General features: G+C 38.2%; 4 protein-coding genes and 1 pseudogene across 5 annotated transcripts in view; 2 read left to right on the top strand and 3 right to left on the bottom strand.

Annotated features, from left to right (window-relative positions):
• Positions 1–3,931, top strand: part of LOC122998234 (neuronal PAS domain-containing protein 3) — a 370,534-nt gene extending 366,603 nt beyond the window's left edge. For both annotated transcript variants that reach the window (XM_044375006.1, XM_044375007.1), the window contains one exon: positions 1,464–3,931. In XM_044375006.1, coding sequence (XP_044230941.1) covers positions 1,464–3,112 — 1,649 coding nt within the window. In that variant the 3' untranslated portion in view covers positions 3,113–3,931. The remainder of the gene's footprint in view (positions 1–1,463) is intronic.
• Positions 3,932–23,828: 19,897 nt separating this feature from the next.
• On the bottom strand, positions 23,829–37,390 carry egln3 (egl-9 family hypoxia-inducible factor 3). Its single transcript, XM_044375543.1, has 5 exons — positions 36,743–37,390; positions 28,404–28,523; positions 27,580–27,716; positions 26,545–26,618; positions 23,829–25,671 (listed from the first exon to the last, which is right to left on the bottom strand). The coding sequence occupies exons 1-5, from the start codon at positions 37,100–37,102 to the stop codon at positions 25,640–25,642; spliced, it is 723 nt and encodes a 240-aa protein (XP_044231478.1). The 5' UTR covers positions 37,103–37,390; the 3' UTR covers positions 23,829–25,639.
• A 3,079-nt stretch (positions 37,391–40,469) lies between these two features.
• LOC122998577 lies at positions 40,470–42,213 on the top strand (annotated as a pseudogene).
• Positions 42,214–52,236: 10,023 nt separating this feature from the next.
• sptssa (serine palmitoyltransferase, small subunit A) lies at positions 52,237–57,809 on the bottom strand. Its single transcript, XM_044375681.1, has 2 exons — positions 57,620–57,809; positions 52,237–54,399 (listed from the first exon to the last, which is right to left on the bottom strand). The coding sequence occupies exons 1-2, from the start codon at positions 57,720–57,722 to the stop codon at positions 54,296–54,298; spliced, it is 207 nt and encodes a 68-aa protein (XP_044231616.1). The 5' UTR covers positions 57,723–57,809; the 3' UTR covers positions 52,237–54,295.
• A 1,227-nt stretch (positions 57,810–59,036) lies between these two features.
• LOC122998309 (e2f-associated phosphoprotein) lies at positions 59,037–63,871 on the bottom strand. Its single transcript, XM_044375128.1, has 6 exons — positions 63,689–63,871; positions 62,203–62,384; positions 61,809–61,940; positions 61,601–61,715; positions 61,387–61,515; positions 59,037–59,746 (listed from the first exon to the last, which is right to left on the bottom strand). Exons 1-6 carry the CDS (start codon positions 63,766–63,768, stop codon positions 59,455–59,457), a joined length of 930 nt encoding a protein of 309 aa, XP_044231063.1. The 5' UTR covers positions 63,769–63,871; the 3' UTR covers positions 59,037–59,454.
• Positions 63,872–72,089: the final 8,218 nt, after the last annotated feature.

Here is a 72,089-nt window from a genome sequence, read left to right as displayed (position 1 = left end):
ATATGTTCAGTTGCAGCCAGAGAATAAATCTGTTTTGCTTGGAAATCACACTTAATGGAGATACAGGGTTCTCCCCAGACAAAACAATTGAGTCGACATTTTCAGGCTGCCATGAGGGAGGAAGAGCGCTGCCAGCTGGGCAGCTGCTGGCCTCAGAGTGCTGGCAGGGACTGAAGCCTGTGTGTGTGTGTGTGTGTGTGTGTGTGTGTGTGTGTGTGTGTGTGTGTGTGTGTGTGTGTAATGGGCTGGACAGAGTCAACATGCCTGAACAGCAGCAGCTACAGATACTGAACACACATTAGTAAGATCACAACACAACAACAACACAACAACAACAACAACACATGGAAATCCTGTCGGGAGACATAAAAGAATCAACACCTGAGATTAGTGTCGGTCGGGTAAAGAAACGTCTTTTTGTCTTCATTTTTCTTGCTACAAATATGCTTTTTTTTATGCTGAATCAGTCGAGAAGTTTAAAAAAGTAAAATTATTATTAGCTGCATCACATCAGTTGAAATGTTTTGTGCAAACGTTCATGATTCCATGAGGATGAACACTAATGATTCTGGTGATTTCCTGGACTCTAATGAAATTTCCTGCAGACCTTTTCCTCCTCACGCTTCCCTCAGGACAAACTTTTTTTTTTATTAGTATTTTGATCGTTTTATCCAACACATTTGTATTGAAACTGGCAGGACTTTACTATTTTTGCAGAGGAGATTTTTATACTTTTATTAAATACAGATCAGCTCAGTTATGGAATAAATACCAGCAACAAAACCATCCTCTCTCACACACTTAAACTAATAATCTAATTAACTAATTATATATTAATATTATTATATACTATATGTGCCAACAATAAAATAAACACGTGCCAATCAGTGTATTCTATACAATTAATAGACATTAAAAACAGTAATAAGCTGTAATATGGTCATATCTTGTCTTTCTTTCCAGTTTTTGTTGAAATGTCTTCATAAGCCCTTTTGGGGTTTTTTTAAAATATCACCAACACAATTCTTTTATTACTCATTTAACATATTTTGGGGGGTTTGTGTCTTTGTGTATTATTTGTGTAAATAAATAAACTAAAACTAAACGTATTAGTTAACAGTAGAGAGATGGCAGGAAGTTTACAGCGGCTCTGTGAGGCTGCGTTTAGGTACGTTTCATTTATCGTTATCAGGATGTTAGCTGACATGCTAATGCTTAGCAGGTAAAGTTTACCATGGTTTTAGGATGTTGGAATATTTATATAATAATATACAAAGTTATTTTCCAGGTACATGTGTTGCTTCACATCTAAGATCTCAAAACTCAAAGGTGTCTTAGAAACTTTTGCCACTTTTTTTGAAACTTTTTAGCTAAATCCATCTCTTTACATTCTAATGTTCAGCCTCTTTTATTTTCAGTCTGCGTCGCCATTTTTAACCAACTCGCTTCTTTCTTCTCACTAGACAACGAGAACGCCAAGCCAGAGGGGAAGTCAGGCCACCAATCAGAACGCAGCGAAGACCCGGAGGCTGACAGCAAGCGTCAGCAGCAGCCCGGCCAACCGCACTGCTCCTCCGAACAGGAAATGAAACGCCAGGAAGAAGGAGACAGCTCCAGTAACCCCGAGAGTCAGGACAGTGACGACAGCCTGGAGCCTTCAGACGGAGAGGCTGAGGAGCAGGAGGAGGTCAGGGGAGGAGGAGGAGGAGGAGGAGGAGGAGGAGGAGGTGGAGGTGGCAGGTTGGGGAGGTTAACAGGACTGGGTGGATTAGGGGGACTGAGCGCCATCGGAGGACTGGGTAATCTTGGTGGGCTTCATATTAAAGTGGAGCATTATGGAGAGGGGGAAGAAGTTCAGCTGCACAACTCGCAAACTTCTTCGTCAGAGGAGGAGGAAGAGGAGGATGAGGACGATGACGAGGAAGAGGATGGAAGTGTGCAGGATTGCGACAGCGCCAACCCCGGAAACAAACATCAGAAGAGGCGGAAGAGGAGGAAAGTGCAGAAATGGGACGGGACCCGGAGCAGGAGGCTCCGCCTCTCCTCCACCACGCCCAGCCCCGTCGCCATGGGAGACACCACGCCGCTGGTCGACCCCTCACAGGGTGCCTCCTCCGCCTCCTCCCACCTCCTCACCTCCTCCTCCGGCTCCCCAAACGCAGCTGCGACGTCCTCGGTCCTGAAAATCAAGACGGAGATGGCAGAACCGATCAACTTCGACAACGACAGCAGCATCTGGAACTACCCGCCCAACAGAGAGATTTCCAGAAACGAGTCTCCGTACAGCATGACCTCCAAGCCGGCTGCTCCGGGGACCCACGAGACCTTCCCCTCACCCCAGGGAGGCTCTCTCCAGGTGGCTATCCCCGACTCCGTCCTCACCCCTCCTGGAACCGAGGGAGGAGCGGGAGGAGTGAGGAAGCCTCCTTACAACGGGAGCTCAGCTCCGTCTTCTGCTTCCAGCGCTGCGAGTCTAGCTCCTCCCTCCAGCGCCTCCTCTGCGGACCCCTTGTCCCCTCCTCTCTCCGCTTCCCCACGGGACAAGCAACAAGGCACGCCCACCACCTCTTCCTCTTCTTCTTCCACTTCTTCATCCTCTTCCTCGTCCTCGTCAACCCCTTCCTCCTCGCTGCTGTACTCCGGCGATCTCGAGGCGCTGCAGCGCCTGCAGGCGGGTAACGTCGTGCTCCCTCTGGTCCACCGGGTCACGGGGACTCTGGCGTCCACCAGCACGACGGCTCCACGGGTCTACACCACCGGGACCATCAGGTACGCGCCGGCGGACGTCACCCTGGCTATGGCACAAGGCAACCTCCTCCCCAACGGCGCCATGAACTTTGTCGACAGCTCGGGGTTCGGCCTGGACCCGAAGACGCCCATGGAGATGCTCTACCACCACGTCCACAGGCTCAACATGTCGGCAGCGGCGGCCGCCGGACCGTTTGTCGGCTCCCCGGCGGCTACGGGAGGAAACGGCGCCCTGGGAGGCCAGATGCCGACGGCGGCCAACGTTTTCACCACGGCGGAGGGACTTTTCTCGACGCTACCGTTCCCGGTGTACAGCAACGGGATCCACACCACGCAGACAACTCTGGAGAGGAAGGAGGATTAACGCAAAACATTCGAGACCGCATTACTGTGTTTCCGGAATCAACAACTGTGTCAAAGTAAAAGACTACTCACTCGTTAAAAAAAAAAAAGAAAAAAAAGAGACTATTTACTTGCTATCTTTTATCAACACGGTGTAGCACTGTGTTTCCGAGAGGGGAGAACGGACAGGAAATGGATGACAGATGTACTCTAGCACTTTGAATCTGAGCAACTGAGCTTGTGTAATAGACATGAATGACCCTCCAACATGCCCCCCCCTCCCTCCCCCTCCCCCTCCTCCTCCCCCCCTCCCCCTTTTTCTATCTTTTTTCTCTCTGCTCCTCATCCTCCTCTCCTCCGCTCTCTCTCTCTCTCTTTGCTCCTGTTTCTTGCGATCAGCAAAGTTTTTTCTCCTGAACGAATGAACAAAAAAAAAAAAAAAACCAACAACAAAAAACAGACTATTCTTTATTGTAAAGAATTCCTTTTTTGCCTACAGAGAATTCATATTGCCGAAGGACTCCGCTGGAGCCTGACGGGGATAAATTTTTATTATTTGACTTGTTTCTGTTGCATCTTTATGAAGATGCTGATTGTGTGTATTTAAAGGAGGACGGTACAGGGATTTGTAACGGACAGAAAACTCTATGCGGCTCTGCTCTCCTCTGCATCTTGATGTGATCAAGACTTGAAAAGAAAGTTTTTAAACCGAGAGGAGGGCGCTCGCTCCCCCGCACCTGACAAGAGGTGTCACGAGATAAATAATCTTTTGAAAAAAGGTTTTTGAGGACGTTTCTCGATTGAGGGAATAGTTTAGAGAATTAAAATGCTGTTTTTTTTTTCTTTTATTTCTTCCTTTTTTTTATAAAATATTCTAGCTCAGATTTAACTTACGAATCAAGCATTAAGAAGAAAAACAAAAAAAAAAAAGCAATTTCAGCCGGGTAAAGACCTGTGAATTATCGAATGTTACTACTTCCTCTTTTATCCCAGGAGTTTACCTACAGGTCTCGCACCAAACATAACCTCCTCTGCATCTCTCTTCCCATTCTCAAATCTGTCTTCTTTCTTCACTCTGTCTATCTCATCATTTAACCTTTTTTTTTTTCACATTTCTACCTTGTCTTATCAACAGATTCATGGTGCTACCGACCGTCCAGTAACCCTGATTCAGCTGGCTGATGTGGGTGCTGTAAACGAACCCACAGCTTGTCGACAGACTGATCGTTTCTTTTTTGGAGGGGGAACAATTTTAAAAAAAGTTTTGTTTTGGTTTTTTTTTTCCTCTTCTGACCTTCAGGAAAGTCAGAAATACAGTAAGAACCTCTAAATCAGCAACGTCATCTCCATGTTTCATCGTATGTTTGTCTTAAAAAAAACAACAACAACAAACAAAAAAAAAAACGCTCAACCTGATTGGGCCACCAGGGGGAGCTCCGCATGGCAACATGGAGTTGATTGGTTGAGATTTAAGCTGTTTTTTTTTATTTTTTATGTATTTTCTAACTTGATCACTTTTAATTCTCAGTGAGACTGAGGCTAATTAGCTAGCGTTGCTAACTTGAAAAATGAATGTTAAAAACCTCGACCGGCTCCTGTTTGATCACTGTTTTATTGTTTTTAACTACTTTTCTTCTTCTTCGTTTTTTTTTTTTTCCTCCTCCATTTCTTCTTCTTCTTCTTCTTCTTCTTCCTAAACCGGAATCACCTCCACAAAAATTTTTTCCTAAACAATCCACTCTCTTCCATCTCATCGCCGGACCCTGTGATAAAACCACATATCAACAAGGAGATTGTAATAAAGACATGCATTTTCAATCAATCGATCTATCAAACAATCAATCCAATAACAACAACAACAACAAAAAAAAAAAAGAATATTAATTTTTTTTTGTTTTGTTTTTTTTTTTGAGGAAGAGAAAAAAAAAATCACATTCCTTTAGCGACGTTGTCCTTGTCGTTGTTCTTCTTGTTTTCTGTGTTTTTTTTTTCTTCCCCAGCCTCCGTTGCCAAAAAAAGAAATGTTAATCTCACAAGTTTTTGGTGTTTTTGAAAGCACTGTGATTCTCGTTCATTTGTAAAAACAAAAAAAAAAAAAAAAATTTTTTTTTTTCTTCTACTTTTTTGGTAAAAAGAGAAAAAAAAAAAATGATGATGAGAATAAGTAATAATTAAAACGGTATAAAAACTGTCAAAGACGTCCATCTTTTTAAAGTTGACAGCCCCGTCTTTACCATCCCGTCATCCTTATTACCCAGTGTGATTAAGCCGTAAAAATGTGTTACCGATGTGTTTAGTGTCACTGGCTGTCAAAAAGTCTTTCATGGCAACTTCTCTCTCTGTGTGTGTTGACTATATGCAGTATATACTGAGCTACTGTAGCTGTTTTTGTCCTTTGTCTTCTCTGTGCTCTATCTCTAGTGTTTGGGGGGGGGGGAGTGCGGGGGAAGGGGTGAAGAGGCGAGGGGCGGGGCTTAGAGGGAGAAGGGGAGGGGGGGAGGGAGGGGGAGGGGTGGAGTCTAACGTGATGATTGACATCCCGAAAAAAGCCTCTTTCTCTCTCTCTCTTCCTCCGTCTCCGTCCTCTGTCTCTCTCTCTCTCTCTCTCTCTCTCTCTCTCTCTCTCTCTCTCTCTCTCTCTCTATCTGCAGTCTTAGTGAAACCAGTGGAGGTTCGTGGAAATTTCGTGTTCGGTGGCCTTTGCAAAAAACGGAAAAAAACATTTGTAGAGTCCACCTCTTTTTTCGCTGCTTCCTTTTTCGTCTTTGTAAAACCTCTTTTTTTTTTTGTTTTGTTTGTTTGTTTTTTTTGTTTTTTCTAAATCCTTCTCTCTCTCTCTTTCTCTCTCTCTCTCTGCTATTGCTTTTTGCTGTTGTGTAGTCTTATACAAAACCTCTTTATCTCGCTGTCTTTTCTCTCAGAGATGAAAAGATTCTTTAACTAGCTCAAAGGTTTATGGAGCCATGTTTTTGCCGCTAAGGAATTCTGGGAATTGCAGTTTCCAGCTCTTGCATACAAAGTATTAAATAACTAATAAATATTTACACTATATAGAAATAAATTATGATGAGGAAAAGCCTAAAAGTAGCATTTTAGATGTAGTCTTACGTCCTGGAAAAACCATAAAAGCCTCAGTTGTGAAACATTTCCCAGAGTCCCTTGGGGCTTCTTGTGTGCATTGGGTGTATTTCATTGGTTCCCACCGAACTTGTTGACTTCCTGCGCAAAACTTCTCTTACGGGACGAACAAAGTTAAACAAGTGGTTCAAGGGAGGAGAATAATAATAAAAAAAAATCACAGTAGTATTTCAGGACACATAATAATAATAATAATAATAATAATAAAAAAAACAATTTTAGAGATTTCTAAAGAAATTAAAAGAAAAAAAATATTTCGCACTACAAATCTATTTTTATAGGTGTTTTGGAAAACTGAACTGCATGTTTAGTAAGTTCGTCCGATGCGTTTCACGTGATCGATCCCTCGTTTTTTTTTTTTTGTTTGTTTTTATTTTTATTCCTTCGGTCCAGCAGTTTTTTTTTGTGTTTAGTTTTTTTTTTTGTTTTTTTGTTTTTTAAAAGTCTGTCGAGCCCAAACGGGGACGCGATGGGAGGCCCGTTGGGAAGAATAAAAGTCTGTATTGTCAAAAAACCGACGCGGGCCTCTAATCCTCCCCTTCATATCAGGAAAAACAATCTGTAGCGTCTGTGCTTTCTGTGAAGAATCAATGTCTTGTTACTGCTACTAACGTGTTAAAACAACAACAAAAAAAAAAAAAACAACAAAAAACCCAGGTTATGAAGTTCAATAATGTATTTATTTATATTTTTTTTTGTTCGATAAAGGGGAATGTGATCCGAGCTGTTCGATCTGTCGGTTGATTGGTGGGTCATTTGTGGTTGAATCTTCAACTTCAGGAGCATTTTTGTTTCTGCGCTCCTCTCTGGATTTTAGCGTTTTCTACTTTTGCGTGAAAACAGGGGGGCGGGGGATACAAACGAATGGCAGGTAAAGAAAGGGGGGGGGGGGGGGGAGGGGGGTTTGGGAGGTGGGGGGTGGGGGGGGGAAGGAGGGGGGGAGGGAGGGGAGGGGGGGTTGGTTGCACATAACTCAGATGAAACCAGGAAATACACCCACATGTAACAAAAACCAAACAGCCGGTCCAAGCTGTTTAAATGTTTTTTCTGTGTTTTATGTCGAAAAATGAAAAACTTTGCTGGTGATTTTAAAAACTTAAAAACCTTAATCACAGCTGCTGTCAAAAATACATAGTGTTTAAGAATTACAAATATTGAAAAATCACTTCATTTACCTGTGAAGAAACTGTGTCTGTGTTTTTAACTATTTCTTGTACAATTATACAGATTCTTTTATGAGGAACTTGGTGCCAAGTAGCTGAAATACGGGAGAGAGGGAATCTCTTATTATCAATGTTAACAGTGTTATAAAATTCTAAATACAAACAAATTAAAATATTAAAAAAGAGAAAACTATGGTACATTTCTATTTTTTTTTTTTCCTCGCAGAAGAGAGGGAAAACACATGACTAACTGATGCTAACTTTGAGTGCCTGGCTTATTTTTTATTATTATTATTATTATTATTATTATTATTATTATTATTTTCGAAAGACATCTTTTTGAGTTCATTTACCATGAATAATGCTGCAAATCCGAAAATGTACATACTTCATTTTTATAGCAGTTGTTCTTTTATAAGTTTACTAGGTTCTCATCCGTTCAGAGGAACATGTCACATACATGGTTGTCTTTCTGTAACCCGGTTTTGACCATCTTACAGGTGCCATATCCATAATAAAAATTTCTCTCGAATTTGTTACCAGATTGCATCATTTCTTCTGTTTTGACACATTCAGTCATCCCACACCCCCCCCCCCCCCAAAAAACACAACACGTCTCAGTAAGCTGACAGTCCTTCTTCTTCTTCTACTTCTACTATTTGTGTTCTGGTTCCAGTTTAGAAGATGATTTTATTTTTATAAAGACTGATAAGCAAGTAGACTCCCAGTACTCCCAGTACTCCCAGTAGGACAAATGTGTGTTTTGGGATTATAATTCATGTTTCACCCAGAATTCAAAAAAATGATCTTTGCACCCAGATAGATGTAGAAACGAGGGCTGCAACTAAAGATTATTTTTATTATAGATTCATCTTTCTGAATTAATTGAAACTGGCTTAAAATTTACCGAGTTTGCATCATTATAGCAGCGACACAACATCAGGTTACTACTAACTAACTTTATCAAGTAGTAATCTATTAATTTGCTGCAGTTACACAACAAGCTTCAGCTAAAAACTGTCACAAACGTTTTGTTTCTTGTACAAAACGACGTGCAGATGATGTTGAAAAGATGCACAAGTTATTAACAATAATGCACCATGATAAAAAAGAGGAGAGTAGATTATAACAAGCTTTAGTTTTGGTAAATAACCCACAGAAAAATAGAAAAAAATAACACTAAAACTGGCTCAAAACAACCTCTTGTCTTGAGTTCCTTTCTGAGTAACATTAATACAGTGTTGTGTTGGTGCTGTATCGACCCAAACTGAGTAAAATATGAACCCAGTGAGTTTTAGTGTGGATGAAACAGTGAAAATGCCAGTTATAGTTTCCCACAACCCAAGTTAATAACTTCAAATGTTCAGAACTAAAAGACATTCAGTTTATTATCACAGAAAACCAAAAAAAATCATCTCATTTGAGAAGCTGGAACAAGCAAATATTTAGTATTTTTTGCTTAAAGAACAAAGAAAAATGATTTGAGTATCAAAATAATGTGTGTTTCATTTTCTGTCAATCAACTAATCAATTAACCAACTACTTGCAGCTCTAACACGAACCTTAATTTTTGAAAAAGGTTGAGAAAAATTAAATATTGATGGAAAGAAAGAAAAAAAGTAGAACCTATAAAACATGCATTTTTTTCCCCTTTCACTACATCTTCTTGACCTTCCTCGCAGCATTTTTTTTTTTTTTTTTTTTTGGGAGATCAGAGGAGACGCTGCACAGTGGGGGGGGGGGCGGGGGGGGGGGACACGAAGCTCCCGTCCTGCCTGGAAACCTCCTCGTGTCCAGACAGTCGTTCAGGTACGTTTATCAGCAGCAGAGAGGAGGATTCATCACCTGACGTACCGGTCAGTGGTAGAACAGTGTTGTGGCAAAGGATCCTGATCAGCCATTTTACTTTGTATCTATAAGTCTCAAGCCTGCTGTTATGATTTTATAACATCTTTATCCTATGCTACTTACTATATATTTCACAATAAAAGCTCAAAACATGATCATACCAACACCTAAGAGAGTAAAAGTTACAGTAAATACATACAGTTCCAAAAGAAATCATGCATGTGGATTATTTATGCAAATCCCCCAAAAAATGTAGGTTTGTTTATCAAAATGACATTTAAGTCAAGCACACTATACATTTCAACAAAAAACTATAGGCTAATAACTCGGCACAAACGTGGGTATTAATTAGGTCATATTTAAATAATAATTGTGTATGACAGTGTACAGTCTGTCCTGTTACAGAGTAATGCCAGAGGTAGTACTAATGTAGATTAAGATATCTGATGAAAAAGAAGGTAATAGTGTGATAATAAAAGGATGATATCTTAATAATGATGTAATATTAAGGTCATATGTACACAATACTCAAAGTTTAAAACCATTAAAATGTAACAAAAAAAAGTGGTTTTTACAAAATAATGCTATTTATTTTTCTCCTCCATCTTTCCAAACATTCCAGCTTTTGTTTTAAGGTAATAACCTCGAAATTCTACTTCAAATACAAACATTTCTCACCTGGAAACACAGATGGAGCTGAAAGACCACAGTAATACCTGGATTAGATGGATCGCCATGAACTTTGGTTTAGACACTCGTGTCCCATCAAAATGAATTATAATAACTTTGATCGTCTGTCTTTATATCAGCTGTAATGTGCATTTAGTACAAATTAGCAAATATTATGTTAGCATGCTAACATGCTAAAGTAAGATGGTGAACATGGTAAACATTATACCTTCTAAACATCAACATGTTAGCATGCTTACACGCTAAAGTAAGATGGTGAACATGGTAAACATTATACCTGCGAAACATTAACATGTTAGCATGCTAACATGCTAAAGTAAGATGGTGAACATGGTAAACATTATACCTGCTAAACATCAACATGTTAGCATGCTAACACGCTAAAGTAAGATGGTGAACATGGTAAACATTATACCTGCGAAACATTCACATGTTAGCATGCTACTGTTAGCATTTAGCTCAAAGCACCACAGTTCTTACAGTTTGTTACCAGATGGGCTTTATAGCCTAAATGACAAGCACACCTATTGCACATGTGCTAGAAAAGCTAACTGGACTTTTGTTTTCTGTATCGTAAAGTCTTCTTCATCTTTGGTCCTTTTCTCGCAATTTCCTTTTTTTTTTTTTCAACTTTTCCTTGTTTCTCAGGTAGATATTTGTTGTCGTGAGGTCTCCAATTTATTATATAGCGTGCATGTTTGGAGCACATCTGCATAAAGAGACCACTGATTGTAGTATATATAGAAGTGTATGTATATCTGCAGGCTGTGTCTATACTCCGTATGGACAAAGCTTCACAGAGCCGCTAACATGACTGTAAACTATGATGATGAAGATCCACTTGAAGCGAACAAATCGTGTCACCTCCGCCACTTCTCACTCGTCGCTACGGGTGCGTCAACACCAGCTGACAAGGACACGGAGATATTTACGTCACAATCTCAACAAGTAAAGGCCACTGCATGTGTTTCCTGGTAATATTTGAGTTTTAGCAGATTCAAAACAGGTTATATATGTTTGGAATCAGATGCATTTGACTCTGTATCATCATGGAAGATCTTTGTTGTTGCTCTATCTGTTGCTAATCTGGCTAGCTGTGTCCCCTTGCTTCCAGTCTTTATGCTAAGCTGTGCTAATCACATCCTTATTCCAGCTCTGCAGAGTATCACTCGCTGCCGATTGGTTGGAGCAAAAACTAAACCCAACTAGCCTTCAACTTAATGAAGTGAAACAAAATGTTGATTCAGTCTCATCATTAGGCTGCCACTGAATCATGAAGACAATATCCATCCATCCATCCACTTCTGCCTCAAGTCCTTCTTCTTTTATTATCTTCCTCTTTCCCTCTTTCTTGCCTGTATCACCTCCCCTCCTCCTCCTCCTCCTCCTCCTCCTCCTTCATGCAGTAATAAGAGCAGAGAGGTCAGTCAGTCGACCCTCTGAGGCCGGCCAGCCAACTTTAAATATTTCACGCTGTTTTAAATGAGAACGCATGAATCATAGATCACAGGCAGTGCTCGTGTGTGTGTGTGTGTGTGTGTGTGTGTGTGTGTGTGTGTGTGTGTGTGTGTGTGTGGAGGTGCTTGAACCTGAAGCTCCTTCTAATAACCTCTGGCTGCGCGTCTCAGTGAGGAGGTCTGATGTGGAATTTAGATCCGACAGCGTCAGTCGTTCACCGGAGGCGTAACGAGCGGCCTTTCATCATCATCATCATCGGCTGTGATGGACGGATGATGAAACAAAGCGTTAGAGATGAAAACTCATCGTTTTTATTCATCTGCGCTCTCTCACACAGGGGCACCGAGCTCCCCCGACATTCCCCAACACGCACCAGAAGTCAAAACATCACAAAAATCTGTACGAGTATTTTGGAGACACGACGTCGCTACGGGAGACACGATGTGACGTTTAAGTTCATGACGAAAAATCAGTCCTGTAATGTTCCTACAGGGAGTCTATAGGCTGCCTGCGCTGCTCAAAAGAGAATTTATATCAAAGTTATTACATTTATATCTGACCAGTGCTTGTTGTCTGTGTTTCATGTTGCATCGTGGGATTTGAGTCCACTAAAATACATTCATCCAGCACTTTATTAGTAACACCTGTGCAGGATTGTGCAGTCCAGTACAACATAAATTCCACTTTTATGAAGCTTCTACATTGTCAGAAAGGTGATAATTCTACTTTATGTTTATTATTGAGGTTGTACTAGAGTGCATTATATTGAAAAGTGTTCCTAATATTTTGCCTTCATCGTGTCTGTTAATGGCACTGATAAAATATTAGGAACACTAGAAAAAGATTAGAAAAGGTTTAAAAGCCACTTTTGACTGAACAGTGGAAGATGAAGTGTTTAGGATGCAGCATCAGAGCGCAATCTAACAACGCCATTTAAACCAAGACCACCACACCAATGCCCCCCCCGGCAAATTGTTGCAGCGTCTTTAAGGTCTTTAAAATCCCCCTCAACTCAAAAATATGTTTTTAAAAAAATATGTTTCTCTTCTTGTTCCTTCAGTTGAACACAGACCTGCCAACACTCCTGTTTTTCCCAGGTTTCTCCCATATATTCACTAGGGATGTGCAGAGAGCCCAGTATTTGTATTTGTATCTGTATTTGTTAAGGCAGCAAAATTATTTGTATCTGTATTCGAATAAAAGTGGAAAGAGGCCTGTAAATACTGTTTATGTTTTTATCACGCTTTTTTTTTTTAGCAGAAGAGAGACACTGAGATAGCAATGTAACCGACCTGCATGCTGGTATTTGAACTTTTTTTGTTTCTTCCCGAAAACAAATAATTTTTAAAATATTTGTATGAAACAAATTCGTTTGTGCTTTGCCAAATAACGTATTTGTATTCGGGCACACCCCTAATTTTCACCTCCTCTCTTGCTCTCCGTTTTGTTGTTTCTCCCGTAATTTTGCATGTCCCTCAACCTTTATTAGGAATAATCATCATGCACACGGATCCATAAGTTTTGTATGTTTGTCTGACGTTACACATGTTGAAACATAATCTACACACGACATACAACCCATCTGTCACCGCAACCTGATTCAAGGACGTGTGCACAGCTGCTGTCTGTCCTCCTCCCTCCTCCGCCGCTGCTGCTGCTGATGTGATTCACTGCCTGCAGGTATCGCTGGTAGAGACGAGGGACTGTTTGTCTCATCCAGCAGCTACGTTTACAAGAATCTGTCAAATTTTAAGATACATGACAAACTCAGATGAACAGTCAGGTTACATACAGACGGCTTTCGTGTTATTAGCTTAAAGCCTCTGGAAACGTGGCTTGAAATCATAAAAATGTATATATGATATCAAAGTTGAGTGTCTCATTAAGCATCCACAAAATTCTGAATGAAAATAAACATTCATAACTATTGAAAAGCTCAAAAACAGCTCATTTGGCTGCTCAAACCATTTCTCAGTTGTCCAGGTCATGTTTGATTGACAGCTCACTTTCAGCTCAAGCACATTTTCTATTCATTCACTAAAACGTTTTGCTGATATGGAATAAAATACCAAATCTATCAAATAGATACTAATACTTGGTTAGAAAGCTTGACTAATCAACTAACTAGCAAAACAGTTTAGACCACCCAAGTCTGTGTTTTTATTTAACCATACCTCCCAGAGTATGATGCTAATCGTTTTAGCATTCTCCATTCACTTACATGAAACGGTTAGCATAGCTTGAACGTTTTGCTAACTGACAGTAACTAACAAACTAGGTTAGACCACTGTGACCAACTGTGTTTTTATTTAACTATACCTCCTGGAGTATGGCGCTAATCGTTGTAGCATCTTCAGCGTGCTGTGGTTGTGTAAAACATACCGGGCGATGGATGGAAAAGAGAAAATATTGCTTTTCTACATGTTTATGCTCGTTGAAAAGGTGGTTTAATAAAGTATTTATGGGCTTTTTACTCGTGACGGTTTTCTTGTACTTACAGTAACGTGTCCGGCAGGAAAACGTTTCACAAGAAATGTATTTACATATTCGTAGATTCTGGATTTTTAATGAGGTAGAAGGAGGATTTTAAGGATTTTAAAGTGATAATTATACTTTTTTTGTGGCAAACAACATATCAGACACACATTATTGTTCCTAATAGAGTATTTTATATGTCTTAATACATGTCTGGAGGAGATCTTTAATAATTACAGGTTTTAATCATGTATGCTGCCTCTTTTCAAATTATAAATGACGGTTATGTATTATGTAACTACGGTTCTATGAATTCTGAAACGTGATCTCCAGTGTCGCTGATATGTTTTTGGTCTATAGGACAGAATTTAGTGCCACTTTCTGATAAGTTACCCTTTATAAATAATAACTTTTAAGACCTGATGACTTATCAGAGGCATTTAACCCTTTATTAATGATTCATAATCGTGTATAACTGCAGGACTGATGACTTATCAGAAAGTGTGAAACATTTACAGTTATAAATGTTTATAAGTCATTAATATAAAATAATGAAAGTCTGCAGATATAAATGTCAATAAATTGTCTGCAGCCCTTTCCAGAAGGTAGGTGGTTGAACACTGAAGGTGTCTTCCTAAAGATAGATAAAGCAAATGTTATGGTGGGATAGAAAGGAGGGATTTTTCACAACATGGCAACCCAAAAGTTATGGTCATAGATGGCTTATCTATGATTCATTAACCATTAATTAAGCCATTAAAGAATGATTGTAAACCCTTTATAAAGGGTGCCTTATCAGAAACTGGTTCCCAGAATTTTTTTGAAATATACCGTGTAGTGTGTCCCTGTGACCTCTGACCTTTGACCTCCCTCCACTGATGGAGGAACTGGAGTTCGTTGTGGCTGCCTGCCGTTGACCTCCCTCTGACTCTCGCTCTGTGAACGTCTCAGCGTTTAATGACTCGTTCCGTTAGAGGAGTGAAGTCATCAGCGGTAATCGACCATCGCGGCACTAACGAACGTCAGACTGAATGTTTATCCTGTCAGTCATCAGACAGGAAGCTCTGAAGGAATGAGCTTTAATGACCTGCTTCACTGAAACACTGAAAACCTCATTTACTCACAAGTACATTTACTCCAGTCCAGTTTAGAGGTACTTGTACTTTACTTGAGTATTTCCATGTGATGCTACTTTCTACATTTCAGAGGGAAATATTGTACTTTCTACTCCACTACATTTATTTAACAGCTTTAGTTACTTTTCAGATGAAGATTTGACACAATGGATAATATAACAAGCTTTTAAAATACAACACATTGTTAAAGATGAAACCAGTGGTTTCCAACCTTTTTGTCTTTTGACGTCTTACAAAAAGCAGTGTGTAGTCGGGGTCACATTTCACATGTCTATGAGTTGTTAACAGCTCCACCAAATAGTGATTTTTCCCTCTAAACTTCTCACATGCTTTCATTTCAATAAATGTTCAAATGATCCAATATTTCAGCAAAAATCAAAGATTAGAGAAAAAGTCCAAAAACTTAAAAACAGATTTGTGTATCAGAACTTTGTTTTTTCTTCTTTCCTCTCCCATTAATCATCTCACCACCCCTCAGATTTATCTGCTGACCCTTTGGAGGGGCCCGACCCCTAGGTTGGGAACCACTAGACTAAACTATCTAACTGTATATAAAGTAGTGTAAACTAGCTCCACCTCCAGCAGCTACAACAGTAACATGCTGCTCTAACACTGATGCTTCACTATTAATAATCTAATGATGTCATATATAATAATATATCAGTCAGAGGGACCAAACCACTACTTTTACTGCAATACTTTAACTACATCAAGCTCATAATACTTATGTACTTTTACTGCAATACTTTAACTACATCAAGCTCATAATACTTATGTACTTTTACTGCAATACTTTAACTACATCAAACTCATAATACTTATGTACTTTTACTGCAATACTTTAACTACATCAAGCTCATAATACTTATGTACTTTTACTGCAATACTTTAACTACATCAAGCTCATAATACTTATGTACTTTTACTGCAATACTTTAACTACATCAAACTCATAATACTTATGTACTTTTACTGCAATACTTTAACTACATCAAGCTCATAATACTTATGTACTTTTACTGCAATACTTTAACTACATCAAGCTCATAATACCTGGAAGGACAGGGAAGGAGAGCGGTGCAGGAGGGACAGAGGAGATAAATGAGACACACCTGTGAGTCGGGGGAAGGGTAAAACTGACAATGCAGCCTGGAGGAGAGTTGAGAGGAGTGAAAGGGACAACCCAGCTAACCTCTTAAAACTAAAATAGTGAACTACATAAAAAGACAGTGGAAATAGTAAAAGAAAACCAGCTGGATTTTCCGGGACCTTGGTGAACAATCCTGGTCTGAGGGAAAAGTGCTGATCCCCGGAGCGTGTCTGGGAAGAAAGTTTGCCTGTCTTCCTAAGGATATGCTTGGAAGCTGACTGGGATCGGAGCTGCAGAAACAGAAGCTAAGTGCTAAGTCTTCCAGCCTGTAACTCTCCAGGCTTCTCCTAATTCCTCCTCTTTAACAACCACTGAATGCAACTGAACTGAATTTAAGCCATTTACACTCATTAACACCCACAACTCACCACACTCTCTATAACAGAGATGAACTGAATTTGAAGGTGAAATATGTGATGGGAATGTGATTTATGTCTCCTATACGGATATAAGATCTGTATATAGTTTGGTTTAACATATGCCACTGGGTAACATTAACTGAGACAGACTAGTTTCAATAACATTTGTTGATGAAGATGCTTTGGGTAAATGGTATTTTTTTCCCCCCGTGTAGTATATTTGTGTAGCTATGGCAATAGGCTAACTGGGATTTTCTTGCCAAGTTACTTGTGTGTGTTTATATTTTTTTTTTTTCCTTAACAAGCAACAGAGTTCGTTATTCTCCTGTCTAGCGCCCAACAATTTGCATTGTAAGTAACTATTTCAGTAGCGGTGGACTAGCTGGTGAACATAGTGGAGCATTTAGCAGCTAAAGAGCCAGATATTCCCCTCAGGAGTTGGTGGAGAACAAAAACAGAGCTAAAAGAGGGTTAGGGTTATTATTTACAGTCAGTCAAGAGTTAAACAGTCTCAGTAAAAACAGCAGCTACACATTTGTGAGCTTTCTTTACTTAACGTTAAATAATCAACAGTGCTAAGTGTCATTGGGTTATAGTTCTAGATAGTTACTGAACTGATAGGCGGGCAGTTTGATCATGAACATAGCAGTAATTATCTTGGTTTTCATCCCGTCCTCACAAGAAAAACAACAGTATAGGTCTATAGCCGGCAAGAATGACTTATAGTTACGCTTACGCCATCTAGCAGTCGTAGTAATTATGACCTTGTAATGGTTTCTGCCTTCAGATAACCGATACCCCCTACCGATGTGGATAAGACACCGGCAGACAGTTGTCGTCTACCTCTGACTGAGGTATCGGACGAATTCCTGAAATCTACACGCGAGACCATCCTAGTCAGATTCAGCCTGGCTTCTATGATCACCAGCTGTCGTTGAACTGCTCTAAATGGGCCTATTTAGTCAGAAATGCCTGACAGTTGGGTCACAATGAAATGTATTGGTGCAAATAGGTGTTGGAGGTTTGAAAGTACTCAAATATGGCCTTCTAACAGGTCATCACTGGAGGAGGCCCACTCTGACGGTCGAGGACCCGGTTTTATAGGGCGGCTTCGATGCCCCTGGTACTAACAGTTTAGCCAATTAAACTCCTATAATAAACCTTTCAACTTGATTCTGTACTGTATCTTTATCACATGTACAGCAGGTTGATCTCAATCAAATCAAATCTAAACCTTTTCCAAATCTGTTAATTTATAAACATTGCAAGTTTATCCTTTTAGAAAATTTCATTATAAATTTGTAATTTAAATAAATTTAAATCTCATGTCAGCCATATCCCAGGAGGAGATACGGGAAATCCTCAGAGATGAGCACAAGTGAGGAACTTTGGTTGGAGTGTAGTATAATTATTTGTTTTTTTAAAAAAGAGTAATACGACCCAAAAAGAGGCCCAGAGTCTCTCTTGGCTTTTCTTTTTATATCAACACATCTCCCCCTTCTTACATTCCTACATCCATATATGATCTTCCACCAGGACGTCTACCAGCTACACGCTGATGTTATATGACTTTGCACAAGATAGTGACCTTTCTTTGACTGTCACTTACAACACATTCCGTGGAACATTTAATACTTCTACTTTTTTTTTTTTTACGTCTGAGGTTAGAATAAAGGGATGTCTGCTAGGTGCAGGAAACCGCAGCTTCTCCTTTGGCCTCAGGTTCTCTACCGGTCGTCTGTTTCCTAGGAGATTGTTTGTGTTTGTTTAGTCTCGCTTGAAAGCTCAAAAAAATTGTGCAAGTTCAGCACAAATGGTGTAAGACATTTGATCATGTTTTGACTCATCACCAGTTATAATTAAATAATTTAGTCAGAAGTAGGCTTGAGTGGAGTTTGTCTCGACGTGGTGAAGTGACGGCGTTCAGATGACGTCAGTATGAGGTGACTTGATAGGATGATTTTTGCCTCGTGGATAGATAGCGGACTTTACTGCAGGAGACCACCGTTCGCTTCCGGCCCAACTGTTGTGGTGTTTACTGTTGCCATGACGCACAGGTTGCATAACTTCAAAGGTATAATATGTAATTATTCCACATTAAAATGTCTAAAAACAACTAGATCTATGTTAGTTTACTATCCCAAATGTTTCCAACAGTTTTCAAACCCAGAGAAATCTGTAACTTAATCAAAGTAACGGACCGTTTCATTTGGTCGCCTGTCGATGGCGTCATACCTCCTCTACCAAAGAGTAAACACGCACAAGATGCATACGGCGGCGCTGTGTTTGTCCGCTACAATGGCGTCTACCAAAGAGTAACTTACACACATACAAGATAATACATCGGCGTTGTGGTTGTTCCACAGAAATTGTTATAAATGGACTTTTATTCAGTTTTAAGCCACATTTTCATGATAAATTTAGGTGGTTTTTTAACTATATCTTTTAGCCGGAAGAAGGATTTTAGTCATTGGACGTCTGGATCTTAAGTTATCAGAGAAATAAACTGGACAAACATTAGCAGCAGCTCGGCTAATGGCCCGTACTGGACGTGATCCAGTTTCCGGAAGCCGTAGTTTGTTACTATGGCCACTAGATGGCGTAAACATAACTATAGGTCATTTTTGCCGGCCTGAATTTTAGACCTATACTGTCGTTGTTTATGAGGACGTGTTGTGGTTTTGCTGTGAACATTAATGTGTTGTGAAACTGTGTCCCTTCAAAAAAAGTGAGTCACATTATCATATATGTGTTTGTGCTCATGAATAAAATGTGACTTTGGCAGTAATTTAGAAATCTTAAATGAATACTTTGTTTGCTTTCTATCTGTCCAGCTCCCCCCTGTGTTTACCTGAGCAGGTGCTACTTTCCATCAGGTTTTATCTGTTTATGCTTATTTATTCCCTTTTTCCCTCACGTTGTTTTGTTGAACTTCTCTGAGTTCATTTTTTCCTTCGTTTCATTAATATTTCTGCCAATAAAGGTCATATTTGTTTGCAGTGAATCTGGTCTTACAGCATGACGTACCTCAACATTTAAGTTTTCAAGTGCCGACCAACTTCTGCTGCCATTCATTCACTTTCTATAGGATACAGTGTTTGCAGTGTTTTGTGTAGATGATGTCAGAGAAGTTATTCTATCAGTAACTATATTAAATATTATGTGTTCATCTTCTCTCAGAGTTCAAACCGTCCTGCTGAGGCGTTTTCTCATCAGAGTGGAGCTATAGAGACATCCAGAGGATCAATGCCAGAACTGCTGCTGAACAGATGAGTTCAAATCATTTCATCAACACTTAAGTTTATAGTTGTGGTTGCATGGATTCGGTTTCTATGACTACCATCTTTATGCAATATTATGTTTAGTCAGAAGTTTGTTAAAATATATGAATAATTTCACATATTTGGGAAGTTAAATTGCCTTTTAACTTCAACAGCATCTTAAACAGAAAACATGAAGTTAAAGTTACTTTTGCATCAGCAGCATTTGGACATATTAATATGAATTATAATTAATTCCTTAACTAATTTTCAACAGTATTTTACAGTTGTTTTCACAATTCATACAAAAATGCTGTTCTCCTAATTTTGTCAAAATTTCAAAGAGCAAATGCAAAATGAAAACCGTTGGTAATAAACGATGTGTCAAGACTAAACATTGATACCACAATAAACTACAGTTAACATGAGACAAAGTAATTGTAAAAAACTGTAAAAATATTGTTTTATCCAATCAAATCATCAGGTGTTATAAATAAAAAAGAACAATGAATATTAATATTAGGATTAGTTACATTCCACCACTGGGTAACAACTTAAACACTGTTTTGTGGTACTTTTTTATTCCTTTTTCTGCTACTTTATAATTGTACTCCATTACATTTCGGAGGAAAATATTATACTTTACTACATTTATTTGACAGTTATAGTTATTTACTTTTTAATTTAAGTTTTTAAAAAACAAACATAAACATGTATGATAACAGAGTACATGTACTTGTAATGGAGTATCTGTACATTGTAGTATTACTACAATTACTAGAGTAAAGAATCCAGAAACTTCTTCAATCACTCTTCTTATCTTTAATCTCAAAGCTGCTTGTTGTTTACCTGATAACAAATGTGTAAAAACATGTAAACTGAAAGAAAATATAACATAAAATATCTATTTGTATGTTAATGTCACATATAATTGTTTTAGGTTATTATGTAAAGAATCACTAATCTGATAGTTTATAGTTTAGACATTCTCCTCCACCATCATCATCATCATCATCATCATCATCCTTGCCAACCAGCTGAGAAAAACACACTGTAAAATTATTTTAACACATAATAACTGGTGGTTTGTTTGTTTGTTTTGTCTAAATGTGGCACCAGACGGGTGGAGCTTATTGTCTCCATTCATGTCAAACGCAGAAAAGTTGTGTTTGTTTGTAACTGACTTTATTTTCTAATGTTGTTTTCTTACGTTTAGTGTGATTTACTTCACTCGTGATTTGCTTTTCCTCTCAGGGTGAAACACTGACGCAGGCTGGAGAACAGAAAACTCCTTCAGGTATGAAACTGATATTTAACTTTTGTAGTCTGTGACGTCGTTTTTATGTCAGAAAATTCTCATTATGTCAGATTTTGTACTTTTTTTTTTTTTTTTTTTTAGGAATATGAGTGGTAAAATACGTGGAAAATGAAAAACATACTTTCTGTTTTTGTCATACAAGATTATTTTTTTGAGCATGAAAGTTAATTCTTGGGAACAGTAGTTTGACGAAATAATCTTAAATCTTAAAGTCCACCAAGTAGCTTTTTTTGGGAGCTTTAACATCCATCTCACTGCATTTATTTAGTCAATTAATTGGTCAGCCGATCAACAGTATGTTAGCATGCTGATGTTAGCATGTAGCTACAACCTCACAGAGCTGCTAGCATGACTGTCTGGTTGAACTTTGGAAAGAGCTAAGCTGAGCTAGGCTAACAATCTGACACCAGCTCTGCACTGAACACACAGTCATCTAACAGATAGGAAGCAAATATTTCCCTGAAAAACCCACCTTTTGGTTGAACACAAGCACAAGTATATTGTTTGTTTCATCTCTGTCATGAGCTGGAGAGGCTTTAAACTTCACCACAAAGCTGATAAACTATATAATTACACTACTAGGTTACTTTTTCATGACTTTGATTACAGAAAATATCACAAATATCAGTATTGCATTTTTTTGTTATGTGTAGAGGAGGATTTATGCACATAAAACAGAAGTTGTGTTTAACACATCTATAAATATTATGTTTACAGAGCATTCAGAGATGTATTAGAATCTGGTTTTGGGTGAAACGTGTCTCTTCACACGCAGCTCACAGTGCAGTTACACCGACACGTTGTATTTAACACCATCTCAGGTCGTCCCAGTCGGGCTGCAGTGAAGATGACACATCAGTTTTAAAAAGGCGGTGTAACTTGGCAGCGAGCGTTATTCTTTCAGGATGGTGACTCCAGCTCAATAACGTCTCTGAAGAGCTGTTTGAACGGAGCATCAATTATTCATCATACACACACACACACACACACACACAGACACTAAGAGTCTCCATGACAGCCACTTCACACGCCGCCGTCAAATCTGCTGCGTCAGTGGAATCTGTCTTCCTCTTTGTCCTTCTCGTTCGGTGGAGGACGGAGCGCGCGGCGAACGCCGGCCGCCATTTTAAGATTGAAGAGCAAAAAAAACTCACAGCTGACAAGAAAGAGTGAAGATGTTTCTCCAAAATGATCCGGTCACAAAGTCGCACTGAAAAGGCTGAAAGCTGCAAAACAATCAGACTTTCCAAAACACAGAGACTGTTTTTAGATCTTCTTAGAAGTTCTGAAAAGTCGGACTGTTCCTTTAAAGAGATACAATTTGACCTTTTATTTGACTCCACTGCTAATTCCACATCTTGACTGTACAGGTCTGATATTTCCTAGAAAGTGTCCTGGAAACAACTCTGTAATTTGATACTGTTTACAGCATTTTACCTATAATTACTGTGTTAATTTTGTACACTTCAAACTGAGTAAGTTCTAACGTGAAAAATGTGAAATTTGTCAAAATATCTTCAGGATGTAGTTTCCTATCACCCCAGAGTCTTGTGAGGACAGACGTTCTGTGCACAAGATGATAAATCAGGTGCATAAGATCCATATATTTTTTTTTTTTTTAATTTTAAGATTCGGGAGCAAAACTCGCTTTGCAGAGAGAAAGTGTGAAGATGTTTCTCCAAAATGATCCGGTAACAAAGTCGTTCTGCTCAACAACTGTTCTTAGATTTCACAGATTATTAATCTTCTTAAAAGTCCTGAAAGTAGAACTATTTGTTTAAAAAGATTCAGTTTGAACCTTTTAATTTTTATAGGTTTTTATAGGAGAAATATTATCTTTCTGATGAAACAGCAGATATAGTTGGGCGATAATTCAATACCTCAATATCAAATTTCAGTGGAATGATTATTAGACTCTATCGTGTTTGATGATGCTACATTTTACAGGTCTGAAATTACTGTGTAATTTGTTTCTAATTGCAGGTAAAATACTGTTCAGTTGATACACTTCGAATTGAGTTGCTGTTAACAACACTTACAGAGACTTTTAGTCAGCTGAACATGCAAAAATGTAAAATTTGTCAAAATATATATTAAGTATAAAGTTTTCTATCGCCTCAGAGTCTTCAAAGGGTGGATGTTGTGTGCAAAGATCCATATTTTAAAAATATTTTCCAGTAATAAATGACTAAATATTTCTTTGGGTTTAAACTAAAAAGTTATTTTAAAGTACATTCCTGGAAATCTTCGTACAAACTTGATTAAATAAAATATTTACACACTTTAAGAATCTTCCTAGAAAATTATTATAAATACAAACTCATTAAACAGCACATTACCCCGGTTTTTCAATATGAGTTTTAGTATCAATTTCAAAACTATTTTCTTTTTCGATAAGGAATTTAAACATGTTTTTTGTACAAAACCCTTACTTTGTTTAACATCGACTAATAAAATGTAGATTCATATCAGGAACTATCTGATCAAAGACAAAATAAACAACATATTTTACACCAAATCAGTTGGTACCAAAAAAAAACCATGAGGGGTTGAATATCCAGACCATAATAATCTGCTCATGTTGTTTTACTGGTTTGTGAAATTCTGTTGTTCAAATTAATGATACGAAACAATTTGTAAACAATCAAGTTTTTATTTTTATTTTTTTACACGTATGACGTAAAGCAGAAACAGAGTGAAACACATCAAACATCATTTATTTTATGTGAATCTTTTTTTTAGATTTTTGACATGTTGTGAAATTTAAAAGGTTCACCTGGCAGCTTTTTCTGGAGCTTTCAACCGTCGTCTAGAGCTTCAACGATACATCGATCGACAGGGAATGAGTCAACAACAATTTTTGATAATCAAATATGTTTTTAAAGCAAAAATTCCTAAAATTTGCTGGTTTCAGCTTCTCAAATATGAAGATTTGATGCTTTTTTGTGTCATACATAATAAGCTGAGTATCTTTAGGACATTTTATACATTAAATGATTAATCCATTAATTGAGAAAATAATCAGCCAATTAATTAATAATGACAATCATTAGTTGCAGCTCTACCACCGTCTTCTTCAGTAAATGGAGTGATTTGAGGTTGAAAGCTCTGACAAAAAGCTGGTGTTCAAACTGCTGTTCCCAAGATCAAGAATGACACTTTATCTTACAGCTCCTTTCATTTTATACTAATTTAATGGATATTTTCTGTGTAATTTGCAGGTATTTAACAATTTAATTTAGGACATTTTACACAGGGAGGGAGGGGGTGTAAAGTGGTACAAACTATTAGAAAAAACTTGGTTTAGTTTCCAACTGAATATTTTTGGGTTTGTATGTTGTTTTCTGAGTTTTCTATGTGTAGTTTGGTGTGTCAAACTACATATATTATTAGATTATTATATTAGATTCTTTCTTAAGTGCCTTTTCCTCAATACTACCAAATCACATGACCGTTTCAAAAGATGTTCTAGAAATAAGGAAAGTAAACGACTCATAAAATAAAGTGTTACATAGAAAATGTTCATAGACAAACAAAACAACACACTGAAAAGTAAGTTTGTTTCAGTTAAGAATCTAATTTATTATAACAACTTCATATGAACCCAAAAATAAACACTTTTTTTTGCTATTTTTCCTTATAATTTGTACCAAACTGCACCACATTTACTGTAAAATACCCTGAAATTTAAGTGTTAAATACCTGGAAATTACACAAGAATTCCAGCAAATTACTATAAAAAATGAAAGGACTTGTAAAATAATAAAGTTTTACGGCATTTTGTGAAGTTTGTGGCAACTTTTGAAATGACTCCACGTCTTATCATTATTATTATTTAAACCACTAGACATTTTCCTAAAACATATTTGCCTCCTTCTATCTCTTTCTTGCTTTCTCAGGTTAAGATTTAAGAGCATAATTCTTCTTTTTCGTTTTTGCAGCCTTTGTTTGTTGAATATGTAGACTTCGGTTACTAGTAAACACTTCTCTGATGCTCCTCGATGATTAAAAACACAAACGTGTGCAGAGAAAAATGTTACGATATGAAAGTTTTCTCTCACACTCGGGTTAGAAATCATCGTGTCTCTTAATTTCTCTCCGTCTGTAAACATTGTCTCTCCTTCTCTTGTTTTGAAGTGAGCTGAAGGCGAAGCATTAAAAGGTGCGGTCCGCCGTTTCCTCCGTCTCAGGAGGGCTTTCAGCAGAAATCATAGAGAGAGTGAGAGAGAGAGAGAGAGAGTATTGCACAAGTAAAGCAGGAAGAGTCCAGAGCAGCTGCCGGTCACCTGAACTCATCATTCGTCAGGTTGCAGCAGCGCTCGCAGCAGTGCAGGCAGGTTGTCTTCTCCAGCCTGGATGCCGGAGCGATGAGGGAACATCAGTTCATCAGATGAAAGTTTGAAAATTCCCTCGAATCCTCCGGAGTCCAGGACAGAGTGACACTTCTTCTTTTTGACTTTTCTTTCAGCTGACACATAGAGGAGAGAGAGTCAGAAGGGGATTCCTGCCGTCTTCTCCTACAGTTAAACACCAGGCGGCGACGTTTCCTCACGTTCAGCTGGTGCTGCTGCCCTGCCGAGAGGAAGCTGCAACACGACAGACATCACGGTGAAAATACAGATAAAAACTATCTCAGATCAAACACTCACTAATGCAAATACTGTATTATAATAAACACTAGAAATACTTTCAGTAAAAGTCACAGGAATGTAAAGTAATATCAGTATAATTAGAAAAGTGCATTAATATAAAACATTAACTCATTTTACATTTATTCAGTTTGTTAGTTTATTTGAATTTTACTGTGATTACATTTTTTGCTTCCTAATGTATTTACATAAGCTAATATTTTTTATTTTTTTTTTTTTGCAGTATGAAATTAAGTTTTAATCTTTCAATCTCAATTTTTAAGCCAATGCGGTTAAGAAGTCCTTAAAGCAGTTCTTTATATATTATCTCTGACCTCTCAGTGTGTTGAGTTTCCCCCTCTGGGATCAATAAAGTTTTATCTTTTTTTTAATTTTAGTTTTGCCTCATTTATCTCTTTACCTCCTCGTGTCAAATTCTCAAGACTAGAGCTGCAACTAACAGTTATTTTCATAATTGATTAAACTGATGATATTCATCGTTTTCTCTATAAAAGATAACGTCCAAAACCTCAAGATATTCAGTTTAATATCATGTAAGAAAAGAATCAAATCCTCTTATTGAGAAACTAGAAGCAACAAATATTTGGATTTTTTTCTTAAAGTGATTAAGACTGATGATTAATTAATTAATTGACTAATCTGTGCAGCTCCACTCAACATTGTCTTAATATCGCAGGATAGTTTTTTGCAGACTGTAATTACTTACAAGCTGAAATAAATTCCAATATTGTTGATTAAACTGAGTGTGTGTTTTTTTATATACATAGGAGTAACATTAGCTGTTGACAAAGTGTGTGTGTGTGTGTTTACCTGTCCGGTCTCTGAAGCGTCTCTTGGCCTCGGCTCTCTCCTCAGAGTCAAAATACCAAACTGTGATGGCGTACCTGAAAACACAAACAGATCCGGATATTAATATTTACAATGTTTTCATTTGAAGTTCAGTTTAGTTGTTTTTATATAACTACATGTAAAAGGTTTTATATCTGAGGTTGTTTATTCTGGAAACTTCAGCTTTTCAACATGTCGGAACAATAGAAACATGAAGTCTTGTGTTTTTCTCTGGAGAACATTTCCTCATTTTCACCAGCAGGTGGCAGCAGAGATCTGCAGCTGAAAACCATCAGCTCTTCATGAAAACATTTATTTTAATTTACTTCTGTATGAAGGAGATAAAGTTTTTAAAAAATAGCAGCATAATTAAAGTTAATTTTAGTTTCAATTAATTAAACTGTTTATTTCAGGTGTTTCTGTGCTTTAAAGCCCAGTTTGTAATTTGTTTGATCATAAATCTAAAGATGCAGAACTGACCATAATTAAAAGTATCAGCCTGTTTTGCTGCTGTATTTACACACATTATTATTATTTTTTATTAATCAGACCAGTTTGTGATTTGATTTTTGGCAGCTTATGAAGATTTTGGTTTAAAATACAGTTTGTTTTTTTTAATTGTTCTGCTTTAATTCAGTATTTTGTTTTCCAGACGTAAATGTTGCATCATTTGCTAAAACATTTAGCAACAGATTTCAGATCTTTGCTGCAAAACATGTGACAAACTAATTAAATAAGACGTTCAGTATTGATTCTGTCTTTTATATTCAGGTCAACATAAATGATGTCGTTCAATACACAGAAAGGAACTTTTGAAAAGTTAATGTGTGTGTCATCTATCAATCAAATCAATAAATCCTCATGAAAGATTAAAAAAAATGAAAGAAAATACAGACATGAAAAGACAAACTTTCCTTCCTATGAGCATGTTACTGACATCAGCTGTCAGTCCTCAGTGTCACTGAATCATTCGTTGATTGATTGATTGATTGATTGGTTGATTGGTTGGTTGGTTACCTGGTGGAGTAGGAGGGCTGCACCTCGTGCGGGTTCCTGCGGTCGGACCAGAAGAAGAGCAGCCTGTCGAACAGCGGCTTGATGTCGGCGACGTAGGATTTCCCTTCTGGAAAGATCCTGAGGATGCCGCCGTGCTCCTGAAACGGCGAGAGAAACGCGATCAGCTGTTTGTTACATCAGAGGCTTTTTTACTGTTACTCTTGTGCTCTCGCTTTAATCTGGTTCCCTTGAGGTCTTGACTTCCTGTTGTCATTTTCTCAAGACTAACGATAATTTTCATTATCAGTTAATATGCTGATTATTTACTTGATTGATCGATTAACAGTTTGGTCTATAAAATGTCAGAAAACAGTGAAAAATACTTGTTATAATTCAAGTTTACATCTTCAAATATCAACAATCCAAAACCCCAAAATATTTAGTTTATTTATAATAATATTTATTATGTTTGTTTAAAAAGTGTCTAACGATTATTTGATTATCAAAATAGTTGCTGATTAGTGTTCTGCCGACGGACTAATCAATCAATCTAATAGTTGCAGATCTACTGAAGACTTCATGAGTTAATTGAATGTTTAACAGAATCGAATCAGTCCTGATATTATCAAGTCACGGCGAGTCAAACTTTTCATATCTGCATATATCATCACAAAGAGATCAATATCATAAACGTTATTATTTCCTCGTCAGGCAGGAAGTCTCATAATCTGATCAATAATTACGGGTCACTTTGATCTCTCTCTGATCTGTTTTTTTTTTTTAATTATTATTGATAGATATCAAAACAGAGAAGTCTGTTTCTGAGCAGAGGTCCCTGAACGCACCTTAGCGTTCCAGTTCTTGTTGAGGTAGTAGATGCAGGTGATGCAGCGTCCGTCGGAGTTCGGGTTGTCCACGTGTTTGACGTAACCGGCCCCGTTTCCCGGGTAACACGCCACCATGGCCTACAGACACAAGAACACACACACAGAAACACGTCATCAATATGCTGTAACACTAACGCAGCTTATTTACATAAACATATCACACATATCTGGAAACTGATCAACATTTTCTTTGATGTTTGATAGACCAAACAACTAATCAATTGATCAAGAAAATGATCACTATCACTAATCACTTTCTCATTTAAATCTGTGTTAAATTCTGCTGCTTTGTTTGCTGAATTTAGACGCATTTAACATGTAAGAACTTTGGCTTTTATTTTGTTAAATGAAAAAGGAATTTATAGAAAAAAACATGTTCATATTTCTCAAAATAAGATATTTAAAAAAAAAAAAAAATCAAAAAAAAAATCTGATATCGTATTGACACTCATATTTAAGGCTACAACTAATTATTATTTTATACATTATCGATTAATCTATTGATTATTTTCTCAATTAATCAATTAGTTGTTTGGTCCAAAGATATTCAGTTTATTGTCATAAAGGACTAAATAAAGCAGAAAATATTCACATTGAAGAAGCTGGAATCAGAGAATTTGGACATTTTTTTCTTTAAAAAAATGACTCCAAACGATTAATTGATTATCAAAATAGTCAGTGATTTATTTAATAGTCTGCAACAAATTAATTAATCGACTTATCGTTGCAGCTCTACTCATATCGAACACTAACAATGTTACCTAGACTCATTGTTTCAATGTGCCGCAGAACATCATAATAATAATAATGTGCGTCATTTAGTGTGAAAGAAGAAGAATAAAATGTTGTGACCATGATGTGACTGTGACACAATTTTCTTGTAAAACCTCCAAAAGTCTTCAAAATAAAAACAGATGTAACAATCAGTCATGTTGACACATGTGATTACAGAAACTTCCTCAACATGTCTGCGTGCGTGTGTGTGTGTGTCTGTGTGTGTGCGTGGATGTGCGTGGATGTGCGTGGTTATTGGCTAATATTTCTTGTGCACACTGGGGTGTTTTTTGTGGTTTTGTGCCTACGGCTTCAGTCGCACGTACACAAATTGCATGAAGTGTGTTCATGTTTGTGTGCCTGCCTGTGTGTGTGTGTATGTATGTGTGTGTGTGTGTGTGTGTGTGTGTGTGTGTGGAAGGGTTGGGTGTGTGTGTGTGTGGAAGGATTGGGTGTACGTGCAGCCAGTCAGTACTGGGAGGAAACAGTTTCAACCAAACTTGTGGTTTCAGCAGTGATAAGAGCAGTCGAAGCCTTAATGTCTCTGCAGAGTCGCTCAGCGGTCGGTTTAAAAGCTGCACTCATCAATATTTTTATGCAGCTGATCAAATTACTGATCACTCTGCCTTTGCAGCTCACATCGTGGTCAGAGGAGGGATTTCATCTGTAGTGATAATTAAATGAAAAAGTTAAAGAGACTTAAAGCTTTACTACTGAACTGTGTGATGTTAATGTGAATGAAACTCGGTATGTACGTTCAAGATATTCAGAAATATATAAAAAGAAATCATAAACAACGTCGCTTCTGTTCTTCTTCTGCACATGGATCCAACAGGCTGAAATACTGACAGCGCCACCCTACATTGTGGTCGGAGGTGGGACTATATCCTTAGTGATGAGAACTAACAGAGAGAATGAAGTGAAAAAGTTTAAAGTTAAAGTTCTATTCTTGTTCCTCACACGCAGGAACTTTGTAAGTACGTTCAAGACTTAGTGCAGGACGTCTCAGGCTCGTGTTGAACGGACGTTACAGTTCATCTGATTGTAGTCTCAATCTAGGTTCCCAACAGGCACTGCACTAGTTTGTTTTTTAAGGATAATTTTCTGGGTTTTTTAATTATTATTTCTTAAAAATATTTTTTTTTTTTCCAGTTCTGTGATGTTCAAAACAATCCATCAAATGAAGCTGTATTTTTCTAAATATTAACAAATGACTTCTTGTAAATGTATTAAATAATTCAGAAAAAAAACAGGAGAAAAAATGTATCAAAAAAGTTGCTTATTTGTCCTGAAACTTCATCCCATTAATTAACTTAACGAGCACTGACATGAAAACAAAGACAGAACGTCATTTTAACTCAGACGTGAGGTTAAAACAACAAAATAAATCATGAGGAGTATTAATTTCTGTCTTTGGGAATGGTGGAGACGTTTTCCAAAACAGGACGACGGGTGGGGGGGAGGGGGTGGGTTTTCCCTGTGCCCCCTCCTCTGCGGCGCTGCTGCGACCTTTCGACCCGAGCAGGAAGCGGCTGATAAGCTGAGAGCAGCAGACGATTATCAGACATGAGACTCTGTGTCAAAGTCAACAAAGTCAACAAACTGTGGATTTCCTTCCAGGAAAAACAAAGAGCAGCCGGCAACAAACAGCTGATCCCCTCCGTTGCTAACATACACACACACATACACACACATACACACACATACACACACACACAAACGACCCCTGTGAGGTTACTACTGGTCATTTCACTGGCAGACACATTACTGAGCACGTTTCAGGGCTGCACTTAACCTTTATTTTCATTATCGATTCATCTGTTGATGATTTCCTCGATTACTCCAAGAGTCGTTTGGGCCAAAAATATCTGAACAGTGGAAAATGTTGTTTTTAATCTTCAGAAGCATCAAAATTAAAAAGGTTGTGAGTGAAAACGTTGAATAAAAATCAGCCAAAATAATGCAAAACCATAAATACGCTGAAAATAATGACCTTTACATGTTTATCCGAACAGCTGTAAATGTTATGATCATTTTAAAAAGGTTAATGTTGATGTTGTTCATGCTTCACTTTTATACAAAGAGCTTTTGCACCTTTTAATTGATCTGAATTTTAACTAATTTTACAGAAGAATGTCGACTGTAAAATATGTCACATTGTGAGTTTTTAAATAAACATTTTGCTGACAGTGGTTCACCACCTTCAGAAGCGTCAAAATTATGAAAGGTTGTGAGTTAAAGCATTGAATAAAAATCTAGTTAAAATTTAGATCAATTAAAAGGCGCAAAAGCTCTTTGTATAAAAGTGAAGCATGAACAATATCAACATTAACTTTTTTAATATGATCATAACATTTACAGCTCAGGTCATAACTTTCAGCGTATTTGTGGTTTTGCGTTATTTTGGTTATTTTACAGAAGAACGTCGACTGTAAAATACGTCAAATTGTGAGTTTTTAAACTTTTTGCTAACAGAGTTCACCACCTTCGGAAGCTCAAAGTTACAGAAGGTTGTGAGTTAAAACGTTACAATTTAGATCAATTAAAAAGGCACAAAAGCTCTTTGTATAAAAGTTAAGCATGAGCAATATCAACATTCATTTTGATAATATGATTTAATATGATCACAACATTTACAGCTGTCCGGATAAACATGTAAAGGTCATTACTTTCAGCGTATTTGTGGTTTTGCATTATTTTGGTTGTTTTACAGAGGAATGTCGACTGTAAAATATGTAAAAAAAAAAAAAAAAAAAAAACACACAATATGTCCCAACACAGACCAGTAAAGCCTTAAGTTAATGTGTTTTTCTTTACTTATCATTTTTCTTTATTTAATTTATCATCATCATCATCATCATCATTTCTTTTTAGAAAATTGGGATAATAAAGAGCAATTGGATGGTGTTCCTAATATTTTGTCCACTCCATTAACATACATGAATGGGGCAAAATATTAGAATATACCCACTACGACATTTCTGACAATGTCAACAAAAATTGAAAATGTAGAAGTTTCGTGAAAGTAGAATTTATGGCAGAGCTGTTGTGTTACATTCAAATGCACAGGTGTTCCTAATAAAGTGCTCGATGAGTGTAAATACAGTAGCATTTTGTTCTAACTTAACTTTTCATACGCGTGGTGTCTTATTTGATAAATTAACTACAATATATTATAAATTGTGTTCATTTTTTTGTAGAGCTACGATCAAACAGCATCAGAGAAGATTAACCCTTGTTAGAAAATATGTTTTTTATTGTAAATGAAGCGATGAAGAAAATGTAAAATAAAAACGACAACACTGATCTACAACAAACTGAAGCTTCTTTTACATCACTCTGACGATAATGTGGCCACCTGATGTCAATCATCACGCGCACAGTGTGTGACAGTGACTCAGCGACAACAGGTTTATGACTTCACTGATGTCAGCGGCGTCGTCTCCTCTTCTCAGAGCTTTCATCGTGAAACCTGCAGCGACTCTTCTCGTGAAACAAGAAAGCGTGCGAGGAGCTCTACACCCGCTGCACGCTCCATACAAATATCTCACATCCCGTCCGCTTCCTTTTCTTTATGATTATCGACACACATAATACAGGAAGGTCACAGTGGCGATTAACCCTCATTAAAGCAGACGGGTCCCTGAACGCAACATCAACAAAACACCACCGCCTTCATTGACTGCAGCATTCAACACCTGTTTACACACGTATCGCGTGCAACCTTTGCTTTTTCTTCCTCTTAATGTCAAAGGGGGAGGAAGGTCGGGGGGGGGGAGTCAAGCACCTCGTCACCGTGCGTGCAACAGACTCCAGAGATGAAGGTAGTGTCAGGTCTCCTTGGCTGTGAATGAAGACAAACCGTCTGATAAAGAGAAGCTGACCTGCAGCCAAAAACTACAGGAGGTCTGCGCTGAGGAGAAGCAGGGAAATCACGCAAGTTCGTTTACACGCCGCCGCTGAGGCACGTACACACATACACATCATCATCATCATCATCATGGAGCTGAAAATACATGGAGAAACACTGGAGGGCTGGACGGGGAGGAAATGAAATACACTACAGGGGAAGAAAAAAAAAAAAAAGGATTCAAAACAGAACGCCTCTGAGAGCTGTTTTGAATTCAGCGTTATCTTATCTTTCTAATAGAGAAGAGGAGGGAGGGAGAGAAGGATTGTGGGAGTGTGAGGAGGTCTGTTCAGTTGTTTGGCAGCGTTCCAGCTTGCTGACTGTTTAATGACAGAGCTACGTGTGGAGCGTGAGGCTGCAGTCTGGATCCACTACAACAGCCAGGACTCGTCTGGTCTCATCCACCTGAGACAGCGAGCGAAGCATCGCGACTAAAACTGAGCGGATGCTGCAGATTTTCTATGTTTTTCTTCTTGTCAACAAATCTCATGTTTGGATCCAAACCGACAATAAACTGATCTACTAACAAGTATTGTGTGTGTGTGTGTATCAAAGCCTGATATTAAAAACACGTCAGTGAGTCACAGCGCTGCACTGGGTCACATGTTCCTTTATCATGAAGAGTTTGGTAACGTTAGCTTGTATAGAAACGGCTCCAAAGACCAATAACAGCATCACGTTTTCAGTCTCCGGAGAGTAGTTCTGTTTAAGGAAGACGCTACTGAGCATGTGCAGGAACGTAGTTTTGTTTACAGCTTCAGTAGCTTGTTGTGTTACGGATCACAACATCTGGACTTTGTAGTAAAAATTGTAAATATAGTATAAATGTTGCCTCATCCTTTAAGGCGGATATCAACATAAATATTTGATAATATTCATGATGAGGTCATTATGTTGCTCAAGTTTATGAAAACATATGAAACAAAAACTTTCAAAACAAAAGCTTCTTATCCTGCTGATCTTTATAATGTTTATTTTCCTGCAGCGTCTCCAGATATGTGTGTGTGTGTGTGTGTGTGTGTCCCATTGTAGCTGGGTTGACCTGTTTTCTTAAGAAGTTTCATCTGATAACACACACACAGGCAGACACATGTGATAAGGGCTTAGTGTATACTGCAGCACGTGAAGACGGGGCGGACATGCAGGGAATGAATGTGTGTGTGTGTGTGTGTGTGTGTGTGTGTGTGTGTGTGTGTGTGTGTGTGGGAAGCAGAGACACTGTAAAGCAGTGGCTGTGTGTACGTGTGTGTGTGTTTGAGGAGGAGCGAGGGAGTGAATAATTGAATAAGTGGCTGAGTGTGTACGTGAGAATGTCCACTTGTACGTCTGCGTGCCTTTATGAGCACTTACACAACAACAACAACAACAGGTGTGTGTGTGTGTGTTTCATCATATGTTCTCAGTGTTACTGTTGCGAATGAAAACTAGAGCTGCAACGATTAGTTGATCAATCAATTAGTTTCCAACTATTTTGATAACTTTCTTTAAGAAAAAAAAAAGTCCAAATTCTCTGGTTGCAGCTTCTTTAATGTGAATATTTTGTTTTTTTAGTCTCTATGACAGTAAACTGAACATCTGTTGGTCGAGACAAAACAAGACATGTGAGGACGTCGTCTTGGGAAACACTGATCGACTTTTTCCCCCATTTTTCTGACATTTTTTAAACCAAACAACTAACCGGTTAATTGTACCTGCTGGCTCACTGTCATGGTTCGGTCATATGTGATGATTTGCTGTTTTTCTTCATCATACATGACAGTGAGATGAATATCTTTGGACTCAGACAAAACAACCGAAGAACATCAATTACTGCATTTTCTCACTATTCTTTAACATGTAAGACCAAAACAAAAATCACACTAAGATGTATTCTTGACGAGGGCTTATCGATTAAACTTCCCGTTATTCACTTCATTAACTTGATTAATCGTTTCGACAGTTTCCCAACGTGACGTCTTCAAAATCTACGATGACAGAAAACAGAGAAAAACGGAAAATCTGAGCCGCCGGAGAGAACGCGAGACATGATTAACAACGATTAATCGATTATGAAAACGGTTGCAGATCAATTGTCTGTTGATCAACTAACTGATTAATCGACTAATCGTTGCAGCTCTATGTTTGACTAAAACATTTTCTCCAAACGACAAAAAACTAAATCAAGAGTGTTTAATCCCTGAAGGTTAAACGTCACGTTCGCGACTTCGCCGGTTAAAGTAGCGGCTCTGCTCTCCGATGTGGCGACGGAGGCCTGCGTGTCTGATATTGTTTTTGTTTGTAATCTTTGTTTCAGTAGATACAATATTCTTCAGTATGCAGACACACAGGTGCAGACATTTTATACATCTCGGTTTAATTCTGGCGGGTTTTTTTCCCCCCCATCATTCACAGGAAATACCCGGATGTACTTTCTCGTTATTCAACCCCTGATCAACACGCCAAAAAACACGTCTGTCTGGTTGATTAATAGACACGTAGCAGCAGCAGCAGCAGCAGCAGCACGGGGCACCCAAAGGACCTGAACCGGTCCAGTAAACTTCCTGTCCTTCCTGGAGCGTGCTCTGGTTTCTGAAGCCTTGGCTCAAGGCCGAGAGGGGGGGTCGCTGGAACGCCGCCAGAGGGCCGACACATTATAGAGGAAAGACAAACATGTAGGGACTCTCCAATGACGCCTCGGTCATGTAAACATATTTCAAAACCCAGATGAAGAAAAGTATTGATGGTCAATGTGGTTTTGTGACTAAAACTGTTACTAAGGCTGGAGTTTGGGGGTTTTTTGTGCATAATTATGTTTATGTTTTGGGCCTGTGAGAGTTTAAGGAGCTTCTGAGTAAGTTTTAATGATCTGTGATGATGAAACAAGCTCTTAAAAAGACAAACACTAAAAGGACGAGTTCAAATGTGTCTTAAAATAGCAGTCAGGTGTTCATATGAACAGTGAAAGAGGTTTTCCTGGCTGTAATCATTCCTCCTGTTCATACTGGATATTAAAAGATCCTTCAAATGTGCTTTCAGTGGAAGTAATGGAGGCCAAAATCCTTTTTAGCATCAAATTCCCTCTTTGTGTGTCTCTAGGAACACGTCACCTTAAACTATGTAAAGTCTAGATTCATGCTGGAAGCCATAAAGTTGCACAACTTTTATAATGTTTGATAATTTTATGTTTATCTTTGAATGTTTCCTTGAATATTGTTGCTTTGAGATTTCTGTGATTATTTATTGTTTTTCTTCTGATGTCATCTGTTTGTTTCTGCTGTAAGAAGTTTCATTGTCTTATGTAAACGAATAAGTTTAAATCAGAGATCGTATCTAATTTAGATCCCTGTAGTAAAAAATCGAATAAAAACGATTGATGATAAATTCAAACGTTTCTACTTTCGCGCCCCATGAACAGATGTTTGCAGTGTGAGTGAATATTCAGATTATACACTTTGTATATAATAATAATAGTAAAATAAATGGAGAAACAAAGTTAACAAAACACATTTACGCACAGTTTTACGCACGCTGAATGCGCGTGTGTTTTTTTAAACTTTGTTTCTTCTTTGCGACTTTTATGATTTCATTAATATTTCGATTTCCAGACTTGAGCTTGAACTAGAAGGTCTCTTACCTTCGACCTCTCCCGGATCGCCTTGTTCCCCAGCCGGCTGGAGCACACGGAGATCAGTTTATCGATCAAGTTGAGCAGGAAGCTGATCGCCTCGCAGCCGCGCTCCGTTCCGCTCACCCAGGCGATCTGGTCCCCGCGGATGCTCCTCCGGCGGATGCCAGGGACGGAGCCGGCCAGCCGGCCGTCCTGCAGCGCTCCGGACCGGTGCATCTCCTTCACCTGGTCCAGCACGGCGTCCCCGGCCAACTCCCCGAGAAGACCGTCTACATGGCAGAAACCGTGCGCCAGCAGCGCCGGGACGACCCGCTCCAGCGCCAAACGCTCTAAATCCGAGTCCGATACGTGCTCGATAAAAGGCATCTTAACGTCTGAGGCAATTTTGGAGCAAATATAGATTTAAACTGTGAGATTGTGAGGAGTTAAAAGTTCTTAGGCAACAATTGAAATGTTTTATATGACAAGACGTTTGACAGTCGAACTCAGTCCAGCTGAAATGTTGACTGAACGCCTCCGGACTGAGTCTGCGTGTCTCAGCTGATGGTAACACCGGGCTCTTATTGAGGCTGAAACAGTCAATTAGCACGTGGTAAATAGGGTCACTTCCGGTTGTAGGTTTCCAAATCAAAGCTTTACTTGCTGAGCGAAGTCTGGCTGTTTCCACTGCACGTTTTTACTCAATATGTGTTTAAACCAACGACACTGTCTTATACTGAGGCATCATTTACTGCTGGAAGTGAACTGTAAATATTTATTATGTTGGATATATTATAAGTTATATTTTAATAACAACAGATGAATATTTGCCTCACAACTTCTGCTGTTCTCTGCTAAATTAACATTATGATAAAAACAACAACAACAATAACAGATAGTCAACCAGGAGTTGTGAAAGACTTTAATTCTCTGTAATAATCCAAATACAGCTTGTATGACTGTGTCATCGGTTTCTTATGAGGAAATAAAAGTGCTGCAAGACTCTGGTGTCACAATACATGATGTTTTACTTTTAAACTATGTATCATGTTCTCAGGAGTTTTTTAAAGAAGTGGCTTCATCTGTTTTGTGAACACTGAAACAGATCACAATTCAAAATATAATCAACTACTTTTTTGATAAAAAAAATAATAATAATAATAAAATAAATGCTTCCAGCTCATCAAGTGTGAAGACTTTTGGATTTTCTCTGTTTTATATATAACTGTAAACATAATCCATTTATGTTTTGTACTTTTGGTCTGAGGGGTTTTTCTCTTTATCCTATAACATTAATAGACACATTTAAAACGGTTTGTTGAAACGCTTCTTAAAAAATGATTTAATGATGAAAATAACAGGTAGTAGCCAGCAGTGGAAAGTAACTAAGTACATTTACTCAAGTACTGTACTTAAGTGTAATTTTGAGGTATTTGTATTTTACTTGTGTATTTCTACGTGATAATACTTTATACATTTACACACTTTAGATACTTTGGGCAGATTAATAGTGATGTTACTGCATCATATTATATAAGTAGTAGTAGTAGTGTGTGTTTTTAATAATCATAATAATAATTCACCTTATTTATATAGCACATTTCACACATTAACACAGCTCAAAGTGTATAACAAATGTTTAAAAAGAAAAATTTGAACAGTTAGAATATTAAAATATATTATTTTATGTCAAATCTTCATCTGAAATGTAACTAAAATTGTCATATAAGTGTAGTAGAGTGTAAGTATGACGTAGCATCACATGGAAATACTCAAGTAAAGTACAAGTTCCTCAAAATTGTACTTAGTTGGAGGGTGAAAGGTTTATTTTGAAAGCCCATGCCCCCTTTTCCGGTCATATTGCTGTTGTCATGCTGACTGAAAGTGACCTACTGGAGGGAAAGTGTGAGACGTGCTGAATGTGATGTTCACCATGGGAGGAGGGAGGACTCACACTAACCCAGTTTCTGTTTTGTTTTGAGCAACATATACACTCATTATTATGCTGATATCAACATTTTATCTTCACTTATTGGGAAATATTTCAGAAAATTACCACGAGAGACCGAAATAACCTTAAATATAACTTTAATCAGCAGAACATGAACATTGGTCACATGTCTGATGTACACTTCTTTATTAATAATCTGTAGATAAAATCAAATAAGCAGAAGTGGCTGCACTCTGCTACGTGCCCGCGCGTTGGGCGTGCCCGCCGCCATTGAGGACTCCACGAGCCGCATGTAGTCCTCGCGCCCCCCTCACCTCCCCCCCTCCCTTCCCCTCCATCCGCGAGGAAGTAAACAGTAGACGTGAATTTGTCCACGCGCCGGGAAAAGACTGAAAGCAGCTGATAAGAGCTGATAGACCATACAGGATAATAACAGTAATAATGATAATAATAATAATAATAGTAGTAGTAGTAGTAATAATAATAATAATAATAATGTCTAAAGCCCGTATTTCCCCATACATTTAATTTATTCATTTCAAGTTATACCATAAATTTGACCTCCATTAAATGATCTAAATACTGTTTCAAACACTGCAACACCGAGAAAAGCAGATTTAAAGATACTGAGTCTAAATATTAAAACATCATGTGTGATTTGTGTGTAATTGCAGAATATAAACTTCTCAGATTGAGGTCCTGATGTTAAAGTTTGGCTTTCATGTTTCATCACAGCAGGTGGAAATGTTGAAGTCTTCCTCCAGCTCTGCTTCAAATTGGAGGAGAAAATAAATATTTATAACTTACAACAAACAAATATACATTATATTGCTCATCGGGTGTGCAAGTGCAGAATTGCACATAAGTGATAAATATGTGACAATACATCTGTTAAAAATATAAATATTGCCTAAAAGGGAAGGGTGTGTGTGTGTGAGTGTGTGTGTGTGTGTGTGTGTGTGTGTGTTATGCATGTTTGCAGAGTCCCAGAGTTCAACAGCAGTTTGTCTCTGAGCCTACTGGGTCACGTTTTCACCACTTTGTGCAGCAGTTTTGTTTTCCAGCAGTGAAAAAGCCCTGAAGCTAATAACATGTTTACGTTCTTCAGTCATTCCTGGAAAAACCGTTCCCAGGAATGTTGGTACTGATTTTGACAGTTGGAAACAAATGTAATTGAGAAGTGAGAACATTGTTAGTGCTTTATTTTAAGAGTTATTTTAAGGTTTTCAGAACTTAGTCTGTTTTGTTTTAAGATATTAATTCCTAAAATGAGTCGATTTAAAGACAGATATTCTGAATATTATCTTATTTAAAGATGGAATCTTATAATAAGGCAAAATCTGCAACCAAGTCCAGTTGCCCTCGATTCAACCCTGCTTGGATAACCGCGACCTGGATTCCTGAGAATCTTCACAGACATCTTATTAAACATATTTAGATGAACAACCTCAGAATGATATAGTATGGAGTATGAAAGGACAGCCAGGAAAATTGCAGACTACAGAAGCCAGCTGCGGTTTAACATGAGATGCCGACAACACAGACTAATACCAAAGACGGCACAGAACCAGCTACTGAATGACAGAGTGAGTCCAGTTCACTGCTAAAGCTTGGAACAAAGAGGAGGACGGCTTACTCCAGAAACTGAAAACACATCTGCCAAATACAGTCTTGGAAAACTGATTTTTTTGAGAAGGCACAACTATCTCAACACGCCAAAAGCAATGACAGACATACAAGGAAATTCCAAAACCTTCAATCACGAGCCAATAACAGCAGGAAAGCAGAAGACCTTACCACTGGATGAAGAACCTGTCAGACAGAGCAAGATGTCCTAGTCACACACCACGGTATTTACCTGTAGTTGACCTCACCACAGCAACAGAATCAGCTATAAGGAAAAAACAACTTAACGGAAACGGAGGCAGAACAGCTCAGGTTGACGGTATCGGCGGCCTTTTCCAACACATTGGCATCACCTTCCAACCTCACCAGCTAGGAAAGGAAGGCTGTGATATCTCTGAAGGACCAAAATATGACCATTGTACCGGCTGATAAAGGAAGATGCACAGTGGTCCTAAACACAGCGGACTACCATGCCAGGGTCACTACACTACTCTGTAATCCCACCAGCGGATACAAGAAAAAGGCCACAGAGTGTTTCCAACAGCTGCGGAAGGAGAAAACCATCAATCGTGAACAACATCCTGGAGGAGACGTCCCATGCATGTATGGGCTCCCCAAGATTCACAAAGAAGGAGCCCAACTCAGACCCCCTCAGACCCATTATCATCAGCATCAACTCAGTTACTTACAACATTTCTAGACATATATCTACCATGTAAGCCCCTTTGGTTGGTAACACTCCTCACCATATTCAAAACTCCTTTGTGAACAGGGCTTTGGGACTGAAACTAGACCCAAATGAAACCATGGTGTCCTGGTGATGTGACCTCATTGTTAACATGCATCCCAACTATGGAGGCGGTGGAAACCATAAGGAAACCACTGCTACATGGAAAAACACCCTGAACAATAGAACCAACCTCGGCTCAGACTGCATTTGTGAACTGCTGGACCTCTGTCTGAACACGACCTACTTCCAGTACAACGGGGGGTTTTACAGACTAAAGCATGACTGTAGTATGGTCTCACCAGTATCTCCCATTGTGGCCAACCTCTACGTGGGAGGAGGTAGAAAGCAGAGCCCTGAACTCCTTCCGAGGAACAGCACCGAGCCACTGGTTTAGATATGTGGATGACACATGGGTCATAATTAAAACCCAGGAAGTGCACAGAACACATTAACTCAGTGGACAATAACATGAAGTTCACATGAGAGAACAACAGGAACAACAGCTTGGCCTTTTTGGACTGCGCCATACATATTGGAGTATACAGGAAACACACAGACCAACAGGTGGCCCAAGAGAAGGAGCACAAACACCTGGAGGATGCACTTAAAGCCTGTGGATACCCCAACTGGACCTTTGTGAAAACAGCCACAAGATCCAAGAAGAACAACAACAACCCTGTGGGTGATAAAGAAAAGAAGAATAAACGCAACAACATCGTCATTCCATGCGTGTCTTTTCAACAAACACCAGCTCCGTGTGTTTTTCAAATCCAGCAACACACTAAGACAGAAAGTGGTTCACCTGAAAGACCGCACACCCAAACACAAGAAGAGCAATCTAGTGTATGCAGTCCAATGCAGTGAGGAACGCACAGACTTGTATATCAGGGGAACGAAACAACCATTAAACAAACGGATGGTTCAACACAGAAGGACCAACTCCTCAGGTCAAGACTCAGCAGTTTACCTACACCTGAAAGATGACAACAACGGACATATAAGGAGGAGAGATGGTTTGAAAGAGGAGTGAAGGAGGCCATCTACGTCAAAGTAAAGACACCACCCTTTAACAGAGGAGGTCTATGACACAACTTATCTCCCACCTACAATGCTGTCCTTTCATCCCTTCCCTTCCTTTTACTAGTTCAAAGAATAGTTTGTATTGTTTCTAGTAGGGCTGAGCAGCTTTGATGACTCTCTGCAGGGCTTTGCGGTCCCGCTCAGAGCTGCTCCCAAACCAGGCTGAGATGCAGCCAGAGAGGACTCTCTCTGTGGTGCATTTGTAAAGGTCACAGGTTATCTTCCTATCCATGCCAAACCTCCTCAGTCTCCTGAGGAAGAAGAGATGCTGGTTTGTGGTCCTCACCACCAACCCGGTATGAGTTAACCACTCCAGATCCAGCTGATGGATGACTTTAAATATGTGTCACAATTGAACAAAATCTCCCAAGCATCAAAAGTAAATAAATAAATAAATTGAAAGTGAATAAACATAAACTGAAAGCAAAAAAATGACCTCAACAGTTTCAGTTCAGAATTTTTGAGTTATGACATAAAGCTCCCATGTGGATGGATGTTAAAGGGCCACTTCCCCATCCACCAATGACTTTTGGAAGGACAGCTCAAAGGTAAGTCGTACGACTACGTTTCACTTCCAGACCACTGAAACTGAAAACTTCTGGACTGAAACTGAAAAGTTCAACAGCAAACAACTGAGAAATTAAGCAGAAAAATGTGACCACAATATAGAAATCCCGATTAGTGAAAGAAAAGTGGAGAACATTGTAATCAAACGTGTCACTCTTGTATAGTTTTATCCTCAGTTTTGCATTTGACGTCACTTTTTTTGCTTTCAGTTTATTTTACACTTTCAACTTTTCTTTTTTTAGGTTTGATTCTCAGGAGATTTTGTTCAGTTATTATGATGCAAATTGAATCCAACAGCTGATGTGGAACCTGAAGAGCCTGAAGCTGCTGACTGTCTCCACAGACACTACACTGGATGTAGACGAGGGTGTGTGCTTCCTGCCCTCCACGAAATCAAACACCTCCGTCTCCTTTGTCTTGCAGACACTGAGATGGAGGTTGTTGTTCTGACACCATGATGTCAGGGCTCTTACCTCCTCTTTGTAGGCCGACTCATCACTCGCGGCGATCAGGTCAATGACAGCGGTATCATCCGCCATTATCACAATGTTGGAGCTGAGTGTTGCTCTGCAGTTGTTGGTGAGGAGGGTGTACAGGACTATGATGTCTACTCTGACTGGAATATTGAAACTACAGCTGCAACAATCACATATTTTCATATTAATTGTGATGGGGGTTTTTTCTTCCTGTTTTAGGATATTTTATATATATTAATCAAGAAATCGGAAAAATAAATAAAGATTAACTGATCATTTGAAAATATGTGTGTGCGTGTTTCATTATTATTATCAGTGTGAGGATATCAGTTTCATTATCAGTCACTTTGAGCAGGTCTCTGCAGCAAACTCTCACCGTCCCTGCCTGTTGTGTTAAAGGACGTCCGGAAAAAACAACCGCGTGTTAGATTTCAAAATAGTTAATAAGGATCATGTGTAGCAGCTATTGTCTTGATGCAGCTGGTGCAGACGTGTCACATCGTGCCCCGCCACCTCTCAGCTCGATCCCCGGAGCTTCATTTCTGAGGAATGTGTGTATACGTGAGGCTTCACACAGCAGCCAGCTTCCTGCTGCCAGATGAAGCAGCGACGGTGTGAATGAAGCTGTGCCAGATCTGCCACAGGGTCCGGTGTTAATGATCCCCCCCACCTCCCTCTCCCCCCAATCAATCAGGATCTGCTGTAAACTAATTTGGGTGTAAACATCTTTTTTCTCTGCTCAAACACAGAACTCAGAAATAGCAGCGACAGAGAGCAGAAGGTCAAAGAGCAGCAGATGTTTTGGTAAAGTGAGCTACTTCTTTGACACGCAAGTTAACTGAATAAACCAAGATTCTTATCAATTACTCAACTTAATTCGTGGTTTTACAAATCAGGCTCATAAAAATTACCCACCTTCAAAGCGAATCAGGCAACAAAAGCCAAGGTTTACTATAGGATTACTATTGGGTCTACATAATCTGATTAATCATAAATAAGTTTTAAATGTGCAGCAGAGAAGTCCAGTCTGAACTCTGACAGCTCCTCCATCCTCCATCTCGTGGTCCTGGTCCAGAACAGGGACTCTGTTTGAAGACTTTAATAGTTTGTTAAGTTATATTTTATCAAACTGCACACAGAAAACTGAAGGACTGGTCGCATTATTCCATCATAGGAGCGCTGTAAGGCTGCAACCAACTAGTGTTCTCTGTAATAATACATTGATTGATTAATTATTCCCTGAAGCCCAAGCACATAAATGACTTGTTTTGTCAAAAACACAAAGATTTTGAGTTTACCATCATGGGAAACTGCAAAACTAACAAATATTACCTCAAGGCTCAGTCATTGGCCCTTTATTATTCTCCATTTATATGTTACCTCTAGGTCGATTCTTTCAGAAGTGCTGCATCAGTTTCCATTTTTATGCAGATGACACTTTGATCTATATCTCTGTTGGTTCCAATAACAGAACTTGTCAAAATACAATCCCGTCTTGAAGATGTCACAAGCTGGCTCACTCGAAACCTTCTTCGGTTAAATTCAGATGAAACAGAAGCTGTTATCACAGGTCCAGACTCTTCCAGCGAGCACGTCTCTGTCCTCCGTCTTCGATGACAAACTTGCTTTCTGCACCTTAGAAATATCTCAAAAATGAGATCTTTATTATCTGCTAAGAATTTGGAAAATGTCATTCACGCTTTTCTTACATCCCGTTTAGACTACTGTAACTTGCTGTATTCCTGTCTCAGTCGACACAACCTCTCCAAAAACTTCAACTAGTCCAGAATGCTGCAGCAAGACGACTCACAAGAATCCAATGAAAGAGTCCACATAATGCCTATTTTGACATCTCTACACTGGTTTAATCGCTACTTTAAGGCACGTCTGGGGTTGGCCCACTATTATATCTCTAACATACAAGCCTGAATGCTGCCTGAGATCCTCCAGCAGAGGTCTGTTAGTGATTTTTCAGTCTAAAAACCAGAGGAGATCAAACCAACTCGCTCTGTTTCTGACCGTAAATCTGTCTTAAAAAATGTAGTTTTGAAAGAATTGCTTTCTTTTGAATCAGTTCTTTTTGTTTTTACTCTGTGCTTTCATGCCAGAACCTCACTTCTTATTATTACTGGATCACTTCTATTAATTTTTGTAATATCTGTGTAATTTCTCTTTTTGCTTTGATGTCTTTGTAAAGCACTTTGTAACTTGTTTTTGAAAAGTGTTATATAAATAAAGTTATGTTATTTTACTATTGGGTTATTTACTCAAACTAAAGTTTGTTATAATCTACTCTGCTCTGTTTGAACTTACATGTCACAGTTTATTAATGATTAATAACTTGTGTATCTTTTGAACGTCATCTGCACATCATTTTTTATAAGAAACAAAACATTTGTGACAGTTTTTGGCTGCAGCTTGTTGGGTGTAACACTGGCTCATAATAAGATTGCTGCTGTGAATTTGATGTTTTGTTGGTGCTGTATTGACCCAAAGTGGGTCAAATTTTAACCCAGTAATTTTAATGTGTATTATTATTTTCAAAAACTGCCAAAATGCTCCAATAAAAACTGGACTTTATAAAGTTCACACGTTTTGTATTTGTTGTGAGACTGAGAGTGTTCCTGGTGTTTTTTATCTGCTCCTTTCTTGTATAAACACAGAACAAAACTTCCTTTAGAAGCTTTTGAAATTCTATACGGAAACACTGAATTACTGCTCATTTTACGGGCATGAAAATGATCACAATTTGATATCTGCTGATTGTCGACTATCAGCAGCTTCAATCAAATAATTCTGCTCCAGAAAGCAGATCAGTTGAAATCTTAAGTAAACTTCAGGCATCATTTCTCAAATTACAACACGTAGGTGCACACACTGCCAAGGAATCTCTTTTCCCGTCTGTCTCTGGCAGCGGATCAGAAAAGGAAACAAAGGTCTGGTTACTGGTTAACTTAGACGATGAAGGTCTTCTCACGTACGCACAGTGAACTGCTGACTCCAGTTTGAACTGTCATTGCACATAAAAACAAATACAACATGAACACATGTCAGTCAGATTTACCAAATATTCTTTTCATAGAGGAAGTGAACTCTATAAAACTCTCAGTTAGATTAAAAATTAATTCCAAATGTTTTTGACTTGTGAATCAGAAACAACTTTATTGGCAAAGTTTGGCTCCAGCTCTGAGTAGCTCTTAATATACACATCAAAGAAGATGTATAAGAAGACACTAATATACATATTTAACTAAACAAAGATGGATTTTTCTCAGTGCAGACCACATTAGACCAGGTCTAACTCAAAAGTCTATTTAAGACTTCACTGTAATAAATTGCTGTAAAAATACAGCAAAATTCCAACAGGAAGGTACTTTTCTTTCTATATTTGGTAAAATACTGCAAATTCTGATGCTCTTTGGAGCCAAAACCAAGAACAGACGTTAACAGTTGGCTATTTTAAGATTTGATGGTAAAATACAGTATTATAATATAAAATAAATACAGTATATTTTCACCGTTGCAGTAATGGAGGGACAGAAGCAACATGCAACTATCCTATAATCACCGTTCATCCTCCTTTATGGAATCAAACCAAAAGGTCAGCAACATCTTATTGAGAGAATAGAATTACATTTGTGCATCTGGTTACCCAGTTAGCGACCATGTTTGATTTTTGCCAACATTAAGCAGCTGACAGGCACAAGAGAACATTTTCAGGTTGTGTTCTTTGGTTGGAAGTTTGAATTACTGGTATTTAAACATTATTTTCACTGATGTTTGCAAGTCTAGTTTAAAGAGAGAGTTTTTGGATGACTGTTTACTCTTGAACTCCACATCAGTGAAGACTAACGTTAGTCCGGCCTGGTCTACACCTTCACCTTGTTTATCCCACTTGCATTTCATAATTAATAATAGCCTCCAATCGAAAGCAACTGAAGTTTATTCAAATATGTAGCAAAGTTGATTAACATATGTTTGCTGCTGAATAGTTATATTGGTTATTTTAGCTCAACCCAAGTTTGTTTCTAAGCTGTAAGTTGCTGTAAAGACGCTGTAGTTTGTTGCCACGTTGTACTAATACCTGGGGCATAAAAGATGATTTGTTACATGTTGTTTTCAGATATTTGTGATTCACCCTCAGAGGAAAACTGAGGTCAGTTGGGGAAAGTATTTCCTAAGAAGACAGGAAAAGGTCACAGTAAAGCCTCGTCACCACTCTTCTGAAGAACTTGATGTCATTTCATGAGGGAAATTAGGTGTCCATGTTTAAAATGTTTCTCTTTCCCATTCAGTTGTTTAATTTGTCTTTCTCTCTCAGTCTGCGCCTGATTTTCATTCTTGTTTCTTTCTCACTCAGTGAGCTGGAAGCCTGGATGTCAACCTTCAGCCACTTATACCAGAGAACATCTGGAGACATTACAAATTGTTAATCATGCAATCAGTTTATTTGTGCTTTTATATTTTTTTAAACAATAGCTTGTATACAGCAGTTGCTGTTTAGACTCATGACTAAGTTTTGCTGGCAGTTCAGGATATTATAATTAACTTTGAAAGGGCTTGAACCAAAATAATAATTTTTTCAAACATACTTGAATATAATTGGAATATTTTAAAGCTTTTGAATAAATGTTCAGTTCTATAAAGCTTTTGTAATAGATTTTAAGGGTTGACTTACTTGACTTAATCCTCTTTACCCCGTTGAGGGGCATAGGGCGTCCACCAGAGCTCTCCATCTCACTCTCTTCTGGGCCCGGGCCAGCTCACTCCGATGTTCTTCTGGTCTCGGAGTTGTGGAACGTCTCCAGGTGTTTCCTCTTCTCCTGCAGGGTTGTAATCCAAGGCTTGTCTAGTGATGTTGTTTGATGCCCTATCCAGTTGCACTTTCTCCTTTTGATGGTGGTAGCTATATGCTTTCCTGGTTTGTTATCCTCTACAGCTCCTCATTTGTGGTTTTGATGGGCCACCACAGCTTGTATGTTGTAGCGCGGGCATTTGTTAACAAACAATTTTAAGGGTTATACGAATTTTTAAATGTAAAACTGAACTGATCTAATTTCTGGACCATTAAGATTGAAGACACATTGTTATTTACAGTGTATGTCTGTAATTTATAGTTGTTTTTATTAATACAAACACGAAGAAAACTTTTCAGTTGCTTACTGTAACATTTACAGTAAAAAACTGTTCATGTAGATTACAACAGCAACACTGTAAAATGCAGTATATTACTGCAGGCTACAACCTTTGTTGTGATATGGCACTATATAAATAAAAATTGATTGATTGATTGATCAAACCTTGTAAACCTGTAAATTTTACAGCACTTAACTGTTAAATTACAGTAGTGACACTGTAAAAAATGCTGACAGCTGCTCGTAATTTACTGTAATTTTACAGGGTAATTTCCCAATCAGAGAAACACTGATGTTAATGTTTGACCTGATATTATATAAGGGTGATTCTTCAATTCAGGGCACTTTTGACTCTTGGAATTTTGAAAAAATAGTGTTCTTTAATCTCTGTTTTTTTCTATTTCAAAAGGTTTATCAATTAGTCTGGAATAAAGATCTTAGCATAGCTTTGACTGTACTTCATGATAATTTTGATATTATGATGCTTTTTTCAAAGTTGTCACAGCAAAATGTCATTACAATCACAAAAACAAAACACTGATTTTAATACAAAATGATTTGACAAGCAAAGTTTTCACAATCATTCCAGTAAGTACAAAACATGCTCTTTAAGAATCATGTTCTAAATATTTGTAAGTACATTTAAAATACATTTTAACAACATGTTCTCACTTGCTTTTTAATATATTGCCTTGTCTCAACAATGAAATATTGCGTAATAATCAGAATATTTGAATTGCAATGCATATTTTTTCAGAAAATGCAAATTTAGACTTTTAAACATTACCACAATGATTGAGGTAAAACCCAAGTTAACAAAAAAGTAACATTTTCTATCAAAAAATGTACTGTGACGGTAATGACAATGTATTCCAGTAATGACAAAATGTTTTGGTAATGACATAAAAATTAACACTGGTGTTTTTTGTTGTTTTTACAACTAACGAAAGATAAAGAAAATACTTTCTTTTTAAATTATATTGTACCTGCAGATGTTGTCTACCCTGGAGCTGATTGGCTGACTGTCTGTGGCTTCTGGACCACCTGTGTTAGACCTGAACTGACCATCTGACAGGACTGATGGATTATTCATTGCAGGTTATTATATTATATCTGATTATCATGTCTGGGACTTCTGGTCTGATTGCTGCCTGTTTAGGACTTTTGTTTTGCTGTTTGTTGTTTTGTTTTTAAATTGGTTTTGTTGTTTGTCCCTTGTATTAAGGGAGCTACTCTGTTCATATGAGTTACTGTCATTGTGTATATTGGTTATACTAATTGATTTATAATGATAACGGATATAAACGACCTTTATAATAACGTGCAAAGGTCGATCTCCTCCCTTTTCACTGGGCTCTGGCTCCCAGTGTTACCAGTGTTTTGTGCATTAGATCATTAACTTCAGTCTAATGTTTCTGTTTATTGATTAGTCACGTAACACAAATCATGGGATATTTTCAGTTGTTCCATTTTGTTGAAGGGCGTCGGGCTTGCTGTGAGGTTGTTTTTGTGGTTTCAGAGCAGATGGTCCACAGGTGTGAATCACTGGTCCTAAACTGATTTCTTGAGAACTTCTTGAGAAGTGAATCATGTTTAAATATTATATTTTTTATCACATCAATTAAATGGTGACAAATTAAAATAAACATTTTGTTCTTGTCATCATCATCCCTGTCTGAGTAATGATCAGAATCACTATTATTTATAGTATCTATTCTTTATTTATGGTGAAACACCAACAACCTACTAAAAATCACCTTTAACCCAGTATACTTTTATTTAAAAGTAGAAAACATGAAGTCAGTCTTATCTGTTTATATTATGTGGTGCATTTGTTCTTTTAAGGCTACATATATTGATTTTTTAAAATTTATTGTGTTTGTTTTTGTTATAAAAATGATGATTACACTGTGTATGAGTGTTACTATTTCATTTAGATCATGATGAAATGTTCCCGTCTTGTACTGTAACTCTGCAACATGAGCAGACTCATCATCAGACTCATCATTATCTATAATTTTGTATTTTGATAAATTAAGAAAAGAACTGTAACGCCCATTTAACCCTGTTATAAGCGCTCCTCTGGGAGCCTTTTTCTTTGTAACCTCATCCTGCGTGTTGCATCGTGAAACTCTCCTTCTTGTACGAGAAAATGAATTCTGTTAAATTTGATACTTTGGCTCAGGTCTCTATTGTTTAATGGTCATTAAGAAGAAACTTTTTTTTTTAACAGTTTTCTACAATTCCCAGGTTATAACTGGTAGTTTTCTCATATCACTCAGTAAACATCTCATTTTACTTTTATTTAGGATCACATCTCATCCTCATTTCCACTGTTTATATCCAGTATGTACACATCTGTATCCACTGTTTGCTGCTGTAAGAACCCAATTCCTTGGATCAATAATGTTACTTTTTTTTCTCAAATACTTTCATGAGTGTCTGGAAGAAGAAAAAAATAAGTAAAAGTAAGAATTTTATTGGTAATTTAATTGTGTTTAAAGAAACAATCCAGCAGCTGCTTCTAACCTTGAAGAGTTTATAGATAAAAAAAAACAGTAAAACTCTCCCACCTGGTGTCTGATAACTGCAACAACACACATAAAAAACCTGCTTGATACAAGCTGTAAAACAAGATTCCTGAAAGTTTTATCCAGCGGTGGAAGAAGAACTCAGATCCTTTACTTCAGTTAGAAACACCAATACATTGATGTAAAAGTTAAAGAACATAAGTATTATGAGCTTGATGTAGTTAAAGTATTGCAGTAAAAGTAGTGGTTTGGTCCCTCTGACTGATATATTATTATATATGACATCATTAGATTATTAATAGTGAAGCATCAGTGTTAGAGCAGCATGTTACTGTTGTAGCTGCTGGAGGTGGAGCTAGTTTACACTACTTTATATACAGTTAGCTAGTTTAGTCCAGTGGTTCCCAACCTAGGGGTCTGGCCCCTCCAAAGGGTCAGCAGATAAATCTGAGGGGTGGTGAGATGATTAATGGGAGAGGAAAGAAGAAAAAACAAAGTTCTGATACACAAATCTGTTTTCAGTTTTTGGACTTTTTCTCTAATCTTTGATTTTTGCTGAAATATTGGATCATTTGAACATTTATTGAAATGAAAGCATGTGAGAAGTTTAGAGGGAAAAATCACTATTTGGTGGAGCTGTTAACAACTCATAGACATGTGAAATGTGACCCCGACTACACACTGCTTTTTGTAAGACGTCAAAAGCCAAAAAGGTTGGAAACCACTGGTTTCATCTTTAACAATGTGTTGTATTTTAAAAGCTTGTTATATTATCCATTGTGTCAAATCTTCATCTGAAAAGTAACTAAAGCTGTCAAATAAATGTAGTGGAGTAGAAAGTACAATATTTCCCTCTGAAATGTAGAAAGTAGCATCACATGGAAATACTCAAGTAAAGTACAAATACCTCTAAACTACAGTACTTGATTAAATGTCCACCGATGGTTTTATCAACATAGATTTTAGATTTTTAAAGCTGAAGTTTATTATGAAGGGATCTGCTAATGGTCAGCATGAACAGGAGGAATGATCACAGTGTTCATTTGGGTTCTTGACTGTTTTAAAGCAGACAAAAACTGTGAAATTGTCCTTTAAGTACATTTAACACAAAATTCCACACCAGTAAAATAAAACGTTACTGATCTTCGTGGATCATTTATTTCAGTAGTAGTAGCAGTGGCACCACTTCCATCATCACTGCTGGACATCTGACAGTAAAAACCCCAAAAACTCACAGTAAACCCCAAGAAAGTGGAAACAAGTCCACAGGAAACAAATCTTACAGCCAAAAACTTAATCACAGCGACTGTGAAACATCATAAATTTTACTTTTACACAATGTCAGACTGAAGGAAATGACACAGGAAACAGGAGTCAGACTTCTGGGTTTAAAATCATGGAAGAAATGACTTCAGGAGGACTGCCTTCCATTTAGTGAAATATCCCTTTAATTATTTCAGTTATGGAACAGTATTTAGCGTCAGTAGCTCACAAAAAACCACAAATATTTTATTCTACGCGCCAACTACAAAACTTTACAAATATGTATACAAGATTATGTACACGAGTTTGAAAAAAATACACAATTTTGCAGAGGAAAAAAAAAAAAAAAAAGGGATACCAGTAGCAGAGCACGTATCATAACCTGTGATGACATAAAAATGGAAATTCTTAAACATTTCTGTGCAAAGAGGAAACTGCTGTTGAAACTGCATCGCGATTCAAAGTAAAAGTTGGAATTTAAAGCACAAAAAAAAAAGAAGGAGTCATTTTCAACCTGTTTTTCATCCGTTTTCCATCACACATGCAGCAACACAGGAGGCGTTAAATCCTCTCAAACCTCGTGTGATGCTGGAGAATTAAAAGACGTCATTAACGAGTCATAAACATCATCCAAACATGATCTATTTTAGCTTCTTTTACTTTGTGGTGAAAACTTCTCTTTTAGGGTAGAAACAGCTACTAAGATCAACTAAATTTGGTTCATATTAATATAAAATTGATGCTGAAAATTAAGTTTACTTACAATAAATCAATGATGTCACAATTCCCCATCACTTGACCTTTGCCCCCCTTTGCGTGTCTCTCTCGCCGGGCAGCTATCCAATCAGGTTCAGAGTTACTGGCAGCGTTTCCCAACAGTTTAAGAATTAATTTTTAGGTGAAGGTTTATGTGCAGGAAGTAAAATAAACGACTAAACTTCCAGTTAGAGGAGTCAGTTTTCCAGTTAGCTCCATTTTGAAAGGAAGAAATAATAAATATACAAATGTTCTGAGATGTGAGATCGTCACAAATTAAACTCAACATCATCATCATCCTGTGAACATTCACAATGTTCAATATTCAATAAATAGATAAAGACATTATTAATAGGGAGTGTATATAACGGTGTACTGGAGAGAATATGAGCAACTATTATGATCATTTATTGGTCATTTCAGTCAATTTTAAAGCAAAAATGCTGCTAAAATGTGATAATTTGTTGCTTTTCTTTGTTTTACGTTCCAGTAAACTGAAGTTGTGACACTTTTCAGTATTTCTTGATGTTTTATAGACGATTAATGGAGAAAATAAATCAGCAGATTAATGAATAATGACAATAATAGTTGCAACTGTGAAATCATGAAATAAACTTTGTAAATGAAAAAGAAAACAAGGACATTTAAAAATGAGGCACATTTTACTTATAATGAACAAACTTAAATATTGAAACAGGCCAATAAATATTTTGTTTGTATTTATTCACATGATTATTTGTCTAATTGATATTGAATGTAACTATTTGTTTACACAGGAAACTAATTGTTCATGTAGTGTTTCTACCTGTTGCAGCAGGCGTTAACGTTAGCGTTGTGATGCTGACGTTAACGTTAGCGTCGTGATGCATGTCATTGCTACACAACGAGGTGAGCGTGTGTTGAAAATGGTGAAACTGGTTGAAAATGACTGATGTTCTTTCTTTAAAAAGCAGCTTCAACAAAACAATCATTCAGAAGTCCGATTTTGCTCTAAAATTCATATTTGGCTCATACAAAGCTGCTGTTTCCTGCCCCTGAATAAAAGACGACAACGCTTTGATGTCTGAATGAAATAATAAAAAAAAAAAAAAGCAGTCCCGTCACTCCACACGACCACATCATCTTCAAAACCCGTAAGGTGCGCTTGATTTCAGAAGATAAAAACATGAGAAACTAAACCAAGCGCACCTCCTTCCAACATCCCCGTCTCACAGCTCGACGCTGCTCACAATCCCAAATCATTCAGACGAGTGGAGGGGAAGCCGTCATGATGTCATCGTCCAACATGGCGTTCAGAGCTTTGACCTTTGAAGTAGCTTTGGAAAGGAGGAGGAGAAGTTCTGCCTCCACATGTGCGGAAACAATCCCCCACCTCAAACCCAGGAGACCGCAGACAGACGGGGCGAGCGGGTAGACTGACGGACAGGAAGCCAGGGACAGGAAGCCGGTGGGTGGAGTCATCGTGTCATTGGACGACCTCGAAGTAGTGCAGGATGGCCATGATGTGCTGCGGCATGAAGACGTAGCCGGTGTATATGGCCATGCCGGCCACAGAGATCAGCAGCGAGTCTGAACACCAGACGTTAAGGAGGAACAAACACTGGAGAATAGAACTGATTCATCAATTAACCAGAAAATATTTTGATAATCAAACAACCGGAAAAATGACAAATATTCTCTGGTTGCAGCTTCTAAAATATGTCATACGTGATAGTAAACTGAATATTTGTGGATTTTGGACGTTGATCAAACAAAACAAGACGTTTGAAGACGTCACCGTGAGCTCTAAGGAACAATGTTCTGACGTTAACCCAGGATATAATCGGCAGACTGATTGATAATGAATAATCTTTAATCTAAACAGTTCCTGACTGTCAACTAGAGCTCCAACGATGAATCGTCCAGGCCTTTAAATATACCGGCTGATATTAACTCATCGGCAGATATATCGCTGTATGAGTTTATTTCTGTTCAGCACATTTCTTGGTTGAAGTTGTTAAAAAAAAAAAAAAAAAAACTTTGTTAATTCATTTTATGGGTTGTGTAAAAATAATTATCAGCTGATATATTATTGAAATGACTCAAAAATAAATATCAGTCTATAAATATTAGTATCAAAACTCCTGCCAGTTGTCTTTATTATGTAAAGATGGAGGTTTGAACCTGTGTAACATCAACCTGTCAGATCATCTGCTGGTTTAACTGGTCTGTAAGAGTTTGATCATGAAACCAGCTGACTGTGGTTAGAAGTGTTGATCTCTGACCTCCGACCTGTCAGACATACAGTACAGTACCTACATTAACGCAAACGATTAATCGACTGACAGATAAATAATCTGCAACTAATTTCAGTTGTTTTCTAATAGCAACTAGAAACAACCAATCAGGATGCAGTTTACATCCACGTCTGTTCAGACTCATAATATCTGTATTAAGTGTATTTTCCTTGTGTATGTGCACATTTGGCCAATAAAACTGATTCTGATAGAAGATGAAGTTGTAGCCATGACAACAGACGATGCTTCAGACGTAGATGTTGCTGCAAAGACGCTACAAATTCTAAAACGTAGACGTTTCACACACAGAAGATCTAAACAATCAGCACAGTTTCAAGGTGGGAACCAAGATTAGTTCAGTTAATTATCCGACCAAATGTGAAATATGGTCACAATCTTCATAATCTCCCTTCTGTTCCTGAGTTATGATGTTGAATAACGGCCAGAAAAGTGTTTTTGCAGAATATTATGATGTCACAGTGAAGTTGACCTTTGACCTTTTGGATATAAAATGTCACCACTTCATCATTTTATCCTATTACACATTTATGTGAAACTTTGTCATAATTAGAGTATGAATTCATGAGTTATGGCCAAAAAAATGTGTTTGTAAGGTCACAGTGACCTTGACCTTTGACCACCAAATTATAATCAGCTCATCCTTGAGTCCAAGTGGACGTTTGTGCTAAATTTGAAGAAATTCCCTCAAGGTGTTCCTGAGATATCATGTTCATGAGACATGAGACAACAATAACGTCACCGACCACGACTGTCGCCGCCACGGAGGCATAAAAATGACAAATATCTGGTTGTAACTTCTCAAACGTGATAATTTTAAGCTTTTCTGTATCATTCCTGATGGTAAACTGACCTTTTAACGACATCACCCTGGGAAGTAATAACATATTACAGACAAATCGATTCATCGAGAAAATAAATCAGCAGATTAAGCGATAATGAAAATAATCGTTAGTTTCAGTCGTACATATCAGCACCTGACTGGTTTGTCTCAACTTTATACTACTTGTAAAAACTGTCCATCTATTATTCATGACCATCCAGGAGCAGGAAGAGAACCTTTACACTAAGAAAATGTCAGCTCCTACTTCACTGTTATCAAATTCAGCTTTTTTAGTCTTTCAACTGCTGCTAATTTACATCACAGCTACAGAGAGTCTGAAGTATTTCACCCGACATATGAAAAACAAGATCATCACAGCTTTTATGAATCCGTAACCAGCAACTATTTGACATTTTTTATAAAATACAAACAAAAAAAAAACAAACAAAGACTACCGGTTTGTTTTCTGCATGATCCCTGAGCGTCTGAATAAATATTGAACATCTGATGGGACACATTAACAACCTCTAACTCATTCACACAGACACACCTGAGCCTGAGGCGAAAAGAGACACATGAGCTGAGGGTTGCTCCGCCTGTTGACAGACGACAGATACATCATGTTCATCTTGAGATGCTGTCGGTTTACTGTAGTAACTACAGATCAAAGTACAGCCATAACACCAACAACACCAAACACTTCAACTGTTAACCACCAGTCCTTCCTCTAATACGAACCTGACTATCAAGATTTAAGTTTTACTGTGTTCTCAATTAAAGTTAAATTAAATAGGAATAAAAAGAACATGATGTAACTGGATTTTATAAACATGTGTGAATCAGCTGACTGGGGATGGGAGGCTCTACTGGCTGCTTTGCCGGATATAAACCACATACTGAACTCCGTTTACAATTCTACATGTTTTACGTGTCTTCACTTAAACAGACAGAAATATGTGTAGTAGAACAAAAAGTGATGACTTTCCTAAAACTATAGTGGATGATACTTAACTCGGCACTAATTAAAAAACTCAAACATGACTTTGTCTATTTAAAATGATAGTTAAACGATTCTTCGCTGTTTATAATGTACAAACCTTACAGAACAAAATATTAAGCTTTGTCAAAATGGAAATGTATTAAAATTTGATTGAAGTTCCGCCAGTTTTTCAAGCTTTTCCTCTTCCGCCAAACACAGCAGTAAGGACGGGAGCCGACCGGACCAAAGCTCCGTTCAAAACTATATGAATTTAACGATTCGTCACTTGTAGGCAAATACATAGATTTTATATGGAGACATTGGGTTTATTCTTAATCGATAGATGTGGCTCCTTAGTTCTGCATTCATTCAACAGTAAAAAACGTTCATCATTTTTCTTAAAAGTACGATTTCCTTTCAAACTCGTTAGCGACAACATTAGATTCATTTAAATTTCAGCGAAATTAATAATCCTTTACAGTCTCTATATGCCAACTTTATCATAAACGCCTATGTATTTTTTTTTTAAAAAATGTCTTAACTGATATTACAAACAGAAATCGTAGAAAACACAGAGTAAACATGAACTTATCCGGCCACGAGCTCGGCTAACTGCTGACGTCCTAGCTAACGTTAGCATGTTAGCTCGCTCGTTCAGCCCGCTCTGGAGGAGTTAAACACGGAGAAGGATACTGAACACCGTCCGCTCCCAGGGCTCCAGCATGTACAGCGCCGTCACCAGAAGATACTGATAGTAAAACCAGGATAACTGCTTCCAACAGTCACCCAGAGCCATGGTCCCAACTTCACAAACGACTACTTATTTTTTTTTCCTTTTTCCTGTTTTTTCCCCCCTTTCTACGTAATTCCGCAGTGATGGCGTATGACGTTTTATCAGGGTTTCATCTTTAGCCAATCACAACTCCGCGCTCCAGCGTACGGCGATGACGCAATCACGCAGACCGGGGGAATTCCATCCATCCATCCATGCCTGCTTCCAACATCCCGATTTCCAAAAGACAGTTTTTCCTTTTTTTAATCTTAAACAATAGATATATTTTGTAAAAAAAATATATATATATATATATTTTACAGTTGCTTAATAATAATATTTTATTACAAAGTCGGATATTCAACCAACATGTTCAACTCTATAATTACGTTGAATTTACTCTTTTCTCACTTGTCTCCTCGGCTGTTATTTCATTTTTTAAAGGTTTTGTGGGAATTTGCAATCACACTACAATGTTAGATGTAACTGAAACAACTGCTGGGAAAACTTCTTTTATAAGTCAATCCATTAACTTTTTCAACAAGACATCATAAACACACCTTCTGCCTCGTCATATTGGTCCACAACTGTTGGAGAGTTTTTTCGGAGATATCTTTTAAAATGCTTGACAAGTTTTATCCAACTAATCATTATTTGCAGAAACTCAAGAAAGACGTGGGCAGCTCACAGGAACATTTATTTTAAATCTACTGAAGGTTGTAATATTCTCTCCATTAATATCTCTGACTGTCACAAGACGCCTCTCATATTAATCACGGAGCACTTTGCTTTAGAAAGATGTTTTTCATGTCAAAGCCTTCCCTCTTTATTTCTGTCACGGTGCAGCAGCTGCTCTGATGGATTCACGTTTTCTAATAGTTTCAGCTCCTCTAATACGACGACTGACACTGATCAACGTGTGCTCACAAATGGAGCGGACTGAGTCGTCTTTATGTGGACGTTTTAGGGGTGTTGATGATGCTGATGATGATGAAATCTCAGGAACATTCAGCTCCTCATGATGGTGAGGCGACGTTCATCAGGCTGAAACAAGTGATTTAAACAGATTTATGCAGTTCAAAGAGTTTGTTGAATCCGACATGACAAACAAACCTCACAAATGTTTTCGCATGAAGCCAACTGAACCCGGGATCTTCTGACAGTATCTCAGTACCAACCAGTGAGGCTTCCACACAACAACCTGCACGATCTCAAGACTTTCTTATGCATGTTTTTAAAACCACAAATTACTTAGTAGTGCATAAAACCTTTATCTGCAGATAAATAAAAAAGAAACTGCTGCGGAGGAATATCATTTATGAATAGTGTTGACTTTACATTGCACCGAAGTTTATTTTCATCTGTAAAATGTCCCGTTCAGTACAAATCTTACATCACAATTCTTGAAAAAAGAAAAAAAAAAAACGACTTTAAAGGATCCTTAAATATCCACTGTTGGTCCAGTTTAGTAACGATGACCACAAAAGCACATATTTTGCGTCAAATTCCAGTTTTTGGCAGATATTTTTATAAAAATGTGAAGACAGTCGACATTCCACTTCTGTCCTGATCAGACGGGTGAAACGATGCTCAGCCTTATGTAGCTGCTGTATCAATGCGCTCAGACTTCAGACTGACCACTGAGGGATTCTGGGATTCCTCCTTCTCCCCGTTCTCTTCTTCTGCAGCTGCAAAAGTGTCTCAGAAGTTACGAGCCGCAGACACAAACTGAACTTGAACGTCCATCTGTTCGGTCTCAGCAGTGGCTGGCCAGGATGTTGAAGAAGTGGTAGACCTCGTCTTTGTCGTACACCGCCACCTCCGTGGAGCACTCGGAGCACTGCACCGGGTGGTAAACCTCGTCGGCGTCCATCCCCGCCGGCGTCGGGTCGGGAGCCTCGTCCGCCGGCGTCTCCTTCTGTCCCTTCCTCCTCTTCCTGTTCCTCGGTTTCCTCTCCTTCTCCGTCTTGTAGCGTAACACCTCGTCCTTCTTCACCGTGCAGTTCATGACGAACATGGCGCGGTACTGCGTCCGGTACTTTTCGTGCCTGAGTGAACACAAACACATCATCACATCTTTGACTCGAACAGTTTGTTTTGATTGATTGTGGTGAGAAGAGGTTAGCGAGGATCAGGCACGTTAGCTTCTCACATTAGCATATCGACTGGATATTGGCAATAATATATTTGATTTTGATTGACAAAGTAGATTAAATTTATCTTGATTTGATCCAATTATTCAATAAAAAAATACCACAAATAAAGAACAGCATCCAGTCTGTTTGTATTTTTGATCTGTAACTGACAGAAGGCAGCTAAGCGGGACAGTCTTATGTAGTATAACGCTCCTGGATTTGACACCTACAATCCGTCATTCGCGCCCACTTGACACAGTGATTGTTCAGCCGTGTGGAGGAGGAGAGATCTAGAGTTTCTCTGTCAAGATCTCTTTTTTCATTCTTGACACCGACTATTTATCCGTGACGGTCAGCTTTTCACTCCACCTTCAACAACGTGGCCGCTCGGAACAACCAACGTGTTTGATTTCTGACGTGCTTGGATCACACGTCATGCGAACGGTTATCGGTCTGTTCCTCTCACAGATGTCTTAATTAGCGTTGTGGCAGAAAGAGGAATCAGCTGGTCGAGACACAGGTGTCAGATAGCGATATCTTCCAACGTTACAGAACGTGACATGCCTTTTTATACTGAAGACAGGCTGTGTGTGTGTGTGTGTGTGTGTTCGAGTTGCGTGACGAGTCTCATCCTGTTTACCAGACTTCTACAGAAGAATGGGACATTTCTCAATTTCTCTTATCTTTGGACTTTATCCAGATTGAGTGGGCGTCTCTGCGCTGTGTGTGTGTGTGGTATTCCGCCTCTTTCCCAATATCTCCAGATGTCTCCTGTTTTTGGTTCGGTGGACTGACATGTTTCGGTCACCGTGACCCGGCGCTCATTCCAGGTCACAGTTACCCGACCCTCATTCTCCTACATTATATTAGCTACAAGAGTCAGCCAACTAGGCACGACTGTCCTGTAACCTGCAGCAGGTAAACAACACTGTAACTATTCAGGATTCAAGACGCTTAATATAGTCAGTATCATCTACTGCAAGTCAGGATTAAAGGAAACGTTTCAGTCTGACACCAACCAGCGTTATTCACCTCAAAGCTCAGTCATCAAGAGATCTGAGGACACGACAATGAGGAACTAAAGATCCGTCGATTATCTTCTCGATTGATTTGTTTGGTCTATAAAATGTCGATCAGTGTTTCCCAAAACCCAAGATGACGTCCTCAAATATCTCATTTAATCCTGAACAACAGTCACAACCCAAATATATCAAGTTTACTGTCAAAGAGACTAAAGAAACTAGAAAATATTCACGTTTCAGAAGCTGGAATCAGAAACTTTTTTCCTTTAAAAAAAAAATGACTCAAAACAATTAATCCATTATTAAAATAGTTGGTGATTAATTTGATAGTTGATAACTAACCGACTAATTGTTGCAGCTCTAATGTTGTAATAACCCTACATGTAATATTTAGCACAACTGTTCACATATTCACAGAGAAAAGATGCAAAGATTGATCTCAGATTTTAAGAACCGGTCTTTTAACTGTATCGATCATTTATCAGAACGTCCCTCGTTTAAGCTCCACTTGATCTGAGCTGGAAGTCTCACCTCTGACAGTCCAGGCAGAGCGTCGTCATGCAGGCGGGACAGTTGAGGACGGCGTCGCTGCTCGGTAAACCCGACTGCTGACGGTGCTGCGACCGAAACGCCGCCGCCGGTCGTTTCCTGCTGTTATACCTGCGACACACGACAAGACGTTGAGTGATTACCCGGGAGAGGACGCTCTGAGAGATGGATGAACAAAGGTTGAGTAAAATCTTACTGTCTCCTCCTGGCGTCCACCCAGGCCTGGTCCCTGTCGTCCTTGTCGGGGTCGTACAGCAGTTCATCGTTTGATTGTACGATCCGCTGTCTCTGCTTCCGGCCGGTGGAGCTGCCTGCATATATGAGAGCATATATATGAGTTATACATTTACTGTGATGATGCGTCATTCATAAGGGTGGAGGGAAACTAACAGCTGGTCTCTTACTTGGTGTGTCCTCCTCCTCCTCCTCTGAGTCAGAGTCAAAGTAGACTTTATCGTACATCAAAGGGTTTGAAGGTTCAGGGCAGCCGCCACCGCCACCACCTCCTCCGCCACCTCCTCCGCCCTGCTTCACTGCTGCAGAGACACACAAACACAGATTTAAACATCATGGTCAAGTTCTGCAATGTTCAGCTATATTAGACGACAGATTCACAAATTTTCAAGTCTGACTTGAATAATAGGTTGACTTCCTCCTGTTCATACTGGTCATTAAAGGTTCCCTTCTGTGATAAATCAGCTGTCAATTACAACTGATGTGGCAGAAAGTCAGTCTGATTCTACATCAGTCAGGGTGACGAGGTCGGCAGCGTGTCTACGTCCTGTACGGTGACGATACCTGCCGTTGACGGTCCCCAGGTTCCCTCCATGGTCCTGATGGTGGAGCTGAGCTCCGCCTCCATCTCCTTCTCAAACTCATCGCCGCTGGACGACTCGCTCTCCCCCGTCAGATACTCTCTGATCAGCTTCTTCTTCTGCTCCGGAGTCCCGTTCAGCAGCACGTCCAGCTCGTCCTCTGAACTGAAACACCGAGAGAGAAGTTAAATCCCTTCCTAACACAGAGATATTCAATACTCACTGATGTCTTACAGACAAAGCCGTGAATTCATAAATTGAGAAAACATGAATCAATATTGCAGCCGAACCTCCAAACAATATCTTAGAAAATGTAAAAACTTTACTGACTAATGTCGTAGTTTTATCACTGTTTGGTATAAATCCTGTAAAGATGTATGTAAATATATTAGAGTTGCAACAATTAGTTGATCAATATATTAATCAGTCAACAGATAATTATCTTTTTGGTGATTATTTCTAGAAAAGACACCAAACATTTGTTGTGTTTTGTGTCAGTAAACTGAATGTCTTTGAGTTTAGATTGTTGGTTGAATAAAATAAACTATTTGAATACGTCACCTCAGGCTGTTATAACAAGCATTTTTCATAATTTTTCAACATTTTATAGGCTAAATAATTAATCCATTATTCAAGTAAATAATCGTCAGATGGTCTTAACTTCTTCATGAGTTTGACTTTTGTGCAGGCCAAGTTTACCATCATAAATTTAACTTTTCAATCAGCGCATGATTCATCAGTGCATTTAATTGTTATTATTTGATGTTCAGGATTTTATCAGACTCACAAGATAAATCTGAACGACTGTGAGATGATCGTCTGTGTAGGAAAGAAGAGAAAAAAGTTCCATTTTCCAGAACTTTTCTCTCATCTTTGTGTTTTTGTGAAATATTAGAATTTCACCTCTTTGGGTTTTATTTATTTGAAATGAAGTTTAGAGGAGCAAACATGACAAAGAGACACAACTACACACGGATTTATGTGAAAGTTTGCGTTCATCTTAAATAATGCGGCCTCATTAAGAAGCTTCTCTTGTTTTATGTCAAATTATCTGAAAAGTTACTAAGTCTGTCAAATAGATGTAGTGAAGTAAAAAGTACAATATTTACCTCTGAAATGTAGTGGAGTGGAAGTATAAAGTAGCAACAAATGGAAATACTCCAGTAAAGCACAAGTACCTCAAAATTGTACTCGAGTAACGTTGCAGTACTTCAGTAAATGTACTTAGTTCCTTTCTACCACTGCTGCTAAAATACTTAAACTAAACACTAACTAAGACAACGTCAACAGTAAAAATAGCCACCAACAGCTAACAGATCTTCCATCAGTTGTTCAACTTAAAACATTTAAATAAAATCGACTCGTTCTCGTCTGTTCTAGTTTGTTTACATGTTAGCATTCAGCTAGTTAGCCTCATGCTGCTAAAGCTACAGCGTTTTTTTTAACTAACTGTTTTATTTAATTCTCACCTGCTGCAGGCTCTCTCCTCGTCGCTCGGCTCCTCGATTTCATAAGAGTCAAACTCTTGTGGTTTATTCAGTTTGTTCATTTTCACTGTTTGACAAAGTTCAATTACAACAACACGAGCTGCTAGCGAGCTAGCACCCTTAGCGCGACCCTATTCTTCTTCTACTTCAGATTTGATTGCACGGAAGTGCGCAAACATTGAAAAGAAAACACTACCGCCACCTACTGTTGTGGAGCGAGCCGAGATTATATACATCGTTAAATTAAATTAAATTAAATATATCTGTCTTGTCCACAATATTTATCTTTTTATGTTTTTAAAGATTCTGTAAAATCATAGAAGATCTGCAGATACTTTATATTATATTTGTGAGAAACTGCAGAATTCATTCTGATTGTGATATTTTCACAAAACATTCAGTGATTTTACCAAATAATCACTTTGAAGGTTTACTTTCTAAGATTCAAAACATTATAACTTTTCAAGATTAATCATTTTAATTCATTTTTGATTAAATTTAATTAAAATGCAACATTTCAAAATGTATTTTTCAATTTATGAAATTCTTTATAATTTTTATTATGATTTTTTTTGTCTTATTTTTTTCTGTATTCCCTGCAGTGTTGCACTCTAAAGTGAAGTCTTTTCTGTAACGTCGTTAAAAATGAATGATTAAAAAAGATAATAAGATTAAGAAAAATTAAGAAATAAGATTTAGATAAATTTGAAATAAAATTAAATAAAAAATGTTGATTTTTACATACCAGAATAAATCTCCTCCTTGATTTCAAAGCATTAATTAATCAAAGCAACTATTCTGATAATCGATTAATCATCTTAGTGACTCAGCTCTCTACTTTTCAGGCAATCTTCATGCACTATTTTGCATAATAAATCATAATACTCTAGTGTCAAACCACCTCTACCTGCTTCATGAAGTTCCTTCCTTATTTCATGCAAACACATCCTCAGTATTTCTCTTTCCCTGCTGAATATAAACCTCATACAAAAACAAAGATCTGATTTATTTATTATACTTCTGACAAGCAGATTAGTGGCAAATAAATGCTTTAAAATGAAAACCACAAAGCTCCCTGATTTAAACTGTTAACATTTAGTTCACCTTTATTCAGCAGGGATGATGAATCAAAAGCAACTATTAAAGCTGAACGTCTGCATGAAACGTGTCTCTGCAAACTGCTGCTGCTGCAGTGAGTCACCACTAGGTGACACTAAAAGATAAGAGATGCTGTTACTGAAATCTCTGCTTCCTCCTGTCAGAGGTCACAGATGACCTGAAGGTTCACCTGAAGGCCGTGAGATGATATAAGGAATGAAAAGATTATTGAATAAACAATGTAAATCCATGTAAATTCCCATCGTGTCATGTTGACCTCTGACCTCGGTGTGGAGGCAGAAGAGAGAGATTAATACTCTCTTCTCCAGTTTTTCTTTTCCTCATAAAAGTTTTCCTTCTTCACACCGACCACCAGAGTCTTTTTTATATTTTCTTCTCAGCTGTGATGCATCACATATCTTATACACTTTTTTTTGCTATTTTAATTACATATTTTTACTCGTTATTATTATTTACTGCATCGTTGAGGAGCTGATAAGATTTTTACTTGTTTCTTGTGTAATGAGACGTAACGATAAAGAATCCTGAGAGTCTTTATATTTGATTCAACTCTTTAAAATTCTATTTAAATGTCTTTTTTTTAATAATGTCTTGTGTTTCTTTTACATCTTGTCTTAACGTTGTCTCGTTGTACATAAACTGACACGGATAAAGTCTTCACGTGTGCACCGACCTACAGCGATGCAAATAAACTGATATTAAAAAGATATTAAAAAAAAGCACATTTTGACCAGATGCTCTTGAAAAAAAGGATGAAAACATGATCTTCTTTTAGAATTAATTAATTCTCCTTGTTTATAACCAGAAATTATATTATTTAATTATTTCTATTATAATCATGTTTTCTGGCAGATGTCTTCTTCTCTTTCACTTCTTTTCAACTGAGGTGTAAAAATGTTCTGATTGACCTTTCAGTCAAATTAAGTTTAGTTTTCTATACACTGTTTTACTGTCAGTGATGTTCCTGCATGTTTTAGTGTTTTAATGAACCAGTACAAACAATTTTACACCTTTTCTGCATAATATTTGTATTCTGTTCTCGTCATTCATATCTTCCTCTGTTTTAATCTTATTCTACTCTTTTAAAATCCTGCTTACATGAATCTTTTTCATATTTCCTTGTGTTTATCATCTTCATGTCTTATGTAAAACACTTTGTTGTTGAAAGCTGCTGTGACTCTTCTTTAATTTTTTGCTTCTTTATCATGTAAAACTTGTCAAATTTTTTACCTTTTTTAAGACTCTAAAACAATTTAAATAAAAGAATTTGAGAAGGAAACAGAACTTTTTGGTTGAACTGTTTGCAGCTCAGACACATACGACGCTTTAAACTGTCACAAGCGAGAAAAAGCAGTGTACCATTGATGTATTTGACTTTTATTAAATACAGATACAGATACTTTACTGCATCTGACTATTGCTCTTCTTTCCTGATTCAGTTTATCTGTTATTGTTTTATTTATATAAAGACTTTTCCGCTCACTACAGTTCATCATTTTATAGTTTTTGTGAGTGAACATCATTTCAGGCAGCGACTGTCTGGTTTTAAAACTACGAACAAGTTAAATCAGCAGCTCCTCGAAAACTAAACACGACGAGCTTCACGTTATGATTATTAGTAACATCGTTAGTAACATTATGGAGATAAAAGTCAGACTTTGTTGCTGTAAACTGTTGTATGATGGTGTAAAAGACAAACTGTATTGTGGATGTTCAGCCATCTGCTGCCTTGCTCGAGGGCAGAAAACCTCCAGATGACCCGGCGGTCAGCGGTTCACTTACTGGCCGATTCATCATTTAACTGGTATGAACTGGTTTCTGATCTTTATCTGTGTGTGTGTGTGTCTGGCCTGAAACCATATCAGACCAATACAGGATCAATATATGGAACTAAACATATGTGCTATGGATTATTTCAGTAATTTCGCCGACCTCTACACAAGAAATCTGCTGGAGATACTCATGAAAAGGAGGAAAATTACCGTAACTGATATCACCGAGGGCATAAGTTCAGTTTCAGAGGTGAATAAAACACCACTAAACCATGAAAAAGAGGATTTTATTTAGATTTTTTATTTTAACCTGAAAAAAAAAGTTGGTACAACCTTTCTTGGCCCTGAGTAATGTCTGCAGGTTTTCCTGTCAGGCTCAGTAGAGACTGAGACTGCGCTGTACAACTGATCAGAGAGAAGTGATCAGTAGTAACACTTTACTTAAAGGCATAATATGTAATTTCAGCCGCTAAGGGGTCTCAATCAAAACAATGACAAAAGACAGAGCGTGATGACAGTGTGAAGTAGCAAGGGATCATGGGAGTTGTTGTATTCGTTGTTAAATAACCAGCTTCACCGGGATAGGATTACTCCAGTGTTCATCATCCGCAGAGGTCTCCTCCTCTCCAGAACAAACAGACCCGGAGATTACAGGTAAAAACACTGAATAAAACTGTTTCACCTAAAAAATCAGTGTTTCTCCGACGATGTACGGCGACCACCGGACGTCCGGTACGGGCTGTTAGCCGAGCTGCTGCTAACGTTTGTCCAGTTTATTTCTCTGATAACTTAAGATCCAGACGTCCAATGACTAAAATCCTTCTTCTGGCTAAAAGATATAGTTAAAAACCATCTAAATTTATCATGAAAATGTGGCTTAAAACTGAATAAAAGTCCATTTATAACAGTTTGTGTGGAACAACCACAACGCCGATGTATTATCTTGTATGTGTGTAAGTTACTCTTTGGTAGACGCCATTGTAGCGGACAAACACAGCGCCGCCGTATGCATCTGGTGCGTGTTTACTCTTTGGTAGAGGAGGTATGACGCCATTGACAGGCGACCAAATGAAACGGTCCGTTACTTTGATTAAATTACAGATTTCTCTGAGTTTGAACATTGTTGGAAACATTTGGGATAATAAAATAACATAGGTCTAGTTGTTTTTAGACATTTTAATGAGGAATAATTACATATTATACCTTTAAAGGGAAACTTTGCTGATTTTCAACCAGCATCATATCATTACAATATGGGTAGTTTATGTAAATGGGCTCCATGTTGCCTGCACCCAGAGCTCCCCGCTCATTTGCCAGCTGGACTTTGTAGTGGTGCCTTCAAGGACGATCAAAGGTGGGTTTCCTAAAACATTCATCCACGTTACAACAGCGATAAAGGAAAATCAGACACTAAAACATCATACTACTAAATACTTTAAAATATCAGTAAATCTGGAAGAAAACTAGTTTCATAATACGAGGCAGAATATCGCGCTGTGGAATCAGACGCAACGGCGTGTGGAGGAGGAAATGACTGACACTAACATTAATAACTAACACTAACTCATTTCAAAAATAATTCTAGTACATAGGTGAACTAGTTTGTCAGTGATTTATAACTCACTATAATATAATTGTGAGCAGATATAAGTGTTTATTAATGTATTAATTAACTGTAACTCCTCCTGTGGACACTCAGAGGTGTTTGCTGCTGTATAAACAGATAATGTAACTGTAATAATAGGAGAGGTTATAATTGTTGACAAATACTGTACATGAATAAACACTTTTACCGTTATAAATCAAAAAGAAGATTTTTTTTCCAAACAGAGTGGTACATCTTGTCAGCTGAGGTGTTTCCTATCTGTGCAGCCGAACACAGCAGCTCCTCCGCGGACTGTTTCTCCCTGACGATCCCGGTTCTTCCTCCGCAGGCTCCACTTCACTCAGCCGCCCGTCAGACCTGCTGCTCCTTCCCACTTTAACCCGAATAACAAACCGGGGCTCGGTGGTCCAGTTGGATCCACACGGAGAGCTGGGGCTAATGTTAGCTGAGAGGCTAGCTGGCTAGCTTCCGGTCATGCTGCTGCTAACGCTCCGCAGGTTAAAGTGGGAAGAAGCAGCGGAGCCTGCGGAGGAAGAACCGGGACCGTCAGGGTGAAACAGTCCGTGGAGGGAAGCACAGTCAGGCGGCGGAGGGGAAGGCGACAAATCGGTCTCTCATAATCGGCAGAAAATGTTCATTTCTGGCTGATGCTGATATTTCATTTTAGAGCTTATATCGGCCGATACCGATGACGTGCAGATACTATCGTGCATCCCTACCTTGAAACATGGTGTGGATTAAAGTTACTACTTCCTTAAAGTTAGTCTACCTTCGTCGTCATGGCAACAGTAAACACCACGACAACTGTAGTTACGGTTTTAAAAAGAAAAACTTACTTTTATTCTCCTGTTTTATCTGTTTTATTCCTTTTTAGCTTCTTTTTATTTCAAATTCAACACTTTTTAATTATATTTGAATGTCTTTTTACTTGTGTCTTGATGCCTTTTATGCTCCATGTAAAGCACCTGAAATGCGCTATATAAATAAACTTGCCTTACCGCCGCTAGATGGCATCTGTCACTCAAACATGGCCGTAGGTCACCTCTGGCGACTGGATTTACAACCTATACTGTCGTTTTTCTTGGGAGGACGGGCTAGCTTTTAGTCTCAACCATCATCAGAACCTTTTAGACGTTTAGTTACAGTTTTGAGGTTAGCGTACATTAGCTAGCGCGTAGCTATAGCAGCTACATGTGTAGACTCCATCGTAGCAGTGCTGTGACCCCTTAAAGCAGAACTACAGTATAAATCCACCATCAATTTTATTTGTAGATCACAAATTTGCCTCAGCGTGCTTTACAACCTGCGCAGCATGTGGTACATCAGGTTCCCTGTCTACAGTAAAGATTTACGTGCAGCTGCTTCCTTAAGCTTTTGTCTTTGATGCAGTGGATGAGACGGTTGCGGGGTGTCAAGTCAATTTATTTACAGAGCACATTTACAAAAACAACAAAATGATGACTATATTACAATCAAATAAATATACAGAATTATGAGGCTCAATGAATACAACTGTTCCACAGTTTAAGGCCAACTGTGAAAAACACCTGATCACCCCTGGACTCTGACTGGGATGACGGTCTGGAGGTGGAATCCATTATTTTTATCTCTCCATTCAGAACTCTCTGCTCTGCTAATTTTCCGTACCTGGAAAACGTTCAGACATCACAGTTTCTACTGGTATATTTTTAGATTTCTATTTTCTCAAACACTTAAGCACTCGTCATGTACTAACTGGCAACTGTAGAAGTTCCTCCAGGGAATCACCAGAATACGGGATGAGGAGTTATATTCAGTGAGTAGATTTACTCAAGTACAGTTTAGAGGTACTTGTACTGTACTTGAGTATTTTCTACATTTCAGAGGGAAATATTGTACTTTCTACTCCACTACATTTATTTGACAGCTTTAGTTACTTTTCAGATGAAGATTTGACACAATGGATAATATAACAAGCTTTTAAAATACAACACATTGTTAAAGATGAAACCAGTGGTTTCCAACTGTTTTGTCTTTTGACGTCTTACAAAAAGCAGTGTGTAGTCGGGGTCACATTTCACATGTCTATGAGTTGTTAACAGCTCCACCAAATAGTGATTTTTCCCTCTAAACTTCTCACATGCTTTCATTTCAATAAATGTTCAAATGATCCAATATTTCAGCAAAAATCAAAGATTAGAGAAAAAGTCCAAAAACTGAAAACAGATTTGTGTATCAGAACTTTGTTTTTTCTTCTTTCCTCTCCCATTAATCATCTCACCACCCCTCAGATTTATCTGCTGACCCTTTGGAGGGGCCCGACCCCTAGGTTGGGAACCAGTGGACTAAACTAGCTAACTGTATATAAAGTAGTGTAAACTAGCTCCACCTCCAGCAGCTACAACAGTAACATGCTGCTCTAACACTGATGCTTCACTATTAATAATCTAATGATGTCATATATAATAATATATCAGTCAGAGGGACCAAACCACTACTTTTACTGCAATACTTTAACTACATCAAGCTCATAATACTTATGTACTTTTACTGCAATACTTTAACTACATCAAGCTCATAATACTTATGTACTTTTACTGCAATACTTTAACTACATCAAGCTCATAATACTTATGTACTTTTACTGCAATACTTTAACTACATCAAGCTCATAATCATTTCTGTATTTGATTGGTAACCAGTATAGAGAGGCTGGTACTGGGGAGATCTGGTCTCGCTGCAGCGTTGTGAACTAACATGTGGATTTCATTGTTCTACCTGCGTCACTATGAGCTTTTCTTTAACGTAGGTATCCTCCTGTGCTTCTGTTTTGTGTTTGTGTGTTTATGTCTTTCTCTGTTTTTGTTTGTCTGTGTGTGTGTGCTGTTTGTTTTGTGTCTTTTTCCACAGAGTTTGTCCTTTAACGTGTCTTTCTGTTGTGTGACTGTGTGTGACTGTGTGTGTGTGTGTGTGTGTGTGTGTGTGTGGAGCTGCTAGGTGACATTTTTCCATTCCAGGTGTGACATCTCGCTCCCCCGACAGCCTCTTCTCCGACAAACACACTAAACAACTCCTCTTTGATTTTACCTGCCTCCCACACACACACACACCTTACCGTCCACCTCTGTCTCAGCTCTGCCGCTCGACAAGCTAATTTAGCCAATTACACACAGGTGTGATGCTAATTTCCCCGAGCTGGCAGCCAGCTCCTGGAGGAGGTAAAAATAACATAATTACACCCATCTGTCCCCCTGCAGGCAGACGGGCTCTCCCACTGGGTGTCGGCTCCACCGCCACCACAAAACACACACAGGAGGAAAAAACACAGACACACACACACACACACTGTCCATTGTCTTCTTATCCATTATCAAAGCCAACAGTATGTGTGTGTGTGTGTGTGTGTGTGTGTGTGTGTGTGTGTGTGTGTGTGTGGAGGAATCCAGGCTGCAGCCTCAGTTGCTTTTTCTCGTCTTTGTTTGAAGTGCTCAATGGATTTTCAGCGATACGCCGCAATTTCTCGCAAGAAAAGAAAAACAGACTTTCGGTGCAGCGGGATAATTATGTGAAGCTGTTTTCCAAGGCGACGGGGGTCGGATGTGTCGGTGTGTGAGGAGAAGAGGAGAGAGAGAGGAGGAGGAGGAGGAGGAGGATTTTTTTCAGAGCTGAAAACACAAAATGTAACACGGTCGGAGCAAGAAAGAGAGGCCTTCAGACAGTGAAGGAAACTCGGAGAAACTTTTAAATAACGCATCAAGTGGCAGAAGTGTCGTCACAGAGGATGATCTAATATCATTCTGCAGAGACTGTCCGCTCTATTTGTACACTAAAAACCAAACCAACTGCCATGGCTTGAAGCAGTCAGGAGCCCAGATGAACATTAAAGATGTTTTTCTTGCTGTAATCA

This window comes from Thunnus albacares, chromosome 15 (assembly GCF_914725855.1).
Source record: "Thunnus albacares chromosome 15, fThuAlb1.1, whole genome shotgun sequence".
NCBI classification, from domain to species: Eukaryota; Metazoa; Chordata; class Actinopteri; order Scombriformes; family Scombridae; genus Thunnus; species Thunnus albacares.
The sequence above is the reverse complement of the archived record's forward strand: the minus strand, read 5'-3'. Positions and strand labels throughout refer to the sequence as shown.

What these genes read in the sequence shown, in the direction of transcription:
- egln3 (XM_044375543.1), bottom strand. Translation starts at nt 37,102, where the DNA reads ATGCCTTTTATCGAGCACGTATCGGACTCGGATTTAGAGCGTTTGGCG. An exon ending in CAGCCCTCCTACTCCACCAG is followed by an intron (nt 26,619 to 27,579) that starts GTAACCAACCAA and finishes TTGTGTTTTCAG; the next exon opens with GTACGCCATCACAGTTTGGT. An exon ending in ACGCTTCAGAGACCGGACAG is followed by an intron (nt 25,672 to 26,544) that starts GTAAACACACAC and finishes GTCGTGTTGCAG; the next exon opens with CTTCCTCTCGGCAGGGCAGC.
- sptssa (XM_044375681.1), bottom strand. Translation starts at nt 57,722, where the DNA reads ATGGCTCTGGGTGACTGTTGGAAGCAGTTATCCTGGTTTTACTATCAG. An exon ending in CTGGGAGCGGACGGTGTTCA is followed by an intron (nt 54,400 to 57,619) that starts GTATCCTTCTCC and finishes TCTGGTGTTCAG; the next exon opens with ACTCGCTGCTGATCTCTGTG.
- LOC122998309 (XM_044375128.1), bottom strand. Translation starts at nt 63,768, where the DNA reads ATGAACAAACTGAATAAACCACAAGAGTTTGACTCTTATGAAATCGAG. An exon ending in GAGGAGAGAGCCTGCAGCAG is followed by an intron (nt 62,385 to 63,688) that starts GTGAGAATTAAA and finishes TCGGTGTTTCAG; the next exon opens with TTCAGAGGACGAGCTGGACG. An exon ending in CTGGGGACCGTCAACGGCAG is followed by an intron (nt 61,941 to 62,202) that starts GTATCGTCACCG and finishes GTGTCTCTGCAG; the next exon opens with CAGTGAAGCAGGGCGGAGGA.